The sequence below is a fragment of the Perca flavescens genome, chromosome 16 (genome assembly GCF_004354835.1).
Source record: "Perca flavescens isolate YP-PL-M2 chromosome 16, PFLA_1.0, whole genome shotgun sequence".
NCBI lineage: Eukaryota > Metazoa > Chordata > Actinopteri > Perciformes > Percidae > Perca > Perca flavescens.
In genome coordinates this window covers 9086097-9147044 of record NC_041346.1, presented here as the reverse complement: position 1 = coordinate 9147044, position 60948 = coordinate 9086097, and the positions used below count along the sequence as shown (strand labels likewise).

At 41.8% G+C, this 60948-nt stretch overlaps 2 protein-coding genes across 4 annotated transcripts in view; both read left to right on the top strand.

Annotated features, from left to right (window-relative positions):
* Positions 1-2753: 2753 nt before the first annotated feature.
* On the top strand, positions 2754-41375 carry grin1a (glutamate receptor, ionotropic, N-methyl D-aspartate 1a). Of its 3 annotated transcripts, XM_028602110.1 has the most exons (20): positions 2754-3002; positions 6836-6970; positions 9930-10106; positions 14999-15096; positions 16824-16945; positions 17953-18127; positions 18976-19120; positions 22220-22306; positions 22716-22851; positions 23178-23305; positions 25798-25962; positions 26748-26866; positions 27264-27376; positions 27981-28129; positions 29282-29439; positions 29998-30159; positions 30477-30586; positions 30961-31106; positions 36565-36675; positions 40015-41375. In XM_028602110.1, exons 1-20 carry the CDS (start codon positions 2754-2756, stop codon positions 40081-40083), a joined length of 2754 nt encoding a protein of 917 aa, XP_028457911.1. In that variant the 3' UTR covers positions 40084-41375. The 3 variants fall into 3 exon arrangements, with proteins under 3 accessions (XP_028457911.1, XP_028457912.1, XP_028457913.1); XM_028602111.1 differs by lacking the exon at positions 36565-36675; XM_028602112.1 differs by lacking the exons at positions 2754-3002; positions 6836-6970 and adding an exon at positions 7807-7840 and having other exon boundaries at positions 22716-22863.
* A 4060-nt stretch (positions 41376-45435) lies between these two features.
* The window catches only part of entpd2b (ectonucleoside triphosphate diphosphohydrolase 2b), a 19585-nt gene continuing 4072 nt past the window's right edge, over positions 45436-60948 (top strand). The window contains exons 1-6 of the mRNA XM_028601942.1: positions 45436-45806; positions 45906-46076; positions 51149-51266; positions 54618-54768; positions 59408-59567; positions 59907-60134. Coding sequence (XP_028457743.1) covers positions 45960-46076; positions 51149-51266; positions 54618-54768; positions 59408-59567; positions 59907-60134 — 774 coding nt within the window. The 5' untranslated portion in view covers positions 45436-45806; positions 45906-45959. The remainder of the gene's footprint in view (positions 45807-45905; positions 46077-51148; positions 51267-54617; positions 54769-59407; positions 59568-59906; positions 60135-60948) is intronic.

The following is a 60948-nucleotide window of genomic DNA, read 5'->3' as shown; positions in this document are numbered from 1 at the left end:
GGCTTCCTAAACTCCTTTTTAATAAGAGGCCAGCACGCTGTAAGGGAACATCCAATAAATGGTCAGTTTACAAACTGGCTGTGGCAGTTACGCAGAGGCTGGGAGCGAAGTCATTAGGTGCTCTGTTCAACACCATTATTTTTTCACTTGGTCTTTTCCGCGGTCTGATGGTGGCAGGGCCTTGTCTCCTCCTGTCGGGCATTTTGGAGGCAGCGTGTTCTGTGGCTTCAGGTTGTCAATGCTTTTTGTTTCAAAGAGCCTTTGGAAGTAACTCTACCCAGGCTCAGCTCCAGAGGGACACTGTGTGTCAAAATCCTGGATCCAGTCAGACCAACCAGCCTCAGTTTCTGTAAAATGTGTACCAGTTTTCTGTTCTAGACATGTTGTTGCTTTAAGACTATTCTGAAATATAGATAGGCCTACTTATGTATGTTTGCTTTGAAACTATAACATTGTTGGGTTGCCTTTAGTGGATTTTCTTTCTCTGATTCCAGTCTGTTTTTATTTGATAAAGGAATACGCCACCGTTTGTCAAAATTGTGCTTATCAAAGTCTACCATGGTTGTAGATAGGTGGGCCAACGCATTTTTTGTCTCAGTGCAAGTAATTAGGTTGTTTATTTTTTTTGTCTTTTTTATTTGGCTCACTTTTACTCACAACATGCTAACCGGCAACATAGGATTCCATTCACTACGCTAAGCTAACTAGCGGCGGTTCTGCCGGTGTTGCACCGGACTAAAACAATGCATGCACAAAAAATGCGTTGGCCCACCTATCTACAGCCAGGGGAGACCGTGATAAGCCCTATGTCAACAAACGGTGGCGTATTCCTTTAATGTTGAGAGTTAGTATAGGGATCATGGTTTCTATGTTGTTTTTAATGTTTTGTTGCAGTAGAAAAACTATCTTTAGGTTTCAGTTAAATTGATGGATTCAGTGTTAATTTATGTTTTGGGAAAGTCATATCTGGCTAAATAATCCTTTTTAAAAAAAACAAAAACAATGTTTGATGTTTTTTATTATAATTCTTTTTGGACCAGAGATCTGAAAAATCAAGTCTAGTATACAGAATTGAATTGAAAATGGGAATGATGCGTTCAGATAGCTAGCTTAGTGTGGACAATAAAGTATTTGCCAGGGCCCTGCTGTGTCCCCTTCACTTATCTAGCATCTGCTTTGGTGTTTTAACTACACAACTGCTTTCAAAATACAGATGTTGTGTTAAATACAACTCAGTCTTAGGTGGTTTTCTTGCAGGAATTATTTAGCCTGCTGCCCGTAAACCTATTTAGTTAAACAGTGCACATTAATTATCCTTGTCTGAAGTTATGAACAGGAAGAAAAAAAAACCTTAATAAATCATATTTGAGACAGGCTCATTATGGAGGCCAGCAGCCAGCAGCTGATGACTGTTGATTTCTTCAGCCTTGTGATTAATTTATCAGCTCACTGCAACACAGAGAGACAGCACAGTGTTGTGATGTATAATTTAGAACACTGTTCAATGATTTTTAAATTGGCCTCATTTCCAAAACACCTTTTCCAATAGGAATAAACACGCGACGCAAACCTCCCTTGGGACAAAAAAAATTCAAATACCTGACTATTAATAATCAAAATGAAATGATAAGGCTGTTTGAGTTGATACAATGAGTCTCTCTGACTATAAGTCTTCTCATCTTTTCCATTTTTGTGGGCATGTTCTTTTTCGTTAATGTCATTTTTTATTTTTTTTTCCGACGTTTCCTGCTCTGATGAATAAACTCACTGCCGGCTTGTAAGGGAATATTTCCTCCATGTGAAGATCGGCTTTGTGTGTGTGTACGCGCGTGTGTGCTGCAAAAATAAAAAAAAATAAAACTTGTTTCCTAGGTAACAAGGAGGTTGATTCTGCTCGTGTATCTTGCTTCAGGGATGCGCCCGACAGTTAGGCTACTAAGACGCTCCAAAGCGCGGGGTCAGACATTACACAACATCCGCAACACCGGCGGATCTTTAGGCTACTCCGAGTCCACACACACACACACACACACACACACACACACACACACGGCTTCATTCACGGCTCTGACTTGCTCCGTGGTTAATGAGCTGTTGGTCCACTTTCGGCACAGAGCCACGAGACAAACATTTTTTTCATACGATCAGCTTCTACTCCCCGCATCATCACCATCTTCAGCATCAGAGCAGCAGTAGCACGCCAAGCAGATACAGCGGGAGCGCGCAGTACCACCGCGGCGCGCATGCACAGCTGTCATCAGCACCAAGGACAGCAGCCGCTCAGCCCGGAGCGAGCAGCCGCATCGGGGTGATCAGTTCGCACGGAGCAGCGGCAGAAAGGAGCGATACACAGCCCTGAGAGGAAGCCGTCTGTCTGGAGGCTTGGACAATGGTTTAACTCTTTCTACACAAAGCCCCTCAGGAGGTTTTAGCTGTTCTTCAGAGGAGACAAAAAAAAAAAAAGGGGATGGACAATGCGGTTTGGATGTCCCTGGTTGACAGCCTGCTCCTAATATGAGCATGCACATTCCTCCGCATTGCACATAAATCCACCTCCTTTTTTTTTTTTTTTTTTTTTTTTTTGTCGTCCCCTTCCTTTTTTGGCCTCCCTCCCTGCCCGGCTCACACCGCCCACCTGGATCGTGTCTGCAGTAACTGGCTGCGCCGTGCTGCCGTCCAGAAGCCGTTCGAGCCGACCCGCCACCGGGGAGAAAAGCGACCGGGCTGTGCTGTGCTGTTTGGTGGTCCACACGATGCGTCTGTTTCTGCTGGCGGTGCTCTTCTCGTGCTCCTGCGCGCGGGCCGGCTGCGAGCCGAAGATCGTGAACATCGGGGCTGTGCTGAGCCAGAAGAGATACGAGCAGGTCTTTAAAGATGCCGTGACCCAGGCCAACCAGGTCTACGGCAGGGATAAATTCAAGCTGACCGCTATCTCCGTGACGCACAAACCCAACGCCATCCAGATGGCTCTCTCCGTCTGCGAGGACCTCATCTCCAGTCAGGTAGAGTTCATTTCCACCTCTGCATGGGCGCAAAAATTCAAACAACAGTCTAAAATAACCTCTGAATCATACAGCGCATATATACTGTACTGTGCATACCTATGACCCGTGCACTCCTCCACGTAATCTGGAAAACCTGTTCACTGCGAGTTACAGCAAAGTGTTCCAAAAGAACAAAACCTCTGTGCTACGCAAGAGAAAGTTGGTTCTTTCAGGAACATGACGTGCTATCTCACTCAAGTACCACTGAAGTGTGTGTGTGTGTGTGTGTGTGTGTGTGTGTGTGTGTGTGTGTGTGTGTGTGTGTGTGTGTGTGTGTGTGTGTGTGTGTGTGTGTGTGTGTGTGTGTGAAAGACCAGATTGGTTGTTGTGCCTCGGATCATCGTCAGTCTTGAGCTCTGAATGACTAAACATTTGTCTATTTCTCCACTAGAAGAAAATCAGCCCATAGGCTACATTCTTCATCCTCATCCTCTGTGGTCACTGGAGGCAGTGTGACTGTCCTCTCTCTGCTGGGTCTGTTGTCTGATACAGTGAACTCCCCACATACCCATCTGTTTTTAACAGACCTCCAGAAATAGGCTTTGGCTTTGGGGGCATATCTCGGATGAGAGGGCAACTGTACGTTTCATGACACACAGCTGCGCGTCCACTGAACTGCAAAGGAGCCAGCGAGGAGTGAAAATTGGCAATACGTCTCTTACAAATAACAACTTGGCGTCCAATGCGCTTGTGCTGCGTGATAACCTTCCAGCAAGAGGGGGGGATGAGACGGCTGAAGACCGTTTCTGTAGCGTGCGTTGGTCCATCGGGTGGATCACTCGCTTACTGCAGTCCGTAGGCTACGTTGATGCGGTGGAACAACTGTTTTATTTTTGGAAGTATGAGATTCCTGTTCAAACGGTGTGCATACGACAAGGCAGAACGATCCATGCCGTATGTGCTGCAGATCTAACAAACCAAAACATATTTCATCAGTAATATATGATGAGTGCGTATGAGAGTTGTAAAAAACATTGAAGCATCCTCTCATGTGACGCTCCCCGTTGCTTTTTAAAAAGCGCCAACGTTATGTCACAGCATGTCGGGGCGTGAAGTCCTTCTCGCTCTCGCTCCTCTTCCTCCCACACACGTAATGAGGCTTGATGCGGGGGAATGAAAAAAACCCACCCACAGCTTCAATGCTGCTTTCATGTCCTTGCTCCTCTGCTTAGTGTAATGACTCTAATTCATACAGGCTTGTAAAATAATACTGTCGCACCCAGTCTCCTGTCACATGTTCATCCAAAGCATGAGAGCGCAATCCGGCTATTAGACTGTACAGATTACTCAAACAGTGGTTCACACACACCTCTCCTGTAAATTAGACCGACATCACACCTGATTGAGACAGAAGGTCCATGGAAGCTTTCATCAGATTCAGAGACTGGCTCGCAGGCGAAAACAGTAACTGAGAAGGGAAGTCTGTGGCAGATGGAGGAGTGGATGCCTGCGAGCAGTGCTTGGAAGATAGACCTCATTTTTGACCCAACCATACGGACTGCTCATATCCAGTAATCCATGCCGGCACAGTCATGCCAACTTTATTCATCTTCCTTCACATCCCCGAGGCATTTCTTGAGGCTGAGCTTCTTCTTTTTATTTATTTTTTAAATATATATATATGGCCAGCTTCGGTTTGCTTAGTATGCATGGATAAGACTAAATCAACCAACCACAAATTACTATTAGACTAGTCTGCCAGCCCACACAGTGAAGACATTTTGAATAAAGGATAATAGGTCTGTGCTTATCTGCTTCTTTTTTATAGACTGTATGTCACTGACTACAATTTATGTAAATATTCACGGCTCCAAAATGTTATTTTTAACCTGTTATACAACATTTTAGAGCAGCAGTTGCACCATCTAAAAGATGACACTGTTGTACTTAAAGTGCGCACACAATTAATTCAACTTTAGGTAGAAAAACAGCTGTTTCAGTGGAGGCTGGATTACAGATTAGGCGAAGCAGACAGATGCTCAGGGGCCCCAAATGCCCTATATCCAGTGTGGCAGTCGGTTTGTGATCATTCGATTGATTGCAAACAATTAAAGTGACTCCTGCATTTGTACCTAATCTCGAGGCTCTGTCTTAAAAAGGCCATATCTACACAGTGTATATTCTTAAATCATTTTGCATTTATTCCATTTATAACCTAAATGCCAGAGTAGATGCAGGTAAAAGGTTTGGTGGAGAGCAAATGAGAAACCCATTGGCCAAAATGCAATCTTGGAACCTATCAGCTATTGTATGATGGTGATAGGCCTGGGCGATATGGAGAAAAAAACGATATTGTAGTGTTGACTATTGGTGCTTTCACAAAATATTTACACAATGAGATTTCAGATAAATAATCATCAGTAATGTGGATATAATGACTAAGTTTGTAAAGACAAATAATAGAACAGCTTACAGTCTGGTAAGTTCAGAAAATGACATCACTTTACTGTAATGCAGCTTTTAAAACCAGGAAAAGACACCGCTTATGCCATATTACGATATCCAAAATCTAAGACGATCTCTAGTCTCATATCACGATATTGATATAATATCAATATATATTGCCTAGCTCTAGATGACGATTTAGCTTTTCATTAGCTTTAAAAAAATAAATAAATGTATCTGCATTCATAGTAAATGCCGAAAGGCTGTCTGCACCTAAAAAAAAAAACCTACAAAAAGTATTGATGTTTGTGTATTGTGCGTAGAACCATTCCACTCATAAATAATAAATAAAAGAAACAAATTGCTTTCAAAGTTGGACTACAAAACTGCCTTTGGAAAATCCTTACACAAGCCATTGTTTTTTTTTTTTCAACTATTTTTATTTAATTAATACATCATACAGGCATGTCATTGTTGTGGTTTTTAACCGTTACCTGGGTGTAAACATGGCTACTTGTGAAACAATCCGCTCATAAACATCGGCTCTCAACTCCAACTCTGTTCTGGCGTCTTAAATTGCTAATTGGACTGTAAACAATGACCGCTGCACGGAAGAGGAAGGCTTGGCCCAGATTATTACATGGATGGGATGGCCTGTAAAAATCAATTGCCACTCTGGGATTAATAAAGATTTCTGAATCTGATTCCGATAACTGTTATCCGGATATCTGCTGGCTACACTGGAACCCCCAAAATATTGGCCGTTGCCCCCAGAGGCTAACAGGGAATTGCTGTATGGGGATGGGGATTGTTCTAAGAGAGGCTAAGTCACTGTCAGACTGATAGCCGATGGGATCTTAGATTACTTACAACCAAACAAAGTTGGGGAGCACTGGGGGCTTAAAAGGGGCCACATCTCATTTTTTGCCCTGCTGTTCACCCAACCCTGGATTTTAGCGTTAACTGATCTCTATGCTGAAATAAACTTTTCATAATGTCAATATTATACAGTCACCCCTGTAAGTGTGCATAGCAGATGCTGTTTTCTTATGTTAATAAATGAATGGAGTCATGTGTGCATCTTGTCCTGTTGTTGTTGTTGTTGTTACAGCCTACATCAACGTATGCAGCAGACATATCACAGTTGTCATATTTGCGTGATACCAGCAGTGTAAGAATTTAGCTTTATTTGATTTACTAAGAAGGATAATGGACATTCAGCAACTTCCCATATGTATGTTTCTGTATATGTTTGTGTGCAAAGAATCTTTAAATACGATTAGGTTTGTGGTATATTGTCTGCAAAAATTAAACCAATATAATAACAAAAGGATGCCTAGTGGTGTTACCAATTGGTCCAATGACAGAATGACAAAGTGTATTTTTTTTCTCCTGTGCCTCTGCAGGTCTATGCTATCCTGGTGAGTCACCCTCCCCAGTCCAATGACCACCTGACTCCGACGCCTGTCTCATACACTGCAGGCTTCTACCGCATCCCCGTGGTGGGCCTCACCACCCGCATGTCCATCTACTCAGACAAGGTGAGCGATGGATGGGAGAGATGTAAGGAGAGATAGATGGAGAGAAAAACAGGAAGAGAGCGATGGAGTAAGGCGCTCCCCTGGGGAGGCTTCAAAGGCTTCCTAGATTAAACGTCCTATCACTGTCCATTAGAGGAGCTGTGTTTAAATGGCTTCCCTGCTGAAAATTGAAAGAGCATCATTAATAATGCCTCTGACCTGAGTTATGTTTTTATGAAGCACAAGCCACTAAGATAAAACTTTAAAGCAGTGACATAATTGAAATGCCAAGGACTTTAATAACTTAATTTCAAACATCCCTGCTAATCTTGCGAGTTAAAGGAAATCAGAGGCAATAAATGTATGAATTTAAAGGAGCCCCGGGGGTCTGTGCATATGTGACTGTGCAGACGGGCCAGTAGTTAGTGGTCTGTGAATCTGGGGGCGGAGCTTCTGAAGGAGGGGGGGGGTGTATTTGTTTGGCAATTAAGTTCAAATATCAATTATCCTTGCGCAGCATGGCTTACTGCACCTTTAAGCGCCCATATTATGCTCCTTTTCAGGTTCATAACTGTATTTGAAGGTTGTACCAGAATAGGTTTACATGGTTTAATTTTCAAAAAACACCATATTTTTGTTGTACTGCACAGCTCTCTCTCTCACTGCTGCAGATCCTCTTTTCACCTGGTTTCTGTTTTAGCTACAGAGTGAGACCTCTTTTCTTCTTCTTCTTCTGTACTATCTTTGATTGCACTCGCACATGCTCAGTAGCTCAGATGTAGAGCACGTCAGCTAGCTAACTCTAGAGACAGTAAAAGAAAGCCTGTTTCTCCAACTTTGGTCAGTTACAGGGCAGGATTAGCTGGGAGACTTCTAAATGAGGGCGCACATGTAAGTAGTTCTTTTGTAGATTATGGTGAATTTGTGTGTGTTGTAGCAGTGCTTTGCTATTGAGAACGACGTAGCATGCTAGCGTTAGCATTAGCGTTAGCATGCTAACGCTAGCATTAGCATGCTAACGCTACGAGCTAACGGTTGTGGTTAGCCAGCTCATTTTGGACTGTGACGACACAGTCCGAGCCGATTTTGAACAGCTCACTAGGAGACTGAAGGCAGGACGCATTCAGGAACCGTATCTCACTCAAAACACCATGGATGGATTTTTTTCAAAGTTTGTATGTGTGTGGAAGCACCAGATAAACAAAAACACACCCCAAATCCCAGAAAAAGTGTTTTTTTCATAATATGGGCACTTTAAGAAATTTTTATGCTTTTTCAGTCCTTCCAGAAAAATGCAGAGTGTTTTTGTGATTGTTGCGGGCAAAAATCCTTGATTATGCGGCACATTTTCTTAAAAAATGCGTTGGAATGTGCTTGATATTTATGCAATTTTTAGGATGAAATTGCAGGAACTTGCAAAAATTGCTGCTTTTCGATGATGTTCACGTCGCGTAATTACGTCACTTCATAATGTTCCCATGGCAACAGGGGAAAATGACTGCTCTTACATTTTTCAACTTTCTGCCGTGATATATGTGACTTTTTTTGCAACAAAAATGCAGGGATTATGAAATCATGCAAGCCCCGCATATTTTGCGCGGAAATCAGCAATTTATGCGGCGAAAGTGCGCCGTATTTGAAAAAATGCGGCCCCTGCAATGTAAACAAAAGTTGCTTTTCTTGGGAGGACAGTTTCCTCGATGGGCCTGGCTTTGTGCACAACATTGTCATGTTGAAACAAGAAAGGGCCTTCATAAACTGTTGCTGCAAGGTTGGAAGCACACTTTTGTCGAAAATCTGAATCTGAATGTTGTAGTTCTTTAGCAGAACTAAAGGGTCTCAAATCACCAAAAAAAGCCATGGGACAGGGATGTCCACATATTGTGGCCATATTTTCCATCTCACAATAACAAAAGAATTTATTTTTCTACTTGGTGTAAAGACCTAAATAACCTTTTAAAGGTGCACTATGAGCTCCTGCATGGTCACTCGAAAAATTTGGGATAGTCCCGAAAGCAGTTTCCTACCCTAATTGTCCCGATAATTAGAGCAAAGTCTCAAGAGCAGAGTTATAGTCTGATTGAACATTAAAAACTGTTCATGGAGGGCCGGCCACTAGCTAACCCAGTAAGAGCGTTCGCCCCATGTTGGCTGAGTCCTGCAGCGGCGCAGGGTTCGAGTCCGACCTGCTGCCCTTTGCTGCGTGTCATCCCCCATCTCTCTCTCCCCCTTTCATGTCTATCCACTTTCAAATAAAGGGAAAAATCCCCAAAACATAATCTTAAAAAAAACTGTTCCTGGTGATTGAGTCGTCCTGCAGCCAGCTACTGTCATCAAGATCAAGTTCAAGATTTTAATGATTTTTTGGTGCGGCGTTTTGAAATTCATGTTAAGTGCCGGCAGCCACCAGAAGGAGTGATTGGATTGGATGTTGCCGATGTTAAAGCGCAGAAATGACAGACGTTATTCATTCACAAAGAAACTCTGTGTCCTTAAAGGTTGGATTTTTCCCTAATTTTTTAATTAAGGCATTAATATCAATTTCCAAAAGATGATTTTTTTTTTTCTTTTTCTTTTTAGTCAACTTTAACATGGGTGTCCTAATTTTTTCACATGACTGTATATATAATAAAAGGACAAGAAAAGGGCACCCTGGTAGCTCACCTGGTTAAGAATACACCCTATATACTAAGGCTCAGTCCTTACCACAGCGGCCCAGGTTTGATTCTGACCCGTGGCACTTTGTTGCATGTCATTCCCCCCCTCTCTCTCCCACTTTCCAGCTGTCCTATCCATTAAAGGCCGAAAAAAGCCCAAGAAATAATCTTTAAAAGGGCAAGAATCTGCCTTAGTGGCAGCTTTTTGTCCACTTTTTCCTACGTGTTCTCAGCGATGATTCACACATTAAAAATGAAGTTGTTGTTGGAAAAACTGTCAACTCCACAATGTTAATCTCTATTTCCTGCTTGGTGCTCCTCAGAGTATCCACCTGTCCTTTCTGCGGACAGTCCCTCCCTACTCCCACCAGGCGCACGTGTGGTTCGACCTGATGCGGGAGTTCAACTGGAACCACATCATCTTGATAGTGAGTGACGACCACGAGGGGCGGGCCGCTCAAAAGAGGCTCGAGACCCTCTTGGAGGAGAGAGAAACAAAGGTGAGACGCTCCAGCTCCTAAGCCCCCCCACCCCCCACCCTCCTCCTGTGTGAGCATGAGCGCGCGAGTGTGTAAAGTTTGGTAAACCTCAAAAGGTCTTCTGTGTAACTGTTTTCCTTTCTGTTGTGTGGCCACCTCTCTTTCTCACCATTGTGTAAACATTGGCTAACATTCCTAGAGACATCAACAACAGCGTCTAATGTGGTCTAATCTGACAAAAGTTTGTACGTTTATTTGCTCATCTTCACGTTGCTTTTCGCCATAGTCCAAATTACCCTGTGTCTATCCACATTGGGAGCCAAATAGCGGACTTTAACTTGGGGCTCTTGCAAACCATCACAGACTGAAGTGTTTTTAGTGGGGCCACGGCGGAAGCCAGGTGTTCCTCTCAGTGGTGATGAATGGCCGGCCTCATTACACAGAGGCCTTGTATTTATTGCACCGTGCTAGGTCATGATCACATGATGTGGGAGATGGTTTCGCCTTTTCAGATACCGCTGATTTATCCATTTTAAGTGTAGCTCTGAGCAGTGTATGTGGGTCAGTGAAATGCTGATCTTCTTTGAGCCAAAACAGGCTTGAGACTGCGATGATGTGTGCCCTTTAGGAACAGAGAGAGAGAGAGAGAGAGAGAGAGAGAAAAGAGAGAGGGAAAAAAACAACTGCCATCTATTTCACCCATTTAATAAAGTGAAATTACCTTGGGATATTTTTTCTTCTTCTTTATTCTCTGTGATGCTTGTCTGTCTCTGGGGCACTTTGCTGTAATTGTGCGGCAGAATGAAATGAGTCCTGTTTCAGAGATTTAATTAAATCGGAAGCTGATAGACGCTGAATATGAGACGTTGCGTACCCGAGTTAGTTCACAGAAGGCAGCCACAGCTAAAGTGAAAGCTGCTTAAATGAAGTGATCCTGATCAGTATTGATTAACAGCCACAAATGGGAACACATTTCAAACATTTGGGTTAATCAGGTTGGATTGTGCGACCACGTGCAGTTAAAACAATTATACTGTCATATCTAGATGGGACTCACATCCTGCACTCGAGAAGATACATTTGTGTATTAAAAGCCTTTGATGAGAATCCAGGAAGTTCCTTTTATGTTTGCAGAATATGGGTTTGGATCTTAAAATGAACCCATCTGTGCATCACATTCAATCTTATAATGATGAGGGAACTAGCTGCAACCCTCTGCTATGAGGCTTTCTTCACCCATTAATTTAGTTGTGACTGCAGGGCCCGCTCGAGCAATTTTGGGGCCCTGAGCTGGATTCATTTAAGAATTCCTTCTAAACGTGGCTAGCAATAATTACACCGAAAACCGGTTGAAAAAAGGTTGGCGATATAGTTTTTGTTCGTAGTGTCCACAAATCCATACGACTGAATCTTATTCTGCTGTGCCGTAGAGCGCCATTGTTCATCAGTGAGCCACACCGTTGCCCTAGGAGACATGATTCTTCATTTTAATGAACACACACACACACACACACACACTATAGTTTATTGAGTTGATCACATATACACCGTCCTGCTACTTACTCCACCAAATGTGTATTAAGCCGCAGCGGAAAATAGTCCCCTACGAATGCACCTTTTCCTCCTGTTTTGAGTGATGTTTGCTAAAAAACTACAGTGCCCAGCTGCTGTAGGAAATGACTGAATTTGAAAAGAAAATCTGTAGAGACAGACTAAAATCTTGTTAGTGCTGGTATTTACATGGGATTTATTCACAATAACTATGTAATAATACCCATTTGGTAGAGTGTCATTCAAATTGAAATTGAATATGAAAAGTACATTAAAAACAGAAGACATAATAATCTTTAAGATACACTCCTTTTATTTTATAAAAAAATGAAAAGCACCACTAAATATCATCATTTGGTGAAGCCCCAACGTTTTGCGGCTGTGAGGACATTTGGCGATTTGTTGTTTGGCACTATAACACAATCAGGAATTTTATACTTTGAATACTGAAATGAAGAAAGGGAAATGAGCAGAGGAACCAAAGAAGTTTAGATTTGTGGGCGCGCCCCCTGGTGGCTACACGGCCACTTAGCTCATTCCCGCCTCGACGTTCCCATGCATGTCACAACATCTGCAGGGTAATAAACCTGCAGCAGCTCTTTTTATTGTACGTTTGTTTGGATGACGCGTTGACAGCTTTGATTGTTTTCGCTGATGTAAATGGATGTGCGTTTGGATGTGGCAGACGGCAGCGTTGTCACATTATGCTCTAATTAAAAACGTGAGGTGTTATTCTTGCTAATCACCCTGTTGTGCTGCATACGCTCAGTAAATTCCCATTTTCATTTTAGCCCCATGACAAGTCGTTAGCGCGGTCACACATTCACAGGGGAAAAGAGGCTCTGGACACAGTGGATTTAGCCGGAGTGCAAATGTGACCAACACAACATGAAATATTAATGCCTGACTGAGGATACAAAAATAGAGCGCTCAGAAAATCTCTTGGGGGAGAAAAACAAAGACAGTTTTTTTTTTTGTTCGCAATGCTGCTGCATGTTACTCATGGAAAGTATTTCTACCCGCTGAAGATGCATACAGTCTCTCATGTGATGAGTGAACGGGAGTTAATTAGTAATTACATGGTAGCTAAGGTGTTCTGATTGAGTCAACTGAACTGTGTTCTCATCAGGGAAATGGAAAAAGTGGAATTCTCTATAATCCCGCTGGCAAGTTGTGATAGTCTTTTCATTACACCGGAAAGAATGGCTGGCATTCGGTTTGCAGTCCTTCAGTTTGGATGGAATTATTTACATTGTGATTGTGGTTCAGGACATTTCTTTTTGAGTTGCTTGTCAGCTTGACTACGGCGCTGAGGCCCGGTCACCGTCGACTTTGTGAAGGGAGGGAAACGGAGCCAGAGTGCACTGAGGGGTGAGCTGTACAGCCAGCTGTGTAAGAAACCCGCTGAAGCAGAAAGATGATGATGTTTTCCTGCAAAATGGCTGCCAGTCTCAGGCAGAACTCCAGAGTGTCTGCTCTTACTTAAAGCGGACTGGAATCCAAAATGGGGACGCCTCATGTGTCTTCACCCTGCTCAGCACCGACTGAGAGTCCGTATGTTGTGCTGTGACCAAATTCCATACTATTGTACTATACCATCTGTAACATACTTTACTGTTTTATACCAACAGGGAATGACACAAGGCGTGCATCGACGTCTGTCAAACTGCAACTCTGGAATGTCGCTGCCAGTTAGATTAGAGAAAGTAAAATGTTTTTCAATTCATTTCAATTCGTTCATTCATTATTAGCAGCTGTGATGGAGAGCCTCCATTTCCAATATCAGTGGCCTGTGTTTGTGATTTAAGCTTTTGCTTTGATTTGTAAATCATAGTTGAATTGGTAATTACAGTTGTACTAAAATGTGTGCACGTTTAAACAAAAGATAAATCTAGCTAAAAATAGACTAGAATCTAGCTGCATCTATATTCTAGCTTTTTATGGGTTGTTCCAATTTTCCTGATCACACCACTTAATAACACTCATAGAACTGGTGAAAACACTGTTGTGTCACCACCACCACCAATGGATAGATTAGCAGTTTCCGAGTGCAGGTTTGCAAGTTTACACGTTTTTTAGGATGCCACTTTGGATATGATGGTGTGTTTGTGTAGTCTGCTGGCTCTCGTTGACGGCTATGTTTGTTTGTTAAAAGTTAAGATTGCGGTTGTGTAACGTTAACTGTAGTCTTCAGTGTGGTGAAGAAGCTGCAATTTGGCATTTTGCATTGATTATCGCTTTGTTCCAGCTGAATCGGCATCGCTGATCATTTATGCTACGAACACAATGAATACATTTTCCCTGATCCTTAGTAGTATTTGATATCTTGAACAAGTGTCCATGATTTCAGCTTTATTTTGAAAGCGGTCATCTCTGATGATTTGCAAGCCCCACTGTTAAAGATCCCAATTTGAAGCAGAAAAGTGGAGATTTGTTGGAATGCTTTACTGCCCTCCATTTTCAACTGTTTATAATATTTTTCTGTGTCTGCATATTTTCTCTGTGCACATTACTCATCAGAATAAAAAAAGGAACTATGAAAACCTCGACCAACTGTCCTATGACAACAAGCGAGGACCTAAGGTATATTTGCATGGTCAATGCACGCCGCCCACCAACTTTCCAAACGTAGCAACTAGAAACCAGCCCAAACCAGTCACCAGCAGACCCAGAAATGTTCCACTCTTGGTAGCACGTGTTTTCTTTAGTTTTTTACTTTGAGACATTTCCCTATGATTTAAATGAAGAATGATTTTGTTATGAAAAATCTATAATTTCCGGTCATTAAAAGAGAGAGAGTTATCAGTGAACAGCGCCCCACTTTGATCATTTTCATTTTCTCCTTCAATAAAGGAATGCATGAACTCAGAACAAACATACTCACACACACAAAAAAAAGAGTTTGCAAGTCCATTCCTTTGTGGAGAACCGGTAGTGTGGGACAAAATCGTTTCCCAGATGCTACTTCCTCCTGTTCTGTAGCACTTCCCTAGTTTTCAGCAGTTTCTTTGTTGGGGGAAAACGTCCCCCTCACCCCCCTTCACCCGTTTTTAGTTACTGGTTGCATTGACCTTCTTCTTCCCTCTACCTAACACATGCACGTCCTTTTTTGGAGCCTTGATAACCCTCAGTTTGCATGCGAACAAATGCAAAAGTTTTTTTTTCCCTTCAAGCTTTTTTTTTTTTTTTTTTTTTTTTTTTTTTTTAGTTCAGCCGGTTCCCCTGGATCGCTTTCCTTTTTATCTCTGTCTCCCGTTTTCAAACTAAATCGGCCAAGCTCGAACCAAGCAGGTAAAGAGGCAGCATGGTGTCTAAGGTAGGGAAAAGTAGCTGGCTTGACCTTTCTTATGCCCTGATCACAGGCAGAGAAAGTCCTCCAGTTCAGCCAGGAAACTAACTTAACTGCCCTGCTGCTGGAGGCCAAAGAGCTGGAGGCCCGAGTCATCATCCTGTCCGCCAGGTGAGATTTGTGTCCCAAAGTACACCTCAATTTTAAGTCCCAAAAGGAGCATTGGTTAAGGTATCATATTTACCACACACTGGCTTTAAAAACGCCTTAGCCACGATCCAAGAAGATCATTTGGATGTTAAAAGTGATGTAAATAGTTTCCATTATGCTGATCGCTTTCTCGATTAATCGTTTGGTCTATAAAATAGTAAGTAATTCCTGTTAAAATTGTAACATGTCTTCAAAAACGTCAACTTAAAAATTTGATTTGTGTTTCTTAGCATTAGCCAAAGAAAAATATTCAGAAGTTGGAACCCAGAATGTTTGGGTAGTTGTCTTTTAGAAATGGCATAAACAATTAAACGATTATCCAAATAGTTGCCGATTAATTTCCTGTTGATCGAATAATCGATTAATCATTTCAGCTCTAGCTTAAACCAAATTCAACTTTACCTTTTACTCTGCTGGATCCAGCTGTGGATCTTTATGTTCAGTTACATTTGACATCTAAATTATGTCCATGTATATCACGCCGGATAAAAAAAAAAAAAAGGCAAATGTTTCCATAGTTGAGTAGGAGTTCCTTCTGCTGTCATCACGCAGCCTCACAAAACAAATGATATCTTGTTCCAGCATCAAACAACACCATAAACCGAATAATAAGATATGCCTTTTGAGATGGTCACGGAGTTAGATCAGGCGGTCATTCTTGCCATGACACATAATATCTCTCCGTCCGTCACAACTAGCATGACGTATATAAGTGATCAGAGAGGAGGCGTCAGGGACTGCCTTCACTGTTCCACCCAGCAACACCACCAACGTCACACAGTTGTGTGTGAAAGAGCGCTCTGTGCTTCGATGGGGTCACCAATGTCACAGAACATGTCATGAAAATGACAAACTAGACGAGACAGGACAAAGAATAAGACAAAAATGACGCACTTGTCTTTTGCGTGGTAAGGCATCCCAGATGCTGCATCGGTTGTCTTTCACCATGACACGCTGCACCAGATGAGTCGAGTGAATGTCGCGTCTTACACTCCCTTTCATTCCCGATGCCCCATGTCCTTCATCTGGCTCATCTGACACCACGTAGTCTGATCCTTGCGTTGGGTTTGAATATTCCTAATTAGGAACAAATTTAAAAGGAAAATCAGAGCTCAAGAGAATAAAAGTGAGGGCATCCCGGTAGCTAAATAGCTTCTCCGGTCAGTGCCCTTGATCAAGGCACTGGCTCAGATCTGGAGTTGGTCTCCCGGCGCTGTGATTGGCTGCCCTCTGCTCCCTTGAGGGATGGGTTAAATGCAGAGAATGAATTTCGAATTTTTGTATGTGACAATAAAGTACCTTTACCTTTAAATGTCTAAGGCCCATACCACAAAACTGCAAGGACCCTGGTTCAATTCCAGCTGCATCTTTTTCCTCTCTATCTCCCATCCATTTCCTGTATCCCCCAAGAGTATCTAAAGCTATCCAATTAAGGCGTAAAAATCTTTTTAAAAATTGCTTTAAAAAAAGAGATAAAACTCCTTACTTTAGTATAAAGACATTTCTCATAAATAATGTCATGTAATGTAGAAATTTGCTGTAATCCGTTCAACATGCACCAATTCCAAACTAATGTGAATGAATCAATCCATCCTAAAAACACCAAATGTCTTCCTTTCACTTACATTCAGCTTACTGTGATGTAAAAAAAAAAAACCCAAAACAAACAATCTTTTGTCAAACTCCAGTGAGGAAGACGCTGCTGCAGTGTACAAGGCTGCCCGCTTCCTCAACATGACGAGCTCGGGGTACGTGTGGCTGGTGGGCGAGCGGGAGATGTCGGGTAAAGCCCTGAACGAGGCGCCAGACGGTACGTTCATCCATCAGAGATCAGTGGGAATACATACGAGTTAACCCCTGGCTTTACTCAGAGGCCGACCATAACACATCCAGGATTAGAGGGATTAACCGATGGATGCATTACATGATTGACTCTATGACCGCTTGTTGTGTTGTGTTGAGCATTTAAACGTTTAAGCATTATGTGTTTAAAGGTTTGAATGTGCTGTGTATCTACAGTACACTTTAAATTTCAATGTGTATGTCCTGGATTATCCGCGAGGTACATTCATTGTGCTATTCTGCTACATTAATGTCCTGATTTCTAATGAATTACTAAGGGAGAGTTTTGCAACACATTACTGATAGAATGGTAAGCTACAACAGCCTTTCTTGTCTCTATTCCTGGAGTCTCTCACAATATTTTATCACTTTGTTGTCACAAATGTCGAGCGTCTCTTCCCCCGGCACTTTCACACAACCAATCCCTGCCGAGCGTTTTGTTGTCCTGTCCATGTCCAGTCTCTTCCACCATCGCAGCTTCTTCCAGGAGTCTGCAAGGCCGACGGACCTGGTTGCAATCAGATAAACTTAGCTGAAGTTGGATTGTTGCTTGGTTTAAATTTAGGTCTGATGGTATTTATGTTTATTCCTAACACAAATTATGCTTTGCCTGTGCTGATTCCCATCCCCTTAGCTGGTAGGGCAGGAAAAAAAAAAAAAAAAAAGATCCAACTTCAAGGGACTATTTACACATGCTGTGAAAAGGTCATCAGTGGCAACATCAGCAAAATGATCCATTTATTCTGCTGCCTCGTGTCATAAATGACAAGATGTGGATATGATCGGAGTTATCTTCCCTGAGATTTACAGGCAACGAAGGTGTATCATGCAGCTGATGTAGGACCTTTCTTCAGGATGTCTAAACTGGATGCCCTATAAGTTTTTTTTTTTACACTTTGTGCATTGCAAAAGGATCCAGAGAGGCTGTAGTTTGCTCTGGCCAGTGATTATGTTTTGTTGTTGGCCTGATCTCAGGTCTGATCAGCCTCCAGCTTATCAACGGGAAGAATGAGTCAGCCCATATCAATGATGCGGTGGCTGTGGTGGCGCAGTCCATCCAGGAGCTCTTTGAGAAGGAGAATATCACAGAACCTCCGAGAGGATGTGTGGGCAACACCAACATCTGGAAAACAGGGCCACTCTTTAAACGGTAAGCTTGAATACAGATGTAACGGCGTTGCTTCCGTTCTATTTCTACACTTAAAGGTGTGATCACCTTTTAAAATGGTTTGTTGGTCATGGTTTGTTGAGGGGGTGTAACGATTCAATTGTTATGGCAACCGACTTAATAAAATAGCTGGATCCTAACAATCTTTCAGATTCTTTTTTTTTTTTTTTTTTTTTTTCCAGGGCGTATTTTTAACAACTTCAAGACCAATACATTTCTTTGACATTTAGGTTGGTATTTTTAAGCTATGAGAACAGGGAAATATTTTTGGGAAAGGGGCTAAAAAAATCTATAACTTAAACTTAACAATACTGACTTAATTTAGCCAGCTGCATCGAATCCAGTCCAAGAACAGCTGATTTCAATGTAACACATTTTTGCTCAGTTTCTGTTGAGTTTGAATTGTGCACGTTTTCAATTACCATTAAAGCGGCACTATCAATATATTTGGATTAACAACTGATCAATGTGAAAGGCATCACTTGTAGTGTTGAACCCATAGAGAATTATTATTCGCCTCAGTCCCCAAAGTTCCTTCCCATTTGTGTCAGTTTTGACTGGAGCGCTGCCGTACACAATTCCAGGTCATCAGATTTTCCAGAAAGTTCTACAAACTCTATTTATCACTTCAACTGACTGAGGTTCTCCTGACCCACTTAGGGTGGTTTCTGTTTCTCAACAGCATAACAAAGAATAACTGCAGTCATTTTAACACATGCACTGAACTAAGAGCCTTGTGCTGCCACAATAAAATGCAGTCCTTGACACTATCCTGAACATGTGTGCTCACTGCTCACACACAAATAATCATGTTCATTTGCTTGCCATAGGGTGCTGATGTCATCCAAATACCCAGAGGGTCTCACGGGACGCGTGGAGTTCAATGACGACGGAGACAGGAAGTACGCCCATTACAGTATACTCAACTACCAGAAGGGTCGACTCATTCAAGTCGGCATATACAATGGAACACAGGTAAACTGACAGACAGGGACAACTTCAGCCCTGTCTCCTAAAAATTACGTTCCAATTACGTTTCTTTTTGACGTATCACAAATAAGTTTGTACTTACAGTCCACGTAGGCAGGTTGGGGTGGATGGATGGGTCAAACAAACACTGGACTTTGACCCATTAGATCGCTATTTATGTCCCGTGTGAAACCAAAAGTCAAGAGACAGTTAAGAAACGTGACCACCCCAAATCAGAATAATTTCCTGTATGTGTGTCACCACGCCCCTCTAGGAGACTAGCTGCAAGTCCTGAGTGTATTTATTCCAATGGGAGAATAGAACATAAACACAGATTATGACAGATTCTTTCGCCCCATAGTCACCAAAGTAAATATTGGACCCATTTTTCACAAGCCACATACATACCATGAACTTTCTGACTCTAAAATGGCATTTTTCAGACGGATAAATCAGGAAAGAAGGAACTTTGTACGTGACCTGTTTCTGTCTCAGGAACAAACCCTCTGGAACGAGATCTGGCAACAGAGATGAGCTAACTTCAACTAACATTCGCAAATGCCCTAACGAAACTAATTTAAGTAATACTAAATATAGCACCATCCACACGATGTTCACTAAACTTTCAAACGAGGCCAAGCCCATTTAGGAGGCAGGAAGTGTGCACCGTTTCATACCATTGGCGCAGCGTGTAATGTGTGACCTTTAGTTATAAAGAATCTTTGCTGGTTGAAACAAACGTAATCCAGAAGAGAATATGTTTCCATCCATTAAGATTGAGAATGCAGTTCGGTTGTATAGGAACATACTTTTTTAGGAGACAGGGTTGGCAACTTTGGCCTATTTGACACAACTGTGAGGCAAATTAGTCTATCATTTATAATTTAAGAAAAAAAAATTCAAGTCCATGCCCTAGTTTATACTTAATGCCCAAATGTAAGTCATATCTACTCATGTACGTAGTCTATTTTTTTATTTGTACTGGACATGCAGCTCCAGTTTTCTATCTATAGTACATTGCAGTTAATGTAGGGCAATTCAAAAACACTGCAGGTTAGCCAAAGCCAACACGATGCTGCAGTCTGTCCTAGTGAATTTGAAGGGTATTGCGAATATTCACTGTTTTTTTATTGCTATAATGAACTGGAACATACAGTACATAAAACAAATGTACTGCCCTCTGTCGGTCTGTTTCGCTCGATGGTGTTTTAAGCCCCCAACGTCTCCTTCCAGGCAGTGCTGCAACCATTGAATTTAAGGCACCTAACCTTAACCCTAACCCTAACCATTGTCCAATCGACTTCAAGGCAGCGCTGCGACCGTTGACTTTACGGCACCTAAAGGCTGCGTTCCGACTGCGTCCCAGCTCCGGCGATCCGCAGCCCTCCGGAGCAGACTATTTTTGACGGATGCCGGAGAGCTCTGCAACAATTCAGCGCAGGGCGGATTGTGTGGGACAAGAAGTCGAGCACAGAAACAAAATAAAACATCCGGTTCATTTTCAAAATAAAATGCACCGTGCTCATGGCGGATCATATTTCCCTGCACTACACCTTGAAAACTTCATAATGGGCGTAGACAGGCCTGAAGTCAAGTTGGTGGTTCTGTTTATAGAAACTACATCCTGTTATATCGCGCAATCATACGTGAATTCGTGACTTCAGCTGTCAGTCATGGCCGCAACCAATCCACACCTGGTGGGTATTGACGGACGGCGGAGCACGGAGCCGACACGCAGCGGAGCCGATCCGCAGTTGGTGGAAAATGCAGGTAATCCTAGAAACGTTGGGGACTTAAAACACCGATAAACGTCTGTTACACCTCTGACCACAGCACAGCCCACACGTCTGGTGAGAAGTTAAACTACAGGTCAGCATCGTCAATGTTATTAGACCGGGTGTTCAGTTACTTTCTGTAACTTTAGAAATTTCCTGTTGATCTGCTAGGATTTGCATTTAACTTTTAGTTGAATCTCACTTTGCCATGAACCATGCATGTTTGTTTTTTTGGGGCATTTTTAGGCCTTTATTTTCAAAGGACAGATGAAGACATGAAAGTGGAGAGAGAGGGGGAATGACCTGCAGCAAATGCTGCATCAAGGAGTAAACCTCTACATATGTGCGCCCACTCTACCAACTGAGTGAACCCGGCCACGAACCATGCATGTTTTAACTGGATTTAACTCTAGATGGCAAGCAGGAGCTGCATGTATGTGAAAATGAAACCTAACAATGTTCTTCGTGAGCCCTAGGTATAAATTGGAATAAAGAGAAAACATTTTTTTTACATCTTTGCTGAGCATTTTACAAAGCACAACCTATTTATTTCCAACAGATTTCCTACCTTCCCACTGGTTTCCACAAAACAACCACATTCCCATTATGGATAGTCTTCTGGGTTTGGCTTTACAACAAAAACATGAATTCAACTTGAATGGAAGGACATGAACATGATCCTTCATCAGAACTGCATAACCCTATCATTTTAACATAACTTGACAAAAAAAGGAAAGAGGACATAATGTTCACTGTATTGGTGTCAAAGTGTTGCAACTTCCACTGAATTTGGGTAATGGTAAAAAATCAATTTCAAAATGTTTAAAAACAGGTGTGCATAATATAAAATCTATGTGATTTGAGCTTCTATGTTCATTCTTGACCTCAGAAAAAGTCTTCATTTGTGAAGAAGTCACTCCATAACTGAGTAAACTCCATCTGCTAATGGAGAATGTGAGACATGGTTGAAAGCTCTGGGAAAAGCTACTTAGTTGACCTAGTGTTGAGAGTATTCTGTCAAAATAAATTCATTTGTAGTTAATGGTGGATATTTAAACGAGCCAGCCATGCAAACGCAGCAAAAAGTAAGGACTGTGAGGATCAGCACTTCAGTTTGCTGGCGATAGGTCTCATAATAAAAAGTTTGTATTACCCTCAGGTATGACACATAAGTCAGAGGTTGATGAAGTTAATAAAAGAACCGCTGAGCTGTGCTTATATAAAGCTGACTCATTAGTGATGCCCACCCACAGCGCTGGAGCCTCATCAGCAGCACGCCTTCTGTCAGCACTCACCTATGATACTGTGAATGTGTGCGGCATCCCTGCAGGTGGTGATGAACAATCAGCGGAAGATCATCTGGCCCGGAGGAGAGACTGAGAAACCACAGGGCTTCCAGATGTCCACTCGATTAAAGGTAGGGTGCCTTCACTTTGCTGCTGCAGTGTGACGTTTTTGTCTACATAGAGTACGGAGCTGAGCTGATGTACTCGTGTTGGACAATCAGGTGATTCTTGTTTCTCATGGGGGAGTGAAGATAGTCTATGATATATTTGCTATTAATTTTATCTCTTCAAATTTGTCATAGGCCTGCAAAGAACCTCTCATCTGTATCTTCGTCAGTTATTTTTACATTCGTCTGTCTTTGTGTGTCCATGTGTATCTGGGAGTTTGTACATTTGTGTATCTGCTGGGTTTTTCCAAGTATTTCTCTCTCTCTCTCTCTCTCTCTCTCTCTGTCTCTCTCACTCGCTGAAGTCCCTCGGGATCCAAACGGATCCAGCTCTGACTACATGTTAAACAGCTTTCTGTCCCGTCTGTTGTAGATAGTGACGATACACCAGGAGCCATTTGTATATGTGAAACCCACTCAACCGGATGGAACATGCAAGGAGGAAATCACATTAAATGGAGTCTTAATTAAAAAGGTTATCTGCACTGGGCCCAATGAGACCATCCCAGGTAACCTATCAGGGACGTTTATATTATCACTGTGCTTTTACTGCACCCGCCAAACACCCACTGGAGATGCATACATATATATGCAGTAGGTATCTATATATGTATGCATGTAGCTGAGTGTGCCATTCAGAATGAGTGATTGTTGGGATGCTGGGACATGCTTGGTCTGTATGCTGTGTTTCTGGCAAACAGTGTGATAGTGTGTGGTCGTCTGCAGTGCAATGTCATGCATTTTGTTCCGTCTACATGCGCCGCCTTTGGATTAAAAACTAACGAGCTTCCTCAAGAGTGATTGTAACTTGCAAATGTTGCTGGTTTTGTTACAGGACGCCCAATTGTGCCCCAATGTTGTTATGGATTCTGTATCGATCTCCTCATCAAGTTGGCCATGACCATGAACTTCACCTACGAGGTGCATCTGGTGGCTGATGGAAAATTTGGAACTCAGGAGCGGGTTAGTTTTACATTCACAACCATATTTGTCATATTTTTGCATGAGGCACAGATGGCACCCAATACTTTACGTAAACTGAATAGTTTCTAATCTTTTTATTTCACTTCACTAACAGTAGTGATCTCACTAACCACTCCGAGCTGAAGCAATAAGCAGTCCTAAAGCAGAGACCCACAGATATCAAATGTCCAGCAGATGAACTTGCCCATCGTCATTGATCTGGAGTCAGTTTTAAATGTCTACACTAGGATAGATTAGAGCGAGCAGTAGTCTATACCCACGACGTTCCACTACCGGATTGCTCCGTTGCTGCCTGAAATTCTGCAGGATTTCACGTTTTTTGGCCGGATGTCCGTTACCTTCCGCTTTCTTTGTGTTGGAATTTTAAACTCTGGATTTCTGAGGACTATGGTTAACTGCTCCTCAGATCTCTGCAGGTTAAATCCAGACACCTAGCTAAACCATTCGTCCAATCTGAGTTTTCTGTTGCACGACTAAAACAACTTTTGAACGTACACATGTTCCACCTAAACAAGCTCTATTTTTCAGTGACACCGTGGCTCTTCCCAGCGCTTAGCGCTGCCCATGACGATTGTGATTGGTTTAAAGAAATGCCAATAAACCAGAGCACGTTTTTCTCCCATCCCGGAATGCTGTGTGGACTAGCCAGACCCTCCTCCACAGCGCTGCTGAGGAAGGTCTGGCAAAGCGAGACGGCAATCCCCATTAGTGTTGTAGACAATGTGGAAGTGTCAATTGGTTGTAATGTGAAAAAGACACAATAACAAAAAAGGAAAAAAAGGAGAACATTTCCTTTGTAAAAGTATGGTAAAAAAAAATAAACATAATACCTCAAAACTACTTCTGGTTGTGTTACCTGAAGAGACCGTAGCCTAAATTAAAGATTTGGTTTAATTAACAATATAGTTATAATTAAAAGGTTGCCAAGCAGGCACCAGTGCAAATTGAAAATACGATAGCTTTAATAAGATGGATTTAATAACAGTATTTTTTTATATATATAGCTCCAACTATTGTACAGATCTGTTGTTTATTCACAGATGATATTATCTCCTCAACAGTTTGCTTAAATACCTTACAACGGAGTAACCTTTAGCTAGCAGCTAATGTTAGCTTATAGCTAACGTGTAGCTTACGTTTTGAAGCTTACACTAGTTTACTAATATTGGCTAACAATAAGGGTTAATGCTGGATCTGTTGGCAGTTATAAAGGTTGTCTGTAAATAGTTAGTTTTTAAGCTAACAGTTGATGAATAGCGTCAAAATATGGATACACTAGTGATAAATGATAAATTCTGTCCGTCTGTAGCCGCCATGTTTGGGCTATCTCGAGCGGTGCTTTGAATTGATTGGTTAGCAGCATGACAGAAACCATTCTGGTTTTGGTCATTGGTTCAACTAGGTCTATCTGCAGGTGCACAGTACTACAGGACAAGCCTTTTACATGATCCACCCTCGAAATATTGCGAGATGACGTGACAATAATAATGATCACATATCACGAAATATCACCATCTTGTCAGGCTCCAACCTAATGCATTTGTGTCTGAACTACCAGCTTACCGCACCAATCGGCGCCCGGTGAGGAGCTATTGGCAGCTACGAGCGTGGTTTAGGTGTGTGGCGGCCAAAACAACAATGGTGGACGTGATAGACAGTTGGTTCATCCAGTCACCTGCCAGGCATTTTTTGAAAGTGCCAGCCCTTTTCCAAACAGTTTCCAATTATGGCTATTCAGATTGTTCTGTGTAACAAACCACCTGCCGCATCAGTTTAACATTAACCATCTATATATTTCAAACACAGAATGTTATTATCACTACTAGCAATCATATTGGAGAATAGAGAAATCTTAATGTTTTCATTAATAGCTTCTGTCACATTTAGGGCCATGTCGTGTTTTTATTATTTGATGGCTTTGACATGCATGAGTAACTGTCAGATTCCCACTGAATTCTTCTTAACGATAACCGTTCATTTCAATTCCTTGATCAATACTTTTCCAACTTTTTGTATGAGAATCATAATTTTGATGTGTTAACAATAACACACAGTAGTCCTGTATACTCACATTGATTTGCAAAAAAGACTGAAGAGGATATAATTCAAATGGCTGTATATAATTTGAAAGGGGTCGCTTTAGGTCTATCACCTGAATCTTGGCTTTACAGAGCTTAATAGCAAGTTTCAGCTCATTTTATTCTGTGGAAACATTCATTTCTAACCCAGAAAAGACCTGTCCTATAGGCATGAGCACGATATTCTACACTTGTGTTGTACTTCAGTGCATGATTTCATCAATTCCTCAAAATGAGCAAGCTCTCTTCTGTAAGACAGCGTCAGTTTCCCATAGAACTTATATCCCCACTAGGCTAAACTCAAATCCTCAAAGCCTGGAAAAATTCTTTCATCTAGACGACAGTAGGTTGATAGCTGATTCTCATGTTAACACTTTTCTTTTGGGACTTCAGGTAAACAACAGTAACAAGAAAGAGTGGAATGGCATGATGGGAGAGCTCCTGGGGGGCCTGGCAGACATGATTGTAGCCCCGCTGACTATAAACAACGAACGAGCGCAGTACATCGAATTCTCCAAACCCTTTAAATATCAAGGTCTCACCATCCTCGTTAAAAAGGTAAGTGTCTGCCTTTAACTTTCAGTACAAAAAGCTGATAAACTTATGTTGGGCAGTATATGGCAGATGTATCAGGCAGAAATTCAAACGCGCTTAATGTCCAGGTAAAACAAAATCTGTGATTTTTTTTTTTTTTTTCTGAACACAGTATATGTGGTAGAAAATAATTGTAAATGTGAAAAAAAATATAAATTGTGTAGTACTGAATTGTGGAGTTAGACTGTTGGTTTCCTGTGTCCAGGATATTTGGGTGGTCTGAAATCATGGTTCGATGATGCACTAGAGCCATCCTTAACATAACCCCTCCCCTACTATATAAAAAGGATGGTACTACTAACGTTAGAGCAGTCTTGTTATTTAAATTTCTAAGCACGCTTGTGAAACTTCATTCATTTTAGGCTATTATTATTATTATTATTATTATTATTATTATTATTATTATGAGTTGATGCAGTGCTGACTTTTCAAATCAGTCGGCACTTGCCACGACCATCGTTTTTTGATAAATTAATATTACCTCAAAGTTCACTGTGATTGACTACACAATTTCAATTCATTTCTGCTTTATGATTTCCAACATGCACAGACATGAACAGACACACAAGCGGGCCCGCAACAGTAGGAAAAACATGCAAGCAAATATGTAAATTATACATGGGTATAAAGTTGAGGAGGTAAACTTGGAAACAGACATCCTATGTTAGTGTATTATGTGCAAACGTAAGGTTGTCAAAGTTGTTGATTGTCAATCAAAAACCTGTTGCGGTGTGTGTGTGTGTTTACAGGAAATCCCTCGCAGTACATTGGACTCGTTCATGCAGCCGTTCCAAAGCACGCTGTGGCTGCTGGTGGGTCTTTCGGTGCATGTGGTGGCGGTGATGCTTTACCTACTAGACCGGTTCAGGTACAAGGGGGACCTGTGTGTGTGTGTGTGTGTGTGTGTGTATGAGTGTGCCCATGTGTGTGTTTGTGCGTACTCACGACTGAATCAGCGAATGTGTGTCTACATGTGTGTGTGTGTGTGTGTGTGTGTGTGTGTGTAAACATGCACTCCTGAGCACTGCAGATCTTCCCTCGGTGTGGACACGAAGGCAGACGGAGGGGAAGATTGTCTCCAAAACATCCCACCGCTCTGTCCCTGTGTGTCTGTTTTCTTTCCGACTTTGTCTCCCTCTTACTTTGCTCGCTCATGTTCAGCTCCCTTCCCTGCCTGGGGTCGCAAAGGGTTTTCCCCCCTTCTAAGGGTTCTCTGCAATTTCTCAGTTTCATCTCCTGCAACCCTCCCAATTTCTTCCCTCTAGCCCGTTTGGAAGATTTAAAGTAAACAGTGAAGAAGAAGAAGAAGATGCCCTCACCTTATCATCTGCTATGTGGTTCTCCTGGGGAGTGTTGCTGAATTCTGGAATCGGTGAAGGTGAGATAAAGAATGAAAACCAATAAGGGAAATCTCCAACTCATCACTTGTTCAGCAGTAAATGTTGCCTTTCTCCCAGAACACGGTAATGCTCCCGAGTACTTTGGTGTTTACACATTTTTGCAGTTGTATGAAGACCAAAATCAAGGCGTATGTGGCTCCGGGTGTCATGTTTTTCGTAGAGGATGACAAATTAGTTTCTTTCAAATCACATTTTGTAAAGAAAGACGGTGATGCGGCTCGTCTTTTTAACAGTTTATACCTGTTGCCTTTGCTTGTGCCATTTGTCTTCCAGTTTTACTTTTCATGTCTGGTATTTTTAGTAAGCTATATTTGTATTTCTTTGTAAACGTTATGCAATTCTTTTAGGGGGGTTATTATAATTTATTATAAAACTGTGTGTGTATATATATATATATATATATATATATATATATATATATATATATATATATATGGGATAATGATCATTGCTATCAGCAGTAGTAATAACAGAAGTAGCAGTGTTTTGATTGGTCAAATTCTTACCTAACAGGAAGAGAAGTGTCCAGCTAACTACTCTACGTGACTAATCCAATTACTGAGTTGAAAACTCCCCACACAGGTGCCCCGCGCAGCTTCTCAGCGAGAATCCTGGGTATGGTGTGGGCCGGATTTGCCATGATCATTGTGGCTTCTTATACTGCCAACCTGGCTGCCTTCCTGGTGTTGGACCGGCCTGAGGAGCGCATCACCGGCATCAATGACCCAAGAGTGTGTACAGGGCGATACTTGAGCATAATACACACTAACATTTTTATCTACAGTACATAAAAAAATGTTAATACATATAAAATATATATATATATATATATATATATATATATATATATATATATATATATATACACTACCGGTCAAAAGTTTGGGGTCACTTAGAAATTTCCATTCCACTCCATTCCAGACAGAATACCTGCTGAGATCAGTTGCATTGTTTTTTTAATCAGAACAGCAGTTTTCAGATTACATTATGTGCTTACATAATTGCTAAAGGGTTCTCAACTGTTGTAGACAGAAGTGGCTGAAGAAATGCTTGAAATCCATGTTTTTTGGTCTAAACGTCATACCCAAATTAAAAGTGGTACAGCTCCCATATACTTTGACACTCAGGGGTGTGCCTGATATCATTGGAAAGGAAACATTCTCAAGTTTTTGTTACAAGTGTCAGGGCGATTCTAGGCCTTACTGACACAGAGTTACAGAGGCTAGAATGGAGGTGTTTTATTTCCGTCCAAGTCATACATCTGTAAAGTGATTAGAATACACTGCTGTAAACACATCTGACAGGTGACAGACAACACAGCATTAGCCACATGTCTCAGCTTACTACAGAAACAATCCAGACACCAAAAGACTCAAAAATGGATTTTATATGAATTCTTTTCTACAAATATGTCTGTGCGTTTTTTTTATTTCTATTTGAAAAGTGCAAATAAAAAAGCCAAAAAACTACAAAATACAACACTTCTCAAATACACAAACAAACCCACATCAATCACCTTTCCAATGATATCAGGCACACCCCTGAGTGTCAAAGTATATGGGAGCTGTACCACTTTTAATTTGGGTATGACGTTTAGACCAAAAAGCATGAATTTCAAGTGTTTCTTCAGCCACTTCTTTCTACAACAGTCGAGAACCCTTTTGCAATTATGTAAGCAAATAATGTCATCTGAAAACTGCTGCCCTGGTTAAAAAAAACAATACAACTGATCTCAGCAGGTATTGTGTCTGGAATGGAGTGGAATGGAAATTTCTAAGTGACCCCAAACTTTTGACCGGTAGTGTATATATATATAAAAAGTTCTACATAACTTAGTAGTCATTGTTGGACTGTGTGTGTCTTGTCTCTGTCTCTTTATACAGCTGAGAAACCCATCAGACAAGTTCATCTACGCCACGGTGAAGCAGAGCTCCGTGGATATCTACTTCCGGCGGCAGGTGGAGCTTAGCACCATGTACCGCCACATGGAGAAGCACAACTATGAGAGTGCCGCCGAGGCTATCCAGGCCGTGCGTGACAAGTGAGTCTCGGCCAGGCCGGGCCGACCAGAGTACGTGTCGGCCGGCTGATCGACCTATCAGACACACACAGACCAGGGCCAGTCCAGTCAGCTCAGGGGTGGAGGGGTGGGGGGTGGGAAGACATGGACCTCTGGACCAGGCGGAAGCGGCAGGGCTTACTGCTGCGTTCCCTCTGGTCCAGGCCCATCGCCCAGCCGAGACAGACGCCAGGGACAGGAGCGAGTGTGGACGTGTCAACAGCACTGGCACCAGTGTGAGGTTAAGCTAACATTGAGTGGAGGAGCACCCTTTTTCAGGTTGTACCCAGACGAACATCTTTGAGATGGGGGGAATCCAATGGGGGGACGCGCCCTCACCCATCTGGCATTGGCTTTCATTTGGGGCCATAAGCAGCGGTAGGGATTGCTGGTAAACGCTGAATGACACACACGATCTGGTGTGCGAGAGAGAGAGAGAGGGGTGGGAGCCGTAAATGTGTATGTAAATCATTGTACTGTTGCACCGTAACCCCCTCCTTCCCCTCCTCCCTCCTCCTCCTCCCTCCCCCTCCCCCACAGCAAGCTGCATGCTTTCATCTGGGACTCTGCGGTGCTGGAGTTTGAAGCCTCGCAGAAGTGCGACCTTGTGACCACGGGAGAGCTGTTTTTCCGTTCGGGCTTTGGCATAGGCATGCGCAAGGACAGCCCCTGGAAACAGAATGTGTCCCTGGCCATTCTCAGGTCTGTCCCAGCCGAAGCTGCATTACTCGTATGACTTCTTTTTAGTTTCTTATCAATATGATTTCATGGTCACTTACTGACCGTTTTTAAAGCCATCCAAATACATCGCCTTATGTCACATCTTATCTCTCTGTATCTCCCCTCTCCTGTCTGTCTAGTTAGTGTCTGTCTGTCTGTCTGTACACCTGTCCTGCTGTCTCTGTCTGTCTAATTTATGTTGCTATCTGGGAGTACAGTAAGCGGCTCGAAACGTCCGCCCTTTGCGACCGTGTATTAACTTTGTCACCTCTCTCCCCACCAACCCCAACCCCCTGCAGTTCTCATGAGAACGGCTTCATGGAAGACCTAGATAAAACCTGGGTGAGATACCAGGAGTGTGACTCAAGGAGCAATGCCCCAGCCACACTCACCTTTGAAAACATGGCAGGTATGGTCCTTAAGGCGTATAGAAAGCGTTAAAAGTGATTGGACAAAAACTGCAGTGGTAAGGTACTGTAGCCCTTTTTTGTCCAATACCTTTACAAAATCGTTGTTTTAGTGTCGCCGTGGGTGCTCTGTGGAAGTGTGGCGTACAGTATCTTGTGCTGTGACTTTGTGCGGTTGTGGTCTTCCATTTATATTGTGTGAGGTTGCAGCTGCCTTCGTCAGCTTCGTCGGAGCTGGTTGAAAAAGAAGGGGCGACCACTGAGCATGACGGGCAGACGATGCATTCATGCGCAGTGGGCGCGGCCAGGTTGTAGACCAGCAACTCACAGATCTCTCCCTCTGCTCTGTTTCTGTCTGTCTGTCCCTTCGCAACAGGAGTCTTCATGTTGGTGGCAGGAGGAATAGCGGCAGGGATCTTCCTAATCTTCATTGAAATCGCATATAAGCGCCATAAAGACGCCCGCAGGAAGCAGATGCAGCTGGCCTTTGCGGCCGTCAATGTTTGGAGGAAGAACCTGCAGGTAGGATTAATCCCCTCTGCTCGCTCACACCCAGGGTGGAAAAGGCTGAGACTGGGGTGCAAAAGAGCCCACAGAGCCCCCTCATCATGGGGGTTGATTTCTGTCTCTCAGCCTCTTTGAGAGCTTCTAAGTTTGCACATCAGTGGTGGTCAGACTGCCAGATCACCGTATGAGAAACCGTGATCTCTGATGCCTTCATGCTCTGTACGGCATCCTCAGTGGCCACCGTGTAGATCCTAACAGTTCCCAGAGGCCAACGGCGCCCGTGTCTCTTGTGTGTGCCTGCAGGACAGTAAGGAGGCCTCTGGAAGTCAAGCGGTGGCCGGGACCCCCTCATTAGTATGTAACTCTAACTAGCAGAACCATTTCCACCCCCATGCTACCTTTCGCTGTTAGAATAACCATAAGATAACTAGCCTTGTGAATCTCTAACATGAAGGACACCCAAATGAAAATGTCCCTCCCATGTCCATGGCATGACATAGTATTTTCTAAGCTGCTGCTGTGGCGCTTATACACTTCATAAGTTTAGATGTTGTGGACATGGAAAGCCAACGAAAAAAAGCACATGTCCTGCCAGAAACAACACAAAAACAATAAATACAGTGATTACAGTCCGGTTGATGCACTTTGATCGCGTCATCATTGATTTCCTTCACTCTGGAGGCCATACTAACAGCAGCCAGAAGCTAAGAATGCAAATAGAGCATACCGATTAAAATCAATGCCCTGGCACAATCACACCGCAGTATTGTCCGCATAACTGTAAATGCTACAGTCTACAGTTTGTCTCCTTATCCACTGCAGTGTCCATAATGCAGACACCAAATATGAGTCAAGCTAATCTTGCATGCCCGAGGCTTCATGCAACACAGTGCAAGCAGAAGCAGGTGTCAATTTAAAGGGTCAGCTCACCCACATAAAAAAAAAATAATAAAAAAAAATGTTCTACTTGCCCAAGTGGTATCTAGCCATGCAGATAGTTTTGGTTTAATAACCAATAAAATGGAGGTGAATACATTTTTTTTATCGATGATGATCTAAAGACGTCGGCATTGCAAGATTCTATAAGGAGTAAATGAGAATTTATTTTCTGTTTTGCAATTTGAGTGAACCAACCCTTTAAGCTACAATCAAGCATTAAGGTCCTCCGCTCAGCCGATGAAGAACATGATTTGCCCCCCGCCCCGTTTTCGAATGCAATCAAACGTGGCTGTGAAGCGTTGGAGCACTGGAGCATCCCTCCTCCTCCTCCTCCTCCTCCTCCTCCTCCACCCACACAGCGTCCCTTCCTGTACTCCTGATGGTTTCACTCCCCTGATTGGATAGCTTGGAGGTCCCACATTTATTGGCCAGTCCCACTATGAGTCTGTGGTGCGGCCTGTCTCTGTAAACCTTGAACCACAGCTCAGTGTTTTTGGCCCTGCTGAATAGAGACAGCAGGGCTGGAAGAAGGTACAGTATAAAATCAGCAAATCAATGTCCTTCTGAGAGTGTCTGCACTCGACCTGACTAGTGTATGTAATTGTCGTAAGTGTCCTCATATGATGTGCGTTCCCGAGGCGCAAAAGGCAAGCGAATGCATGCTGGCGGGAGGCCGGGGGGGGGCATCACTGAGAAAGGAGAGGGACACACTAAACTGCCCGTAGACCAGCGCGTTTCAGATCCATGTCAGCGATGATCACGTTGATTTCTCTGCACCGCTGGACAAAGACGGCTCATGCACGCTCATCTTGCTCGTCGACCGTCACTGTGGGCCCTAGAGCTAAAATGACAGACGCACAACAATCTTCACTGGCCTAAATATAACCGCCGTAATTCAAGGAGCACAGAGAGAGCCCACCAAGTCTAGTCGAGCTAATACAATCTGTTTTGTTCTGTTCTGATTGAATGTTCTTCCGGATATTATTCATACTGTTTGGGTGCACTGATTAGATTACTCACTGATCTTATTTTCTCAAATTAAATATGACAACATTGGTTATGTAGGACACAAGCTCATCACGATGGAAAATCTAAGATCACAGTTTATGTGGCCTCCTCCTTCCTTAGTGCAGCAAGCACTGAAACCAACCAATGAGTCCCATTGTTGGCATCATTTTGACTGCTTGTGCGTGTGTTTGTATGTAATTATGTGCTTATACTGCCTCAGGTTGGTGTTTTATGCAAAGCACTGTGCAGTACTGTGCACCCACATACCTTTCAACACAGAGACGTAACCTTAGAGAAGGTGCACTTCTGACTAACCTCAATCTGCTCATGTGCAACATCCCTCATCCTCTACATGCTGTTAATGCTCAAAAGCCCTCAAAATATAAGTTGATTAACTACCATGCCACCAACCGTTGTTCCCACAATGCTTTACAAAGAAATAAAGGTGCATGCATTGTAGTAATTGCATGCCTAAGATAGTCCTTAAGGGGCTGTAGCCGCAGAGATGTAGTGGGGGTAGATCTACTTAATCTCATTTAGCGCATTGGTTAGCCTTTTTTAGGTAAATTTTAATCTTTATGATCTAAATTTATAATTTACATTATACAAAGTACATATAAGATATAAGATTTTATTCCTTTTGCGACAGATACCTGATCACACAGAAAATTGTAAAATGACCACCTCTTAACACCGCATTACGTGGCGGTGCCACGTTAATGGTGCATTCATTTGCACCTTGTAGGCTCATGGTGCATTCAAGTGCACCTCAATACAATTATGCTGTTGTTGTAGAGTACACTCCTGCCATCTAGTGGTTCTTCTTTTTGTTTTTTAACCGCAATTGACTGATGAAATCATTTATTTTTATTACATTTTAAATACAATATTTAAATGTGGTTATACTGTGTGGCCTTAGCAATAAACAAGTCGTTCTTAAACGTTTTGTGCTTTTTTTTTTTCTTTTTTGAGCATAAGTTCAGACACCGTTTGGGCAGCAGCACTGTTTTAAAGGTATCGTTTTAGCATTGAATAAAAAAAAACTCCAAACGGTACCCAACCCTAACTAAAAGCACCCTGTACATTTTTGTAAACCTGTAATGAGCTAATATTGGCCAATAACATCGGGCAGACTGGTACGAACTTTATAGGCTTCATGTATTTTATATTTTAATGTTTACCAAGTCTACCAACTACCGTATAATATGTCGCTATATGTTCAACATTATGTTACTGATTTCCCTTAGTGTGATCCCTGGTGCTGAATGTTTGGTTGACCACTACATCACTGAGAGGCTGCACGTCTGGCTTTCAGCTCTCCTCTTTAAAACAGATGTTACTCAGAAGTGCACTGAAACTGGTGTCCGTTTGGGATGAAGACCAAGTGTCAGAAACCCTGTTGCGGGATGATGACGATGATGATGATTGTGATGGTGATGAGGGTGTGTACTGATGATGCACTGCAGCGGCTCGCTCCTGTTTCCAACAAGAAACAGGCGGCTGTTGTACACTGTGCGAGTCCCATGCCACGCTTCATCCGATGGTCCAGCATGCCGTGCATGGCCGAGACTGTGCACGTGCAGCGCCTCATCAGGGCTCCGCGCGGCCAGACTGCACTCCTGCTGCAGCCTCACACGTGTTTTAAATGGGGGAAAGTAAAGACGCCGCTTAGGCATTGATTTTTCCTGAACCAAGACGCTTACACTTAGAGGCATTTTTTTTTTTTTTTACATAGGCTGACTTCCTCCATTTACTAACATGAGATGTCATCTTCCAACAGGAAAAGCATTTTACTTATTATCACCTAAAAGCGAGTGATGTCGGGCACCAATCACTCCTCTTCCAGCTCTCATCTATCCTCCACGCCAGCTAACGCCTGCTCGCCACCTGATATCATGCCATTAGGGGGTTAAGAGGAAACATGCTGGTTGGCAGGGTGATGGGTGAAACAAATGTGCCCAAAAAGTGTCTAGTCATGTAACCTGATGAAAAAGGATGTACTGCGGGGACCAGTGCTGGCCAGGATTGATTTGTCATGCTATTTGTTTTGTGTTGACTTATTCTATGTTTTCCCCCTTTTGATCCTTCTCTCCATCCATAAAACGTTCTGGCATGTTGAAATTCACACCACACTGCCCCGCCCGGCTAAAGGGCCTCCCTCCCTGCAACCACTCACTCTTCATCCACTTATACTTTACTAACATCCATCTTAGAGCGCTTTTATTTTTTTTAGTAAATAGCATCCTTTAGCCTTCATCTGCTCAGATCATTATGAAATCAAGCACATAGAATAGCAAAAAGTTTCTTTTTTGCACCTAGAGTAAGAATATGTTTTGCAGCTACAGTAGGTGACCATTCCTTTACAATCCTTTTTTATGCACTTTTTCCTCATTCTCCATTCCATTCCCTTATGTGTGGGGTGAATTTCCATTATACCACTTTAAGGTATAATGACTTTAAATGGGCTTAAATGATTGACTTTTGTCGCTGTCGTTTTCCCTCTTTGATATGCATTTTAGTGGCCTAAGATACTTTAAGCTTCTCGACTTTTTATACCTGCCTGGCTTTGGATGTGGATGTTTGCTTTGCTAGTCTTTTTTTAAATATCCGCCCTCTTTTGGTTCCCTTGGCTTTTGCTTAAGGATCTTCTTTAAAGTAATAACGATCAAGTGGATGGAAATTTATTTTATTTTCCTTTTCTCCCCCTATGCAGCCCTCTTCCTCTCTAGAGACTCAGGATGTAAGAATACCTTAATATGAGTTTTTTCTTTTGCACACAAACACCCAGTTATTGTGCTCAGAGTAGCTGTGGGGTACTCTGATGGTATGAGGGGTGGGAGGGCACCAAATTGGCTCGCCATCTTGTAAGGATATGGTTAAAACTGCTTCTTTCTTTTACGTTTCTATTTCTGTTTTGACAGGACATGCATTTCTAAATGTTTTCCGGAGCTCTGACCTCGTTCAGAACCGAGTAACAGAGTAGATATTTTGTAAAGTCACATTTGTTAAGTTGATCCATTTTCGATTTTTAAATTGCTTGTGTGTTGAAACTGGGAAGTTGCAACTGTGTTTTCAGGCAATAGCGAGCAAACAGGCAGAATATCTAGAAGTGTAACGTAGGGTATCACACCCACTGACATCTTTACTAGTCATCACTCATTCCAATGCATTCCTAGGGGCCGAGTGAATGTGTCAGCACATTTCTAGGTGACTACTGTGCCATCTTGTGCAGTCCCAGTGTGACAATGTCGCATAAAAATGTAGACCAATGCCCTCATATCAGACTGAAAAACTACTTCCACTCTCACATCTAACAGGCTTTATCCCTTTCTTTCTCCCTCTTTGCGCATTTTAAATTTCTAAATGCTGTAGTCATTCTCACAAGGACCCTCACTCTATTTAAACAATATAAAATAAGGTAATTCACTGGGGTGGTGGTGGGAAGAGAGAAATGGGTGAGACTGAAACCATGGTTATCACCCCAGCCAGAGGACATGAATAATGTTTCTACATATATTCATTTTAGGATAGGAAAAGTGGTAGAGCAGAGCCCGACCCCCAAAAGAAAGCCTCTTTTAGGTCCATCAGTACCACCCTGGCCTCCAGCATCAAGAGACGTAGGTCCTCCAAAGACACGGTAAGGAGATGCAGAAGCAACGTCTTCCCTCTCTTTCCTCTCCTCCTCCTCCTCCTCACTTTCTGTCTCTACTTTCACTCCTCTCCTTTTGCCTCCTCTGTCCTCTCTGCCGACATCTCCATATCCGGCGTCCGAGAGACTGCCATGTTCCACTCACCCATTTCCACACGGCTCCGCGGCCTCTGCCACGTGTCTGTCCGTTCACCATCAATCAGCCATTCACCATTTAGCCATCTGTAGATCCCTCTACAGGCTGGAGGGCATCAGTGCAGGAACTCAGATCAGGCCAGGCCAGGAGCTGGGCTCTGAATTTGGCGAGGGGAGGGGGGGGGGGGACGTCCCAAGTGTCCAGGATGTTAAGGGTTTTTGATGGGATTAGTGCCATGTTACCAAGCAGTCTGCCAGTGGTGTTTTTGTCTCGGGCTGCTCTTCCTCCCCGCCTTTGGTTTGGACGTGGATTCTGGCGATTGTGTCCCGTTTTGGTGGCGTTGTGGTGTCTGTACTGTACTTAAGCGTACAAGATATATTTGTGTTATGTGTGTCCTGTCATTTTGACTGCTTGATCCTTTTTGTATATCCATCCTTTCTTTGCACCAATGCCACGCGTGCACTCCTCCGTTTGGGTTTCAGCCGCTGTTGGTTTGCTTTTGGTTTGAAAAGCATGCGCTGGTGTTTTGTCATTTTTTTCCCTCCCCCCCTTCCAAAATCCATTTCCAAGGTAGTCGTGATGGTTCCGGTCCTCCTGGGAAGAAAACTAACGTGTTATCTGATTTATCAACATGTCTATTTCAGGAGTACACTCATGGATTTCTATTAATCAACTTACTTTTTGCTTTGTCATATTTTCTTTGTCATAATTCTTGTTTATTTTCCAGTGTCCTTGTGGTCTGAACTGTGCATGCCTCTTTCAGGGTATATTTTCAGGTGGCGACAACAGACTTCTTTTATGTTTTAATTATTGTTTTTACCAACTACAAACTCTGCGAAGCCTTAGACTCTCACTGTGTTACAAATACAGGCTATTTTTTTATTTTTTTAAATCACCATCTCCTTGCAGCACAATGAGAGTGTCAGGTTTTCTCAATTCCTTCACAGTTCAGATGCAAAGTCCTGCTCGTTGCGGTTGGGAGATTGTACTCTGACAAACCAGTGACCCGCAGTCATTTGTGCCCAGCTGCTCCGCCGCACATAGCTGGTCTCCTACTAAATCTGGCATGAGACTCTACAAAGAAAGGAAAAAAAAAAAAAAAAACCGCAATAATCTCTGGAGATAGCACAGACAACCTTCACGGAAGGCCTTCTGTACCAACGTTGTGTTTCGAATGTGTTTTCCCAGGGGAGATGTAGCCTACGGCAGCTAAGCTAACGGCTCACCAAGTAAAAAAAAACAAAAAACTTTATTGTGTGTTTTTATTTGATCTGCTGTCTTTCTCTTGTGTTAACTGTCTCTTTTTTATTAGTATTATTATTAGTATTATTATTATTATTATTATGATGATTACTTATATATCATTGAAACACAACCAACCACCTTTTACTCTCCCCTGGAGGTTTCTCAATAGAATCGGTCTCGTTTTGAAGAGGAGAGTGGCCTAGCCACTGTTAATATGTCTGTGTGAGGGTTCGGATGCTGGTTTGAGAGCCCTAGCTGGGCGGGGGGTGGGGATGGGGGGAATAATAATAAAAAAAAAAAAAAAGATGCTCCAATCGAATGATTTCCCATCCCAAGTCTTTGACCATTATTTTGATTTTATATAAATGTTCTTCTTTTATATTAATGGATATCAATGGACTTGAGTGTCAGTGTCCCTCACCCACATGCCACACTGCTCCTCTCTCCCTCTGCAAGCATGCCGACGACTCTAACTGTCATAGCTGTAGTAACAGTAGCAGAAATAATCTTTGTGCTTACACGTTAAGAAGAATCACCATACCTGTACTGAATAAGTAGCTCTATAACCGTTAACTGTGGTTGTGATGTCAGTGAGGTGTCTCTCTTTTTGCTGGTCCACTTGACCCCAGTAGGGTGCGTTGTTAGCAGGCCCTCAAGGTACAAGACATGAGGGAACCCAAATAGGGGCTGTAAACCATATGATGATGCAACCTGCGGGTCAAGGAGATGAGGGACATCCACTCTGAATCCTGTTTATCTGGATAATTTGACATTAACCCGTTCAGTCTGGATGTTGCCCCATCTGTCAGCATGTTCGTTGCATCATAACAGCTTCTGAAGCTCATAAGCTTGAATGTATTGGGTCTATCAGCTTAAAATGATAAATCCTAAGATCTTGCTTAATTGAAAAAAGAAAAAAAGTACTACATTCACTGACGCAAGACTCTTCAGTGTTTTGGTTCTGCAATGCACAATAGTCATTTGTAATGTACGAACAAAAGATGTTGCACATTGGATTTTCTGAAACAGGTTTTTCCAACCTAGTGCCATGAGTCAGGATTATGAAGGACATAACGTAGTTTTTTGCTCCGCCCAATCTCCGTGTTCCAAAACACAAAGCTGTTCCACAAAAGAACAGCAGGCTCCTGTACCAAGCTCTTATTATGACGCCATCAACTACATTTACAACGAGTTATTGTTCCATCAGGTTTCTAGATTGTTTGCTCAGTAGCAGGAAAAAAAAAGCAAGCCTCAGCATTGCAAAAATATGGCTTACTGCTGTCAGACCACACTCATTCAAAAATACTCAAAGGCAAAATCGCCGTTGCCATAGAAACTAAGCACCTGCATGGAATCGGGACCTTGTTTCCCCTCGCAGCACTGTAGACGCCTATAATTCAACGCACTCTGCTTTAAAAGAAGCACAGTGAAGCGGGGACTGGACGTAAGAGTCCAACACAACAGCACTTTGAAATCAGCCTAAAATTCCTCCTCTCCTCCAAGAGCTGCTAAAATTAGAGGATCCGCCTGTCTGCATGCATACAAATGACCGTGGGGAGATAAATGAGCTGTCCGTTTCACCCACGGCAGGGAATTATCACCCACGTCGTAAGGCAAAAAAGATACCTGATTCAAATGTGCTGTTGTCAAGACTCGGGGCTTTACGTCTGCTCCCAACTAGCCCACCTCAGGCACAACCAAACTGCTTTACAAAAATCCAAATCCAAACTAAGGCCATTCCACCAAAGCTACAAAACTATAAGGTTTGCCCGAGAGGGGTTATAGAGAACCCTTGTGCTTCTAAATTTCTTTAGAAATGAAGCACGGGCGTTCTTAAAATAAAAGAATGAATGTTAAGATAAGTATAATTAAGTTGCAAATGCTCCTTAAGTCAAGAAATGACTGTCTCCTTCCCTCCTCCCCCCAATTTCTCTTCATCTCTGCAGCAGTACCCACCCACTGACATCACGGGCCAGCTCAATTTGTCTGACCCGTCTGTCAGTACTGTGGTGTAAAGAGGGAGACACCGTTCACTCCCCGAGGAGAGAGGAAACGAGACGAGGAAAAGAGGAGAGGCGAGGAGGAGGAAGTGGAGGGGAGAGGGAGAGGGAGGGAGAACCCGTCCCCTCGTTCCCTCCACCGCCGAAGCCGAAGCGTTCATTTCACCGCCCTCAGACGGAGCTTTTGAGGAAACTGTGTCTGAAAACACTGGACTTGCACCTTTTATTTATTTTATTTTTAAAGCCAGGATTACCTGGCGTTAGGTGTTTGTAGGGTCCCTGAGCATGCACAGAAGAACCCATCTGACTCACATATACAATTTTTTCCTTCTGTATATTATTAGCAAACTTATTTAACCTTGTTTCTGTCCTTTACTCACAGAAATTTACTTAATGTTCGATGTTAACTACTTTCAACTGACCAGCTGTATACGTCTAGCGAGCCAGCTTTAGTTTAGTTAAGTTAATGGATAAACCAGTTTTAGTACTGTACTCAACATACCACGTCCAATTAGGGCTTAGATACCATAGTAATATTACGTTTTTCATGTACTGCAATACGAGACGTACTGTACAGTCAGCTTCAATGGATATCAAGTATTTTTTTAATGGGGACCTGTTCTTTTATCTACACTTTAAAAGGTTTTTAGAAGATGTTTCTTTGATTGAGACGCACTAATATTGGCACTAATGACGAGGATAGGACTAATCTTGTCTACCAGTGAAGACGATGGAAGCATGTGTGTGCTTGTATATGAATAGGGGCTATATGCATCTAAATGACATTGATAACTGTTATTTTGAAGGCTACTGTATATACCAGATTCTGTAGTTAAATTGTATCTTTTCCCCTTTAATTTTCTACTAATCTGCCAAATGCATGTTTTGTTTTTCTAGCAGTTTCTTAAAGAAAATCTGTTGAGCTTGACTACTATGTATAGCAAGAGTTAAGCAGGTGAATGTGTGAAATCACAGATTGATCTGCAATCTGATGAAACGGTTAAGTAAGGCTGGTGTTTGAGACGCTCATCTGGGAGCCATGTTGCTTTTGGGGACGCCCTCTCTCCTCCTTCCTCCTGCCGCAGGAGTGCTTTCTCATTCTCCAAGGGGTTGCATCAAAGGGCCAGGTTTTTCACCAAACCGTCACTCAGGCTTTCGTGCAAAACTTCCTCCCCGCGTTAACGCTGGAGAGCTTTTACATGAACGAACCCGAGTGAATTTGAAGCGCGGCTTGGTTAGGTGCAACGACAGGCCGTTTCCCATTATCTGGAGCTGAGAAACCACTGCTGTTTGTTGAAAAAAAAAAAGACTACCACCTCGTGTCTGGTCTCTGGCACTGCATAGCACTTTATGCTGAGGCGTCTCCAAAACCATCAAATAAAGCTAGTGATTTACCGAGAAACTAGAACAGAATCACTATAACATCAGTCTGACGTACTAACTTCTCCACTTTCACATGTTTTAATTTCACACATCTCTTTTTCATTTTATTTTCTTACAAAAAAACAGTATGTACAAAGTCTTTGTGAGATAAAGGACACTTTGACACAACCACACAGAGTGCAAAAAACAGAATTTGGTTTCTTAACTGGAACCGAGAGTTTGTTTCTGATCATGTTCTCATTCTGGCCTATGCATGCTTTCGTGTTGCTATCAGTGCTTTAGTTTGTTTTTTGGATGCGTGTTGTTGCTGTGTACAGTCATCTGAGCTGTGTGGAGCCCTTAAGATGGATGAACTGTAAATAGAGTCTGGTTAAGTGTTGATAGGGTTGAAGAGATTGTACTGCTTGCATCACGACTGCCGCTGAGAATGTCTAGTTACACACACACACACACACACACACACACACACACACACACACACACACACACACACAAACACAAACAGTTGTGACATAGGCATGCATCAACACACACACACACACACACACACACAAAAGGAAGGTATCACTTGTTTTTCTTACCTTTTAAAGATCTTGCATTGAATCAACTGGTTTATACAACTGTAAATAAAATATACTTGCATTGCCAAGTTTAACCAATTCTGTGGTTTTATTCTTTTTAGGCCTGCAACTGATAATTAGGCCTATGCTTTCTGTAAATGATCAATTATTCTGTTCAATTTATTTTGGATTAATATAAAATGTCCTCAATTAGGCTATAACTTTTTTTTATGTCCAACCGAAAGAATTCAATTTACAGAGATAAATAAAACCCAGGAAAAAGCAAATCCTCATATTTGAGAAGCTGGAGCCTGCAATGTTTGGCATTTTTGCTAGATAAATGACTTTGATTATTAATTGATTTTTAATAGTTACAAATGAAAGCATGTAAGCACACACTTTACCAAAAAGAATAAAGTGTTGAGTGTTTGCTTATATGTTTTCATTTGTGTGTATGTATATATATATATATATATATATATATATATATATATATATATATATATATATATATATATATATATATATATATATATATATATATATATATATATATATATATATATATATATACATATATCAAAGAAACTATAGAGCATTTAGTCACTTTAATATTTTGTTTTTCTTCTTTGGTTTTAGACGGTATGGTTGACTCCCAACTGCCCTTACCAATCCTTCATATACTGTAAAACTGTAAGCGGTGATCTCCAACAAACAAGCTGAGACAAGCCAAGTGTTTGTGAGTGTTTGGTGCCCTGGCCTTGGTGGCGCAAAACTGCTTTAAAACTAGAAGAAACAGACCAAATGCTTAATACAATGAAAAGGGTGAACATGGGTGAAGAACCAGGTTTTATCATAGCCTAGTAGAAAATAATATTGCAGAGGATTAATCCATGTCACCATTTCATTTGATTTTATTAGATTCCCATTAAGCCTCAGCTGCACTTTGTGTTTACTGCTTATTAGCAAATGGTTGCATGCTAACATGCTAAACTATACTAAGATGACATTTCAACATCCGCATATTAACATTGTCACTGTGGGCGTGTTAGCGTGACATTAGCATTTAGCCCGAAGCACCGCTGTGCTTACGTAGCCTACAGCTTCACAGCGCAGCTTGTTGCAACTCTTTCCTTCTTGTTAGTTAATTAACTCATCTGGTTATATAAGTCAGTGCTCCTTCCACATATCGTAGCATGTTATGTAAAAAAAAAACCTGACAAGTAGGCTATAATAAAAGCAAGGGTTTTTCCTCTTAACCTCTGCAGACAAAATAAAAGAGGCCACAGGTTGCTGATCTAGAATGGATACACAGGTATATAGCTTATGTTGGGCTGATTAAAAACCTGTACAGTTTTAAACAGGCCTCACATGTAAAGGTTAATTAATACAACTCTTTTAATAGCTGATATGATACCAACGTTGCCATGGTTACCCCAGTGGAACATAGCAACGACACAGTCGCTGTCACAGCCAGTTCAATTTTTAATTAAATTATGAGTGCCATCATTAATTGGATCCTGGCTGTCGTGGTTAATTAATGGCAGAGCTTGTCGAGGCACAGAATGGTCGCAGGATAATTGTCAGGTGAGACATTTCTTCTGGACCGTTGACCTTCTGCTGCCCTGATCCCAGTCGACACTCTGTCCCACTCTGTCCCACTCCGTCCCACTCTGTCCCACTCTGTCCCACTCCGTCCCACTCTGTCCCACTCTGTCCCACTCCGTCAGAGAGATGAATGTGACCGATTGGTCCCGTGGATAACAAGCTGATTGGAAGTACCGGACTGAACCCTCTGAACACCCAGTGTGATTCATAGCTGAAGTTTGAATTACAAAGAGTCTTTTTTTCTTATTAATCTACTTGCCAGCAATGTGAACCAGGAAATGTTGGGAACCCCAAAGTTGTATGTAAGAACTGTACAGTGGTTGCCAACATTTAGAAACTACCGGATGCTAACTTGCATATGTTGTGCATAATAAGCATTACTTAGCACAATCACTTATATGGACAATATTTCAGCAATTGCGTGGCCAATTTGGGCAATATTGGGGTGGTTTAAATCCCTTTCTGACGTTTTTAAACTTAATAATGGCTGTTTTCACCAGAAGTGGCCATATTTCAACTCCTAGTGGGCCGATTTGGATGATTTTTGAGTCGATTTGGATGTTTTGGAGTAAGTTGAATTAATTAGATTAGACCGATAACTTATTTGAAATAATGGCAATAACTTAAACCCACCTATAACTTGTAGGAGATTTTTTTAAACGGTATCCAAATGATAGAAGAGAAGAATGTACATTTTAATTCACAGACTTTTATTATTACACTCTGAGGTTATTCACAATTGGGTGTTGGAGGTGACAAAGGCAAGCACCATACCAAACAAAATAATATCACTATGGCTCAATATCTTCACAGAAAAGAGAGAATGGGAGAATGATACTAGCCAGACCCTCCTCCGCAGCACGGTGGAGGAAGGAAGCTCAATCTGCTGATGAAGACATGGGAAACATGAAAGCTCCTCAACAATAGAAAACGGACCATTAGTTGAGATTATTTTAAGATAGGCCTATATATGTGTGTGTGTGTGTGTGTATGTGTGTGTGTGTGTGTGTTTGTGTGTGTGTTTTGGCCCATCATGCCAATTTAGTAATGTATTTTTAATTATAGTATTTTATGAATGTATGGCAACTATGTATGGCAAATATTTATGACTTTTTTTATTATCACAGTTTTTCTTTTTAACATTGCTCTTTGCTCTTCTCTTCCTCCTCTCTGCTCTGCAGTCAGTTTGAACCACGGACCCACTTTTACTGCCAGCTGCTTGTTCACTGCATTTATGAAAGACAACAACGGAAAGAATGTCAAACGTTAAGGCCTACATGTCCGTTGATTCAACATGTGTCATTACGGAATCTATCACCGTGCACCTCCTGAAGTCCAGTCATTGGACAGGAGGCAGTTTATACCGCTGTGTGATGATCTGCATTAAAGAGCTTGAGCTATTTTAATCTCTTTTTTTTTTGGCATTTACATCTCAGGTCTTCCAGAAGATATTTAAAATGATATGCCATATTAATAGTGCCATTTGCATATTTGTTTTTTTGCGCTATCTTTGCAAAGGATACAAAAAATGAAAATGAGTGCCCCGAGTGACAACATGAAGTGCAATATTCAGAAGCTCCTTCAAAATAACTCATTATATATTCTGCTAAATTTAGCCCCTGTCAGAAGAGGTTTTCGGCAAAAATAGACTTAAAAAAAGTACACGTAGACTACACAAAGAAAGTATAGGCCTCCAGTCAAAACTTTTTACTAAGGCATTCAAATGAGGGCGCAATTTGCAAGTCAGGTTTTAAACTTCACCCATTCATATGCAAATACAGGACTAAAACAACAACCTGCTCTGCAGCTCCTCAGCTCAGTCCGGCGGCCTACAATCTGGACCTGTGCCAGAGTAAGGCCAACCCTGATCCACATTCATGATTGAACACTTATCATGTGGTTCTCTCTCTCTGAATTAAACAAGGAAGTGATTAGGCTCATGGTATAGTGCAGCTCCAACCTAAGTAACCGGTGAATGCCAATGAGCAGCAGATTGTCCACCGGCTCGGGCCATATAAAAACATTTCCCCGTCCATGGCACCAGTAGCCTTGGAGCTGTTTCCATTCACTGACCGAGGAGGCGCTTTCAGCCACATGGAGCAGGACTTGGCTGCGCTCGACTCGGCACATACATTCCGGTCAGACTTCGCTATCTAAAAGGGAATGTAAAACAGGAGCTGGCAGCAGGTGAAGCATAGGCGGACCGTTTTAACGCCCCGGCCGGCGGGAAGCCATCAGCCGCTATTAAGTCAACGCTCCCATTTTTTGTTTTTTTTTATCTTGCAGCGGTCGCAAATCGCAGACAGAGCAGAGCTGCACTGCACTTGACTCTTTGGCTCCATGGCTCAGCGCTCAGCTCACCCTGCCGCCCTCATCGCGCTGCTGCTCTTCGGACTTGTTGCCATCCTGCTCCTGACTATCCCCACCGAGGACGTTCAGGAGCCACCGGGGTTCATGGTAAGGTCGCTTCCATATGGTGGACTATTTTTGGATTCCCTTTTCCCCATCTTGCGGGGATAGAGTAACCGCTGTGCTGGGTAGGATGTAGACAGACAGGGAGCAAAAAGGTGTTCTACAACGATCTGTGGCACGAGAGGATTTTGTGACCTTGGCGGACTACTGCAGCAGTACGAAAATGTACAAATACTAGTAAACAACAGCAGCTGTTTACTAGTATTGGTACATTTTCGTTACGTTCGCAATTGCGTCCTTTTAATACCTTTTTGGATTCACGTTTGTTAAATATTCTCTGTTCAGCTGTTGAACCCTAAAGGTAGTCTATGGAAGTCCAGGTGCAACAATATTAAAACCCTTCTGTTGACTTTGGGTCAAATTGACCCGTTTTCAATTTTTTGTTATATATCAGAAAATATGGGATGTAGAAATAAGCGCTGAACATGTGTAGAAGAACAATTTAACAATTTAAAACGTTTTTTTCAACACAACCCAAGGGTTAAATAAAATGCCAAGTCAAATTGAAAATTTTATCTGCTCTCAGCCCTATGTGAATGGAAAAAAATTGTGGATATGATTTCATACTTTGTGCTCTTGATTTAATAATTCATGCTCTGAATATCCTATAACTTGTTCATGCCATTATGTCTTTCATGTTGCCTCCAGACTCTCACTATGGGGGCGCTTGGATTTATCACCGTTTTATCTTTGACTAAGATGTGTGCTGATATACTTCTGTTTTTTGCTGTTAAACACAAAATTATGCAACGCTGTCCCCTAAAAAGAAATTGTTCCCATACAATGAAACTGCATTCTCAATTATGTTTCAAGGATTTTTTTTCTTTTTTTTTTTTTTTTTTTTAAACGTGTTTACCATCGTGAATTGAAACCAAACTAGTTTTAGGCAACATGGCTTCTTGGTTAAGTTTAGAAAAAGATCATGATTTGGGTTCACATAAGTATGTTTGTTAAGTAATTTAAGTTAGGTACGTGCATTGCATTTTCATTTTCATTTTCTAACCATCAGTCAAACATACAACCTGAAAATGCTATCTACGGTTGTTATCTTGTTCGGAGGTTTATTATGTGAGTTTTTGGTTCTTGGTCACAGTTAAATGCCACTCATCCCTCTAGCTGGAGATAAGTGACAGATAAGACAGACAGTGTGTTGTTTGCCTATCACAAGACCATAATAAGAGGTGACCTCATAGCTGAGGTACTGATAAACTGTAAAGTCGCCTCATTGTTATGAAACAGAATACATGAAAGACTTTACCTTTGCAGCGACCAGCTGATTTTAAGGTACTGCCTTTCATTCGGAATGGAAATCAAGTTTTAATGGCTTTGGCATTCAGAGCAGCACAGGTCAACTCCAGCTTCTGTTCCCTCTGCTCCCTGCCTTTTGTGTTACCGGCTAAAACATCCCATGGTTCCTTTTTTAGTATAATGTAGCCGCCCTTTCACTCCGTAGCAATGTGGTCGACCAGTCACAAAAAAGGACCCATGGGTTTTTCTTACATTTGGCAGGCAGAGAAGTGAAACAGGTCCCATAGTTAATCAAATGAAAGAAGAAAACCGATCATTGTGTAAGTGTAGTGTAGCGTAAGAGCGAGTTCTTACAACTCACTGCGCAGCAGTAATGAGAAAATATTATGAGAAGCAGGAATGCTTCAACATGATGTTGCTTTTCACCTGTTGTACTCCTTTTGAGAAGATGTGTGTTCGCAAATGCCTGAGCGGGGAATTCTGTGTGCGCGTGTGTGGTCTCTTTTCTTTGAATCGTCAGTCACATACCTTCCTGCATTGTTGGGTTTCTACACTTTTGGAGTGTTTCCTTTCACTTGAGCAAAGATTAAAGCAACTTCAAGGAACTTTCATTTTGTGTTGGCGGACAAAAGTCCAAGTGTTTCCATGAGCACCAACACCTCGTGTCGTAAAGATTGTGATCTGGCTGGCGGAAGGAATCCTTTCAAATTTTCATTTGAATGACTGATCAAGATTGACTTGTGTTGTGCTCTGTCCCTTTTTAGCTCTTTTTTTGCTCTTTTGTTAAATTATTTTCCTTTTCCCTCTGCTTATCCTGCCCCAGTATCAGCCATTACCTCAAAATAAAAATGTCAAAATAAAATTCTCTGAAGAAAAATCTCCTGCTGCTTTCTTTTAACAGGCTAAGGCGTCCGGTATACTTGCCGCCGCCGACTTGTCGCGACGCAAATGTGACGTCATGGGAGCGCCTTAACTGTTTATACTCGCACGTGGTGGTCGCGACACTAGTTGCAGTCTTCTCCTGAACAGAGGTGGTGCTAATGAGGAAAGGCTACCGACTTTGCTATTTCTACGGACTAGAAGAAGAAGAAAAAGGTAAACAACAGCAGAACTGGCAGCAGCATTGACGTCAATGTTTCGATTTTAATTTGATGACCTACTTCGTCAGATCAAGTAACCCAGTAAGTTTACAAGAGAGACTTGCAGTCACTCTGAGAGTCCTTGCATCCGGTTGCCCTCGAACTCGTCCATGCTTCCTGTTTCCGCTTTGTCATGCGCCACTGAAAAAAATAGAGTGGTGCACGACTTCTGGGCGCTCAGTCAAATTCCTGGCGCGCCAGCGAGATCTACATCATTTTGACGTCACATTGGCTCACGACAGGTCGGCTGCGGCGACTGTAAAAAAGGCCTTAACATACTCACTGTGAAACTTTGTCTTGGAAAAAGGCTCTTCTAGTCTGCGTGGTGAAAATGGGTTTGTCTGATTTCCTGGGGAATCGGACCCGGGGACAGGCATTAATAATAAATATGTAGAAATAGCCAATCTTGGCGCTGATGGCCTCTTTGCTTATATAGGTCATAGAGGCATACATATTAAATTAAGACCTCGTAGCTGCTTTTTAAAGTTGCTTAATATTCTACATGGTGGGTTAAAGTGGAAACACTGTCAGGGAAACAGGTTTCTGATCACAGCGAGTAGACCATGGCATTTGAGAAAGTATTTGGGCTTACCAACTGGGAAAGTCCGTACTAATTGTCTAAGTTGTTTAGTGGAAAATACTTCCTCCAATGCTTCAGATACATGGTGGAAGACTTAACGGAACAAACTGTAGGTGGAGTTAATATTAAAATGGGAAATTGATCAGTAAAAAGTATGTTCCCAGGATGATTGGGACAGATCAGTAGCAGGGTGAGAATTATAGCAAAAATACAGGATTTCATTGCTGCTGATTGTCAGCTGGTTGGAAGAGGTAATGACTCCCAGGTCCAAAATGTTGTTGCATGTTGAACTGATATTTGCCCTTAATGAACAGACACACCTCACGAGCACTCCCACACATGTTTCAACATGTACATTTTGTTAAGTTTGCCATGAAAATTAAGTATCTTTTATTATTAGGCTGACAGATAGTCACAGCTCTACTGAGCCATCTATTCCTCTAGCTCTGAGTAGTGATGACTTCATGAGCTTCTTTAATGATAAAATTATAACAATTAGAGATAAAATTCATAAACTTCTAATGGTTCACCTTTCAACGCAGGACTGCTAGAAAGAACGACTAGACCTGACATATACTTAGACTGTTTTTATCCTATAGACCTTCAACAACTAATGGTAAAGGTATCTTCAGCAAAGCCATCTACCTGTCTCTTAGACCCCATACCAACGAGGCTACTCAAAGAAGCATTACCCGTGGTTAACACCTCTCTACTAGATATGATCAATATGTCCTTATTAACAGGTCATGTACCACAGTCCTTTAAAGTAGCTGTGATAAAACCTCTTCTGAAAAAACCCACCCTCGATCCTGAGGTTCTCAGCAAACTATAGACCTATATCTAACCTTCCCTTTCTCTCCAAGATTCTTGAGAAAGTAGTTGCTTTTGGTTACGTGATTTTTCTTCGTAGTCATTAGATTTATTGATCATATAATCAATAATATAGTGAGAGTCGAGGGAGGCAGGCTAGTACAGCCTCTCATCAATGTTTTCGTTCGTTTCCTTTTATATGCATCCTGTCCCAGAACTGCTTGTTACTAACCTAGCTCTGGGGAGTTTACTCCCCGGAGTCCTTATGTTTCTTCTGCGATTCCCTTCAACGCCCGGCCGCGTCCTGCTGCGTCTGCTGCGTCTGCTGCACCCACCCGTGCTCTGCAGCGCCACGTTTCATCCCGCAACATCCTGCTGTGACATGAACTACAACGACTACCTTCAAAGTCACTGTTCCACTATCTTTAATGTGACTATTATCGCTATCACACCCCCAACTGGCCCCGTCAGACACCGCCTACCAAGAGTCTGGGTCTGCCGAGGTTTCTTCCTAAAAGGGAGTTTTTCCTTTCCACTGTCGCAATAGCCAGTGCTAATGCTTGCTCTTGAGGGAATTACTGTAATTGTTGGGGCTTTGTAAATTATAGAGTGTGGTCTAGACCTACTCTATCTGTAAAGTGTCTCGAGATAACTCTGTTATGATTTGATACTATAAATAAAATTGAATTGAATTTTGGCCAAGATCACGAAGATAAAAATTGATTGGATGCAAGATGTGGAGCAAAATTTTGAAAGAAACTACTGTTTTAGAATGAACGTTTCATTGCTGTGGTCTTGTGCAGCCCAATAGACATTTTTAAATCCTGTATATACAATACCAAAGTCGTACATTAAGTGCTAAAACCTTAATCAGCAATGTCATTAGGATTGAAAATGGAGAGCTGCTTCACAGAGTGGTACATCAAGTGGTACATATCAGAGCTAACAACGATACCGTTAATATATATCAACTTTGACTAAATGTTTATCTTTTTATGATAATCAGTTAAACTCCTCTTAACATGGTCATGTATACAGAAAAGAACAAATGTGTGCTTGCATAAAATAAGGAGGGCTACCTTTTGAAGGTCCATATTACAGTTAACCTAGTCTGCAGCCGAATGCCTTCCAGATGCCTAAATTCAGGTCACGCAGCTGTGAAGAAGGATACAGTCGTAAATGTCTTTCATGCTCTTCTGTCTTAACTAGACTCCCCTTTTCAAGGCTGTCAGCTCAATAACCTCTCTTGATGTTTTTTGTCTGCCTGTTACACTCTCTAGTATGGGATTGTCTTGGATGCTGGATCTTCGCACACTGCTTTGTATATATACAAGTGGCCAGCAGATAAGCAGAATGGCACAGGCGTAGTCACCCAGCACAGTGAATGTCATGTTAAGGGTAAGTATAAGCACTTTGTCCACCAAAACCCAAAAGAACAAATGTTTTGCATATAAAAAACTTGGGTACTTTCTCAGAGGACAATTAAGGGGTGAAAAATGCCCCAAGAAATCTCAGAATGCCCTGAAAAACATAATCGAGGGGCAAAAATTTCCCTCAAAATTTAGGGAAAAAAGTTGCATTTACCAGTTTATGCAGCGCTGATAATAGAGTTGTATGCTTTTTATTTACTAAGGTTGGCACACTGTGGTGATTACTGTATTCATTATTATCTGGGATCATTTCACAATAGAAAACAGCAGCTTTATGCACTAATTACTATTTCTTTAAACGGCCCCCAACATTTTCTAAATGCCACAATATTTAGACAAAATGTTGCTGCCCAAATATTTTTTAAATTTCCTACACTGGAGATTGTATATTTGGGCATATTTGTGTGTGTGTATATATATATATATATATATATATATATATATATATGTGTGTGTATATATATATATATATATATATATATATATATATATATATATATGTGTAAACCGTGATTCAAGATGTTTTAGCACTTTATGGCTCAGGTAACTGCACTAGTATGAAATGGAAGCTGAATCTAGCTATATTTTGGTAAATTATGGTTAAGATGCGAGTGTTAAAAATATACAAATGAACAGAGGAGAAGTAGAACACGCTGTGGTAGTGGTTTGAAAAGTTTTTTTCATGGAAGTTTTGATGCGTTATTAGTTTCTCTGGGTAGCCGTTGGAATCCTTTTGTTACTGTAATGCCACACTTGCGTCATGTGGAAGTAGTCCAAGATCCAACATCCACCAACTAACCAACCAACCAACATCCTTCCAGGTAAGATGGAAGTCGTTATAGACTTGTCCATGTACAGTGAGGAAAATAAGTATTTGAACACCCTGCTAGTTTGCAAGTTCTCCCATTTAGAAATCATGGAGGGGTCTGAAATTGTCATCGTAGGTGCATGTCCACTGTGAGAGACATAATCTAAAAAAAAAAAAAAAAATCCAGAAATCACAATGTATGATTTTTTAACTATTTATTTGTATGATACAGCTGCAAATAAGTATTTGAACACCTGAGAAAATCAATGTTAATATTTGGTACGGTAGCCTTTGTTTGCAAGTACAGAGGTCAAACGTTTCCTGTAGTTTTTCACCAGGTTTGCACACAGGAGGGATTTTGGCCCACTCCCCCACACAGATCTTCTCTAGATCAGTCAGAAACACGGAGTTTGAGCTCCCTCCAAAGATTCTGTATTGGGTCTAGGTCTGGAGACTGGCTAGGCCACGCCAGAACCTTGATATGCTTCTTACAGAGCCACTCCTTGGTTATCCTGGCTGTGTGCTTCGGGTCATTGTCATGTTGGAAGACCCAGCCTCGACCCATCTTCAATGCTCTAACTGAGGGAAGGAGGTTGTTCCCCAAAATCTCACAAAACATGGCCCCAGTCATCCTCTCCTTAATACAGTGCAGTTGCCCTGTCCCATGTGCAGAAAAACACCCCCCAAAGCATGATGCTACCACCCCCATGCTTCACAGTAGGGATGGTGTTCTTGGGATGGTACTCATCATTCTTCTTCCTCCAAACACAGTTAGTGGAATTATGACCAAAAAGTTCTATTTTGGTCTCATCTGACCACATGACTTTCTCCCATGACTCTTCTGGATCATCCAAATGGTCATTGGCAAACTTAAGACAGACCTTGACATGTGCTGGTTTAAGCAGGGGAACCTTCCGTGCCATGCATGATTTCAAACCATGACGTCTTAGTGTATTACCAACAGTAACCTTGGAAACGGTGGTCCTAGCTCTTTTCAGGTCATTGACCAGCTCCTCCCGTGTAGTTCTGGGCTGATTTCTCACCTTTCTTAGGATCATTGAGACCCCACGAGGTGAGATCTTGCATGGAGCCCCAGTCCGAGGGGGAGTCATGTTTAGCTTCTTCCATTTTCTAATGATTACTCCCAACAGTGGACCTTTTTTCACCCAGCTGCTTGGCAATTTCCCCGTAGCCCTTTCCAGCCTTGTGGAGGTGTACAATTTTGTCTCTAGTGTCTTTGGACAGCTCTTTGGTCTTGGCCATGTTAGTAGTTGGATTCTTACTGATTGTATGGGGTGGACAGGTGTCTTTATGCAGCTAACGACCTCAAACAGGTGCATCTAATTTAGGATAATAAATGGAGGGGAGGTAGACATTTTAAAGGCAGACTAACAGGTCTTTGAGGGTCAGAATTCTAGCTGATAGACAGGTGTTCAAATACTTATTTGCAGCTGTATAATACAAATAAATAGTTAAAAAATCATATTGGGATTTCTGGATTTTTTTTTTTTTATTAGAGATTAGAGATTATGTCTCTCACAGTGGACATGCACCTATGATGACAATTTCAGACCCCTCCATGATTTCCAAGTGGGAGAACTTGCAAAATAGCAGGGTGTTCAAATACTTATTTTCCTCACTGTATATGGACCAGTCCAGGCATAATATTTTTAACCCTTAGATGACCAACTCTGCAGTCCTACACATGATCTGTATAGTCCTAGAGCTGTTTTGAGTTTAAGCAAGCATTCATTTCTGCTTTTCATCCCACATTATCTGTGAATTGGGTGAGTGTGGAAGAGCAAGCTACAAACATGTCAGCCTGTGAGTGTGAACTTGTTAGATTCAAAATACAGGTTTTTGGTGTAATATACCTTTAATCTTCTTATGGTGAAATTATACACTTACATGCACGTGTTATGATCCCTCCTCCCATGGTATCCCTGTGCTGTATGTTTTGGCCACTTTAAAACTGACAAAGAAAGTTACTGCCAGCTGTTTCCTGTGAATGGATACAATGATATTATAAAGTGTTTGTTTTAGGCATTTGTGAATCAGTAATGAGGCGGAGTCCTTTACAGGCTACTTTGTTGCATGTCGTCTCTCTCTCTCTCTCTCTCTCTCTCTCTCTCTCTCTCTCTCTCTCTCTCTCTCTCTCTCTCTCTCTTTCTCTCTCTCTTTCTCTCTTCTAAAAAAATCTTAAAGAAAATGCTACAAGGTTCCTTAAATTATTTGTTGACCTGACAATTATTAGTGAAGTCTATATTCAGTGACTTTACAGTAAGAAATAACTACTATGTTGTTCTACAAGTTGAGTTCCCTCGCAGTTGTGAGTGGATTGTCATGCAGTTTTTTTGTTCCAGGTAGCTGGGAAATCTCTAGCCTTGTGGGTGATTTTGATTTACATCATGATGCATGTGGATCACAACAGCCAACGCAAGAACAAGATTCTACATGTTGATCATGTAAAATTATGTTATTCTCTTTTTCTCCTGTTAATCTCTGGCTCAGGTGGAGGGATCTCCAGCTATGCAGCCAAACAGGGAGCAGCAGCGCAGAGCTTGGAGACATGTCTGGACCAGGCAGTGAAGGACATCCCTAAAGAAAGACACCAGCTCACACCTGTGTACCTGGGAGCCACAGCTGGCATGAGGCTTCTGCAGTGAGTGACTGGCATGAGGCTTTGTCTTGGTTTACTTTGTTTGGTTTTTATATGACTCTGTTTTTCCTTCACATACAGAACTTAATCTCCATTTTGTGTAATGAATACACAAAGTTCATCTACAACAAAGTGCTTAATCAGGCCATGTAATATATAACCGGCAATAAAAAAACATGGTATGTGCAGACATTCTGACTCACTGGAATTATAAAAATATATTATTGACTAAGGGAGTTTGCATATCTTATCTTTTATTACATACTTGCATAGTATGCATCCAGAGCTGCCTGTGGCCTATCTCTGTTAAAGGCAGGGTTAGTAATGTTGAAAAGCTAGCAAGATTTGAAAGTAGCATCTCCTCGGGGCTCCACCCACACACAGACGTGCACGAGCACCGCTGTGGTGCTGCTTCAGAGCCGAGCGGTGAAGGGGCCGCAATTTTACTCAACTTCTGCTGAGTTTTCGCCTCCATTCTCCAGTAGACTTTCAGTACTGTAACTCTGGCGGCGACGACATGCATTGAGCTCATGTTCCGTACACGGGAGGGATAGAAAATACGCGCGGCGGGGCAAGGAGGCATTTCATTGGTTCTTTCCAAGCAGATCCCAAGGCAGTGATTGGTGGGTGTTTTTACAGGAGCTACAGCAGCTACAGATTTGCTTCTTTTTCAGAGCCCATAAGTTATTTATTGTGTAATAATCATTTCAAACAATATATAAAAAAAGTGTTTATTGGAAATAGTTACCAACCCTGCCTTTAAGCCTTGAATGTACTCATCCTTTTCTTTATTTATTCATGTGAAGGAATACAAACATATAAAGTCTATCCTTCAACAATTTTCCTGCTTATAAAAGTTCTTCAGCAGGGCTACAGTATAATAATGAATGTCATAGTAAAAATAGTTAGTGTGCTGTAAACAAAACATAACTAACTATTTATGTGTGAGGTTTGCTCTCTTGGCATAGTTTTTGGAAAGACATTTTTCTCTCTTTCACACGTTCTACAACTTCCTCCTGTTCCAATTAGCATTCTGATTGACTAAAGACAGAGTGAGTGCATGAAGCTCTGAGAACATAAAGTAATGGTGTTGAAAGAGCAGACACTGTCAACATCCCGCCGTGAGGTTTATTTTATTATGCGAATATATGCGGCAAAAATGACAAATTTGAATATGTAAATAATGTGCTAAGAGCAAATGTGTCTAAAAGCTACAATGAGAATGAGAGGCATAACACAGTCTGCCTATTTTCTATCTGTGCACTCTAAACATCCCTTTGCACTCATAAAATATTGCCATAATGTAACTCCATACAATGTACATAAATGAACTAATTTACCTGTTGATTAGTGATTGGTTGACCAACTCTTTTCACAGAATTGGTTCCTTTGAGTTGACACATGTAAATGTATCGAACCTTTCGAGCTTTGATAATTTGTTTTTGCAAAATATGGCGTCCGTTTCTCTGTGACAGTCTTTCATAGTACATGCACGTTTAACAGCTAGTGCTGCCCGCCCCAATTAACTTCTCTTTGACGCATTAAGAGTCATCATATATAAGTTGACATAATAATAAAGATAAAATATTCATTTTAATGCATTGATTCAGCATACCACCGGTATGTAGGTAGGCTATGTACGCTCAATACAGTATCTGTTACATACGATACATGTAAGTGTTACCTGTTGCTCTTTTTGAAGGTGAGTATTAGACATCCTAGTTAGAGAGGACGGTTCATTCAGTCTCGTTCAGTGAGTGTAGCTCCCAGGCTGTCTTGACCCAGAAATCACCCCGCATTTCTGTTGGGTTGTTAATTACTGTACCAGCATTTGTCGCCACCGGCATATCTAGAGGGCGCTGGGCCGAATATCCTGTCTAGATAGCGTTACCATTGTCTTTAATGATTTGTCAATTAAACTGCTAACTGAGTACTCTGCAATCTCATGATGTGAAGTTCGGAGGCCACTGCTGGGAGGCACAGGTCTGTCAGAAAACTCACCCAAGTTGCCATTTATCCATTAAGCAGACTCCAACAGCTACAGGTTCATTCCATTTTTTACGGTGCCACTAAAGCTGCTTACACACTGACCAGACGGCTGACCGTTGACAGAAAAGCCAGTCAAAATGATCAGTCTTCCCGTGTTGGTCCAAAAAGTGCCACGGAACACACCAAAAAGATAAGACGAGACGTAATACATCTCCATAACAGCAGGCGGCGCTAATCTGTATTGTTGCCCAAGAAATGAAATTGGAAATGATTGGACGAACGCGTCACATGGGTTTGTTTTCTCCGGAAATTCAAAGCCAGACTGTCATGGCGGCCGTTCAGAATACGATCTCATATTGTACTAAAATAGTTCACTGAAACATGTTTCTGAAAACATTTTAAGCTAGAAATAGGTCATGCAGTTGCTGAATCTGTCTTCATTTCAGATCAACAAAGGTCCGTTTAGAAGATTTTCGTCAGATTTTGAGAGACTCTAGTTACGCTCATTCTGCTCGCCATTTCCGGGTGAGTCCCGACTGCCCTGCCGGCGTCAGGTCGGCCAAAATGAACGCCGACAGCCCCCCAGACTGACGACGGCACGGGACACACCGTTTAACAGCAATTTACTGGCGAAAGAAGTAATCATTGTTAAACGTCGTCATTACATTTTTAATAATCATTTAAATTCCCCCCTTTTTTGTGCTGATCCAAAAATGTATCCGATCCGTGACTCAAAACCATGAGCCGATCTGTGAGTTTTGTGATCCGTTTCACCCCTATTTGAGAGGGATGGGGAATTATATTGCAAGCCATTCTCTTATTGTTTCATTATTAAAATGTGTGATATAGTCAATAAGAAATTGCTCCTAATATAGGCAGTTTAAAACATATTGTACCGTATTGTCAATTTTGGCAACCATAAGCTGATGTCTGGTTGCCAAGCCTGGCCACAAAGTTAGCGTTGAGCCCTGCTCTACTATAACAGTGAGTGCATGGGCAGTATGAGTGGTAAAAGTGGGGGATTCGTGAGCACTCCATAGAGGTTCGACAGGCTGACCCGGTAGGGCATACACACCGGACCCTAAAAGGAATCATTCAAAAGGTTTAAAAAGTTCATTTTTCACCCATCTGTTTTCCTCCCCCGCTCCGCAGCGTGTGGATGGTCTGGTTTAGTGAGACTAACGCCAGCCTTATGTTTCAGGTCAGTTGAATCTTTTATAGTTTTAGAGGTCAGGAGTCAAACCTGAAGCGCAGGGCAATAAATCAGTGAGCAGAGGTGTCAGAAGTATTCCCATTCATTCCTCAGGTAGAAGTATAGACACTAGGGTTTAAAAAGACTTCTGTAGAAGTATCAACTCAAGCTTTTTACTCAAGTCAAAGTGTAAAAGTACTGGTTTCAAAACCACTTTAAAGGTGCCCTGCCATACAAAACCATTTTTACTTGCATTTTTTGAAATATGGTAGGTCCATATGTGTTATGTCGTGAATGTGAAAATGAACTGCTACCTCCTCTGTCAGCTCTAGCCACTAAAAAGAAATAAGCAGAGAAATCAGGCCAATTACAAAAGCTGGTCAGTCTGACATCATATTGCCTGAGCTCATTACTATTCATGAGATTGCCCAGTTGGGCTGGGTAAAGGATGCTGACAGCCAGGCTCTCATTGGCTAGCTGTTAGCCAATCAGATTCAAACAGCTTAGCTTGTTGAATATTAATGAGAACTGGCAGAAATCGAGCTGAGTCTTCCTGCAGGCTTTCTATACCACGCTAGAATGGCTTGAAACAAGGTAACCAAGGAGTTTTTTTCCACAAAAAATTTTACAGAGTCCATGGTAGAACTTCAGACATTTCAGACGGCGAGTTTTGGAAACAATTAGCTCGTGGTACTTGGGTGAACAACACGCATTCGAAATGAGTTGTTTTTGCATCCAACCATTTAGAAAAATTCTTCCAGGTACGGCCAGGGATGTAGAAGCGTTGGCTGGTCTTCCTGGCTACCAACCTCCTCGCTGGCGCTTGGTTGGGACATTTCGCTTGAGTCTCTGCCACGGACATCTTTGTACTAGGCTACATACGTCTGCTATTTCCTTGCTGGAGAGTGACGTGATTTGTGTCATGTGCAGGGGCGATGTATCGCGTACAAACCACTAGGGTGTTGGAATGGTATATGTTTATACTTCTCATCCAACCACAATCAAATTCACTCTATCCAGATGGCGAAATTTATCTGAATAGTTTTTTTTGAAAATGTAAGGAGTAGAAGTAAAAAGTCTGCTGTAAAATAATTACTTTTTTATTAATTACTCCAGTAGTATAGTATAGATACCCAACATTTCTACTTAAGTAAGGACACCTCTGACAGAGAGTAACTAGAGGAGCACTCGGAGATTGCAGACCTCTTCCTTACCCTGTCTCGAAATTTTAACGAAAGCGAATTGCGCTTCAAAATTAAATGACTTTTTCCGTATCCCATGCAACACCCTCCCACCAAATTTCATGACAGTTGAGCGAGTAGTTTCTACATAATCCTTTTGTGGTTTGTGAAGACCATTTTTCGACCATTAAACGTAGCATTTTATTCATACCGCTGACTGAACTGCAGCTGTGACTTGTAACAAATGTAGTAAAATAAGACCTTTGCTTCTCCCAACAAGCATCTCAAGTCCAGAGCTGGCAGCTCAGATTCTGCAGGAAGTGGGCTACAAAATCCAGTCCTACCCTTTCAGCTACCAGGGGGCGGCCATACTGAGTGGTCAGGAGGAGGGGGCATATGGCTGGGTCACCGTCAACTATCTCTTAGAGAACTTTATAAAGGTACCATAACTTGTATGAAGTTTGTTTTTGTAGTCAGCATCTTAAATGTGTTGAAATGTATAAAAACATATATATGTTAGTATTTTCTAAATCTAAATCGACCATACTAGTGTCAAATGATCTTTTAAAACTCTTGTCTAGTTTTTACACTTGTTTTCTTGGATGTCTTTATTTCTTCAAAGCTTATTTAGAGGGTGACTGACACCTAGTGGCCTCTGCAACACTTATGATGATCACATATCCCTAGTCCCTCTGATGTCTGCTTGTTATCAGTGTATGAAATAGGTAACTGTTCTTTATTAAATTTATTGTACGGTTTCCTTTATTATTTCTCCACAGTATGGTTTTGTGGGGCGCTGGTTCAGCCCCGGCAGGCCCACAGTGGGAGCGCTTGATTTAGGCGGGGCATCCACCCAGATAACATTTGCTACTCAGGAGGAAGTAGAAGACGGACACGACATGATGAAGCTGCATCTTTATGGGCAGAAATACTCTCTGTACACACACAGCTTCCTGTGCTACGGCCAGGACCAGGTCCTCAAGAGGCTGCTGGCGCATATAGTGAAGGTAGTGTAACATGACACACCCATTAAAAATGAAATGAAACAACTTTTTTATTTTTTATTTTTTTAAGATTATTATTTTGGGCATTATAGGCCTTTATTTTGACAGGACAGCTGAAGACATGAAAAGGGGAATGACATGCAGCAAAGGGCCGTAGGTTGGAGTCGAACCTGCGGCCGCTGCGTCGAGGAGTAAACTTCTAAGCATGGGCGCACGCTCTACCAACTGAGCTTGAGCTACCCAGATGCCTTGTACCAACTTTTTTTTTTTGTATTTATATTATAACACAGGAGAGAGTGAACCTTAAACAGTCCTACTAAAGGACAATACTTGTGGAGTTATTGTGCCAAAGTTTATTTAGGGCATATGTAGAACATTCTGAAAGATCCCTTAAATTTGGTTATGATATAATTGTGACTAACATAGTTACTAAGCAGGACATTTTACAGACTTGTCAGTGCTCTCTGGTGGACATAGGCATGTTTACTGCAGTGACATGTTACTTACAGACCAACACATAGTAGATCATACCAATACACCTGGGATAAACACAATAATCCCAATAGATCAGCCATGCCAATATTGGTCAGGTTCTAAATACTGTATCATGTAAGACAACATTCCACAATCATTCTATGGTAGTATACAAAGTACCTAATTATACATTTTTAAATAAAATAAATCTGAAAGTATTTTTAATGGGTTTGTTACACGAATGTGTCATATCACTCTGTTTTATTGTTTTATTACTATTATTATTATTATAACTAATTCTATTTTTTTTCTATTTGTTATACTTTATGCATATGTTGTCTCC

Bases quoted from the DNA above. Each gene is read 5' to 3' on its own strand.
- grin1a (XM_028602110.1), top strand. From the start codon at position 2,754: ATGCGTCTGTTTCTGCTGGCGGTGCTCTTCTCGTGCTCCTGCGCGCGG. The intron at 19,121-22,219 runs GTAAACTGACAG...GCATCCCTGCAG, and splicing joins GCATATACAATGGAACACAG to GTGGTGATGAACAATCAGCG. The intron at 26,867-27,263 runs GTACAAGGGGGA...TCTTCCCTCTAG, and splicing joins TACCTACTAGACCGGTTCAG to CCCGTTTGGAAGATTTAAAG.